Consider the following 72,089-nt stretch of genomic DNA (forward strand, 5'->3'; position numbering starts at 1 on the left):
GTTTTAAATAGAAAATTTCAAATTTAAATATGTAATAGTTAGAAATTGGATCTAAAGTAAAAGGAAAAGCCAGCAGTGGACTTATTAAGAATGAATTTCATCTCTTTCTATCCTTAAGGATCAAATCTTTTTTTGTCACAAATTTCATTAATGATTATAGCCACTGGAGAAACTGACTTTCAGCCTGTATTGTTCAGAATTCTGAATTACATCACTGGATTTGCATTATAGCATATTTATTCTACTACTGAATTTTAACTTGATATTCCTCGTTAACTATTGCCTACCATGGGACAAGGTGAGTTTCAGCATGTATTGTTCAAAAAACTGAATAATGTCTATGGATTTATATTAACTATTGTACTACTGAAAGCATAAATAACATTTATCAAGTTAATAATTGTCCACTAAGAAAATAAAATTATATGATAATTATACCTATAACATAAAAAATAAGTTCATTGTGTTTTAAAAATGAATTAAGTTTTATTAACTTTTTGGCAACTGTAGTAGAGAAATCAGATGATATAACAGATTTAATTTCTGTGTCTGGGGTAAGAAAATACAGAAAAAATGTGTTTTAACATGGTAAATCATTAAGCTTGCTCTATGCATATATGTATGTATGTATGTATATGTATGTAATGTATGTGGGTAGTTATGTATGTATCCTTGTATCTATCTTTTCTATAATGAGTACATGTAAATCTATTTTCTTCAGTGAAGATTGTTTGCTTGGGAAGTTTGCTTGATCTGAAATTCGTTTTCAAGTCTGATGTCATTTCTTTGACGTATCATATGCAATCCAAAATGAATTTTATCCTTTAATGTGTTTCTAGGAAGTCTATGTTGTCTAATATTTTTTGTATTGACATACATTTATTTATTTATTTATTTATTTATATTGGAATCTTTATTTACATTTAGAATAATGTAAATATTCCCGGTTTCCCATCCATAGATCCCCTAACCATCTACCTCTCCTCTTCTTGTATGAGAGTGTTCGCCCATTCAACCACCCAGCCCTTTCCACCTCCCTGCCGTGACATTCCCGTTCACTGGGGGTCCAGCCTTGGTAGGACCAAGAGCTTCTCTTCCCATTGGTGCCCAACAAAGCCATTCTCTGCTAAATATGCAGCTAGACTCATGGGTCTGTCCACATGTACTCTTTGGGTGGTGGTTTCGTTCCTGGAAGCTCAGGTTGATTGGTATTGTTCTTCTGGGATTGCAAACCCCTTCAGCTCCTTCAATCATTTCTCTACCTCCTCCAATCAGGATCTCGTTCCCAGTTCAATGGTTGAGTGTGAGCATCCTCCACTGTATTTTTCGTGCTCTGACAGAGCCTCTCAGGAGACAGCTGTATCAGGTTCCTGCCAGGATGAACTTCAACAATACTGTCTGGGTTTGGTATGGGTTGGATCACCACATGAGACAATCTCAGAATGGCCTTTCTTTCATTCTCTGCTCCAAACTTTTTCTTCGTATCTCTATCTATAAATATTTTTGTTCCACCTTTTAAGGAGTGAAGTATCCTCACTTTAGTAGACCTTCTTGTTGAGTTTTATGTTTTCTGTAGATTGTATCTTAGGTAATTTGAGCTTTGGGCTAATACTCATCATGAATGCATACCATGTGTGTGTCTTTTTGTGGTTGTGTTACCTCACTCAGGATGATGTTTTCTAAGTCCACACATTTGCCTATGAATTTTATTGTTTTTGATAACTGAGTAGACTCCATTGTGTAGATGTAACAAATTTTCTGCATCTATTCCTCTATTGAAGGACATCTGGGTTCTTTCCAGCTTCTGGCTTTCATAAATAAGGCTGATATGAACATAGTGGAGCATGTATACTAGACATATATTGGGGCATCTTTTGGGTATATGCTTAGGAGTGGTATAGCTGGGTCCTTAAGGAGTACTATGCTCAATTTCCTGAGGAACCTCTAGACTGATTTTCAGAATGGTTGTACAAGCTTGCAATCCCACCAACAACTTAGGAGTGTTCTTCTTTCTCCACATCCTCGCCAGCATCTGCTATCATTTGAGTTTTTGATCTTAGCCATTCTGACTGGTGTGAAGTGGAATCTCAGAGTTGTTTTGATTTGCATTTCCCCCAATAACTAAGGATGTTGAGCATTTCTTTAGGTACTGCTCAGTCATTCAATATTGCTCAACTGAGAATTCTTTGTTTAGCCCTGTACCCCATTTTTAATAGAGCTATTAGATTCTCTGGTGTCTAACTTTTTTAGTTCTTTGTATATTTTGGATAATAGTCCTATATCAGATGTAGGATTGGTAAAGATAAAATGTGCTTTTATCAGTACCACTCTAATACCTCCTAGTTCCTTCTGCCATTACCCAACTCCATCCCTCTTCTCTTTCTTTTTAGAAAACAAACAGGCAAAAATGAATAAAATTAACCAAGTTTTTTAAAATGTTCAAAAAACCTGGAAAGAAGTCAGCTCAGAGAATGGAGGGAGGGAGGGAGGAGGTGAGGGAGGGAAGGAAAAAAGAATGGATGGAAGGAGGAAAGAAGGAAGAGAGTATGAGGAGGGCAGAACAAACTATTATGGCAAAAATATCAGAAATCATAATATATAAGCCAAAAAACCCAGTCACCAAAACAAAATGTATAAATAAAGTGATATGAGTGAGAAAAAAGTCTACAAAATAAAGTGAAAATTTGTAGGTTCCTATCTCTTTGGTTTTATTTTGTGTTGGCTAGCTTCAGAAGGCCATGGGATGGTTACTCTTGAGTATGGTTAATATTTAGATTGAGACAACTGAAGATTATCATTATTTCCTTTGTAAGTATTGTAATGGGACATAGCCTCTTGGTTATGTATGTAAATTTATGTCCACTTGGCACTCGTACCCTTGGAACATCTTCTGACAAGCCCTTTGCATGCTGTCACAATCTCCATGAGTTTGAATCAAAATAAGTCCTGTTGTACCTGGAAGACACAATTTCCATAGAATCATCTATTCACTCTGGCTCTAATAATCTTCTGTCTCCTCTACTGCATAGCTTTCTGAGCCCTGAGGTGAGAATTTAATGAAGACATTCCTATTAGACATGAGTTTCTCTCTCTCTACATATTGTTCAGTGTGAATATTTGTTTTAATTTCCACCTACTACAAGAGTAAGCATTTCTGAATAATGGTGAAGAAGACACGTGGAATACAGATTAAGTCCAACAAAAGAGTGGCTGATTACACTTACAGTGTTTAAACTACTATTGGACTAACATGTAATACAGGTAGGTCATGAGTAGGTCAGTAATTGAATTAGTGTTTACCTTTCTTCCATGGTAGAATGCAAAGAATCTTCCAGTAACATGAACTCTCAATAAGAGGACTCAAGGGTCTGGTTAGGCATCAGTTCAACTTCTCCATGTTTAATTTGGTATGTAAATGTTGTCTTCAGCAACAGGGATTTCCCATCAATCTAGATATAATAACCACAAGCATCACAATGGACTCATTTGTTTGGAAGTTTTTAATGGACACCTTTGACAAAAAAAAACCACCTATATGCAATCCACTCCCGGAAGTAGATGTTCCTCCTTATTGGAAACACACACACACACACACACACACATGCACACACGCACACGTGTGTGCATGTGTGTGTGTGTGTGTGTGTGTGTGTGTGCGTGCGTGCGCACGCGCATGCATGTGTATTTAGGACTTTGTCTCCCCAGTTATTTCATGACTCCATTAAGACTTCTTTTGTGTATGTATATAATTTAAGGAGCTTCTATACTAGCATTTTTCCATATGAACCCTTAAATAGCCTTTCTTGTTTACTGTTCTTTCCTGTATTTTTCTGTCTCATCTTTCTTTCTTTCTCGTTTAGTCCATCCCCCTCCAGTCTTATTCCTGTCTTTCCACAACCATATATTCTATTTTCTTTCCTTTTGACTATCCTCCTCTCAATCTTTTTCTTTCATATACAATTATGAATTTCACAGGTAAATGAATGTAGCCAGTGAAAAGTAAACCTGAGTCAGGTAACCCAGCACCAGACTGACAAAAATTGTATGTATTGCCTTTCATGCGGATGTTAGATATTTCATTCATTGTTAGGCATTATACAATTTGTTTAACCAAAAGGAAGTTTTCAAAAGAAGAGTAGGATGAATTAAAAAACTGGAAGATAGGGAGAAGAATGTGTCATTCCTTAGCATGGGCAAGGCACGGTCCTAGCCACATCAATTGGAAGGCAATTGTAAATAATTGTACATGTCTGTGAAGGAATGTAGCCATCAACAATTAGTAGTAGATGCAACATGCACTCAGGGACTCCAACTTGTCATTGATGGACTACTAGTTCTGGTATATTCAGGGAGAGAAGAGAACTTTTATTTATTTATGTAGCCATTGATGAGCTCTCTGGATACCAGTTGATTACAGTAACTCAATGGTAACCATATGATTTTGGTTAAATATGTCATGAAAGAGAACTAAAGATCATGGCACAGGAAAAGGGACGGGTACCAAGGGGGGGGGGGCAAACTGACAAGGATGAAGAAAGAACAAGTCAGAGAATAAGAAGGAGTCAGAAGATTAGATCATATTGCCAAAATTAGTATGATTCTAGACAAATCAGTGTAGTCAGACTCTAAGAAAAGCCAGATTAAACCAGTCAACTTGGAAAATTTGATTGTTTGGAATCTAGAAGCTTCCAGGCCTATGCCAAGGAATAGTTAAAACAGAGAAGGAAATGTTCTTGTCTCAGATCAAATTGAGTATTTGCACAACTGCAGTATGCCTTTCATTTTATCCCTTCATCTGAGAAAATAAACAAAACAATTACAATAGCTTACATTCATTTCAGTGACAATTCAATTAAAGCACGGACTCCTGACTTTACAACAGAGGACATGCCAGGATGAGCTCAAGTTATCTCACAGATACTGTAACAGCACACAGAGTAACTACACAAGTTCAAGATACACAAAATCTAACACTGAGAAAGTGGGTGTAAATTTCATGCTAAGAGACTATTAGTGATTGATAGGTCCAGGGAGAGATAATACAGGTTTTCTTCAGTGGAGTGTTACTGGACATCAAAAACAATACCAAAAATTAGTTGCAAATCACAAAATAGACTTAATAAATCTTTTATATGCTTTCTGTGTGTCTTTTTTGTGTGTTGAATTTTATTTTTGTTGTTTGTTAGAAAGATATAAATGGAAAGATCATTAACTTGTGTGGGTAGAAATGTAGGAAGAAAGGGGAAGAAATTGTGCAGGGGAAAGAATGTGAGCAAAATACATTGGCTGAAGAAGAATTTAAACAAAATAAAATTAAATATCTACTTTCCACAAGAAAACTCGTATTATTTTATAAAGAATATTACTTGAAAACTTCTTAAATCAAAACCAAAATTATAATTAATTCAAATGAAAGTATTGATACTCTTCATTTAAATAATAGGAGTGAATTTCAACACTCCTATTTGTATTGTAGAAAAATGATCAATACATAATATTAGGGGAAAAGTGACATGGTGCTTTCTGTCTGGAGTCAAAGCCATATAGAAAAAAAATGGGACTATGATGCATACTATAGGTAAGACCACAGACAGCCTTTTCTATCTCAAATAGAGACAAATATAATACTACAAAGCAAGACTTAGCAATTTTATGGATAATGAGCTCATTTTACCTTTTCTTCTGGAAACTCAACTGGTCTAAAAAACAGTCACATGGGAAGTAATTACAAGTGCTTGTGAAACTGATCATGTATGTAATTCACACATGAGTCAAATGAGAAGGTCAAGGTGAATGAAAAAACTATCTTAAGGAAAATTAAAATCCAAGTTAAAATTTCAAAACTTACATACCAGGTAAAATTGTATTGAGTAGAAGGTTTGTGATATTGGACCCAACCCTGAAAAGGAAGAGAGGAGATTTTAGTACACAATTTAACTTTAACTGTGTTGAAACTTACCTAAAGAAGCCAAAAAAGTATAAAGGCATTAGAAAGGAGAACTTTTCAGAGAACAGACCATAAACAACTATAAAAGGTGACTAGAAATAATGTTTTCAAATGTAGCATATAAAAATAAACTAAATTGAAGAAAAAATTAACAGAGAGTGAAAGAAGGTTGAAATATAAAATATAACTTACATAGATATACATTCACACATTTATAAAATTATTATTTGGAATTGTGGCCCAGAAATATTGCATCTGGAGATTTATGTGGGCAAGATTTTTGGATGATGAATGAGAGCATGTCAATATTAGAAATGATATGAAAAAGTCATTGGCAATGGATAATAATCTGTCAAGGGAATTGGGACAAGACAGAAAGAAACTTCAGGTACACATTAAGTAAAGGTACTTTCACTCTGGGGTCTGGTGAAGTCTTCCATTAGCTAAGCATTGAGAATTCCAGAATAATTAACATTTGTTGTAAAGTTTGTTAACATGAAGGCAGCATTCCACCAATATAGAAATATTTTTAAATTAAAGTAGCAATAAATCATAAGTAATGCCTGAACATATATTGAATGATTTAATCATTTTCTTGTGTAGTTTCTGGAAACCTCACCAGCAAGGCTATTAACTATGTTCAGTGGGAATATTCCAATTTTCTCTGCAACACCAGTTATCTATGGTTACCAGCTTTAAATCTGTCCAATATACCTCAGTAATCATCTGATCATTGCATTCAAATACCACAGCAATCCATTGAAGGCATAACTTTAAAACCCAACGAAATCAAGGAGACAATACTCATACACTATTTTCCTCTTTCCTGAGGGATGGCATTGCTTGTTTTGTGACCCATTCTCTTCTAGATGGCCTGATGCTCCTGAATATCTGATAGCTCTAACTAGACTTTGTGATGGAAAGAAAAAAATACATGAATATTGAATGGACATGTGGAGGGAAGAATGTGGGAGAAATTAAAGTTGAGACATACAATTCCTGAGAAAATAGGAATTGTATACAGAGGTATACTGTAGCCTATTGTTTGTCTCTCCTCTGAATCTAATGGAGAAATTAGCATGAGATCTAAAATCTAAGATATTAAATCACCTTCCAAACAACATGTTTAATCTCAGTTTTGTTTCTGTGTACTGCACTGTCTCTATATGATGCCTCTGTAATTTCATATTTTTATTTTGTGGGCTTTCCCTGGATCTGGAGCTCACTTTTGGGAGGATTCTTATTTTCACAAAAGTGAGTTTCTCAATCCATGAGCAGGGGAGGCATTTTCTTCTTCTAACACTATAGCATTCACTGATTTTCTTCAGATGTGTTACAGTTTTCATCATACAGTTCTCATATCTTTATAATCAGGCTTATTCCCAAGTAAATTTCTGTATGGCAATCATGAATGTTTCCCTGATTCTACTTTTTTCAACATGTTTGTCTTTGGTTAATAGAAAGACTACTAGGTTCTGTGTGTTAATTTTATATCCTGTCACTGAATATTTTGTCAAACACCCTTCCAACAATTTACATTTACAGCCCTGAGTCTTGGCTGTTTGAAACCTGTATCATAGAAGCTTGTTTCTAAATAGGTCAGTAGGTTATGCCAAGTTAACAGTGAAATGGCTAATAGTCAACTACTCAGACTAAGTTTCTTTGAATGATCAACACTAAATGTGGCATTTATGTGACCCCTCTAAGTTATACCCATGCTATCAAGAGCATAAAGAAGAGAAGCAAACCATAGATGGAGAGGAAAGCAATTAAATTGTACTTTTAGATGTACGCAAGTTGCTACAGGTATCAGCTCATAATAGCAGCAACTCACAAATCAGTTGCACAAGGCTAAAACTCCAGCATGTTTGAGGAAAGTACTCATGAGGCCCCACTCCTAGTTATTTGCAGTTGATGGTGGTTAAAGAGGGAATACTCATCTTTCTTTGAACTGTGAAGCATGCATAAAACATGTCCCATAATATCATAACAATCATGATATATGTTATCAACAGAGCTCAAAACAATCCAGACAGAGAGATAAGATAACTCTCTAATATTCACAAAGGCTGAACCCATAGGGGTAGAGTTTAGAATGATAGCAACAAGAAGCTGTCATGATAATGGGACAGAAATAGAAATCACTTCTCCATAAAACAAAATGTCAGTTACACAGGAATAGACAGTTTAATATGCACTGCACAGCATAGTGAAGACAGTTAGTAATCAAAGTTTTCGTGCCACTGGAGTTGAACCTGGTAGAAAAAAATGTTCTTCTACTCACTCTCCTTTTCATAGGTTAAAATTTGATTCTGGATCTTACTAAGTTGTTTAAGATGGACTAAAACTCACCCATAAATGATCCAGTCTTTGAATTTTTAGTGTTCCTAGCTTAATTGCTCTCACATTAGAGACATGAAGGCATACTTCCTAATTCTGAGGTACTCCATATTTTCAAGTTGCAAATGTGGTAAATATTCAATGATATCACCAAATAGAAAGTAAATTGTATGTAGATCAGGTAATGGCAATCTCTAAGTGACTTACTAAAAACATGTCTTATAGAGTATATTTATATTTCAAACGTGATACTACACAACCTGCATAATTATGGACTGCCAATATGTCTTTAGTCTTATTATGCATCCAAGCGATTCCTAACAACAGCTATTACTCCTTATTTCTTAGCCCCATTCTTACATAGATTTTCCACTAACAGGTAAGTTTGGGGATTTATTGATTAAGATCAAGATGTTGAGTTCAATAATCCAAATGTATTTGTTTCACCCTCTCTGTTTCCAAATATTTGGATTCTTCAAATAGGCATGTATTTCAAATGAGGACTAATTAAATTAAAATTAAAAGAAGATTAATGCCAATTAGAAATGATTTGAAAACATGTTATGTTTAATTTTGAATGTACAGCACCATTAGAATAAGCACAATAACAACACAACTGGCAGTTAACGTCAATATCTCAAAATTTTATAAAAATAGGTGACATCTATTTTATTTAAAAAATAAAAAATAATTGTATACTCTGTTGCTTGTTACTTTCTATCTTATGTACATTTGTCTGAGAGACTAAGCTTAAATTTTCTTTAACTGAAAAACATTTGTAAGATAGCATCTGACTGAGAAATAGTTATTTGCGTAAAACTGATTTTTATTTTTAAGGAATATGTTATATAACTTCACAGTAACTTTGTATCTAAAGTAAAAATTATTTGCTGAAACAGAAAACATTTCTCTATGAAAACGAAAAACATTATTTTTGATATGTCATATTTTTAATCTAACTTCTCTTCCAAAACCAGCTTCTAGAACATATTATTTAATATGTGAAGCCTATAAGTATGACATAGGAAAAGCATTCTTCTTAAAATACAAAATGGTAATAAAATACTCTCTATTGTGTCAATGTACTTGAATTTCTTGAACAGGACATGTGTTCCTGGCATACAGTTCTCATGTCCCACAGTTACCACCTGAATCCAGTTTACTGGTATCTGTAACACCCTTTTGCTTTGGTGTATGCCCATATGCTTGTTTATAAACACACACGCGCACACGCGCGCACACACACACACACACACACACACACACACACACACACAAACACACAGAGCAGACCTATAGATAACTTGAATCTATCTCCATTTTCAACCTCAGAAAATATATATAAACAAAAAATAAAAATTAATAAAGAAACTGACAATGGAATTGGAAATTTATAAAATTTATTGAATTCCCTAAATTCACAAATTTGAAAACTATTACATTTCTAACATTTAATCGCCAGCATGCTAAATGTATTTTACTGCAAAACACAAAATGTGGAAAATTAAGCAAGTAAAATGTTTTATTTACTATCCACTTCCATTTTGTATGAATGTGACATGACATTGTTTCCAATTTAGTAGAAGGTTCAAAGTGTAGTTTCAGAAAATTATGGCTTTTCAGACTATTTACTTTTATTTCTTTTAGGACTTCCAGTGTAGTATGTAGATATTTCATGTTCTTCATCATCAAATAATTGGAATTTTCACCAGAAAACTGTTCAGTAACATAGAAGTGAAGATTTAACTCACACACACACACACACACACACACACACACACACACACAAACACACACACACTGAAATAATACAATTTAATCCTTAAAATGTATTAGGCTAATTGGTTTAAGAGGAGTGTTGCTAAGGCAATAGCAGTAAGAGAGTAAAACGGAGAGATAATTAGGATGGAGAAACTAAAAACATGCAAATTGTTGATTCTGAGGTACAGTAGCAAAAAAGCTATTGAGTTAATGTAATGTGATTGCTCTTCCCCATAGAGAGTAGGGGAAAATAAAGTTTATACTTCAGCAAGAACTGTCAGTTTCCTTCTTCTGTCAAGGCGAATTTAGCAAAGATTATTTGTAAGTGTTTAACACTGTTCTGAATACCGTAGGGTAAAGGTTTTGAAACAATTGCTGTAGTCATATTTTCCTTATAATTTGTCTCTACAGGTTTCAAACTCTTCAGTAAACCAAGTACTCAATCATTAAATAAAAGCTCAGGAAACAGATACATCTGGGTGTTAGTTAAATGCATCTGAAATGAAGTTCGTGGAATATTATTCCTTAGTTTCTTTACCTATATTTATTATAATAATGACAGACATCAAGATGACATTTTCAGAAGATATTTTAAAAGTCACTCTAAATGTCAGAAAAAATTTTTAAAGATCTTGCATTCAAAAGAAGACATGTTTAGAGTGGAATTTAAGCTAATGTCACACTAGGCTTCTGTAATGTTACAAAGTTACAAAGTGTTAAAATGTTTATTCAAATACAGCCAGTTTGGAAATGCCTGTACAAAAATATTTTGAAAGAAAGTGCAGTGGAAAATAAACTTTCTTTAACTCCAGAACTTCAGAAACATTATATTTCACTAAGTGCAAAACAAAATAGAGTCTTTTCATTATGAGGAAAACTTTTCTACCATATTCCCTTCTCTCATTGCTACCCCCAATAAAAACACAAATCACAATTTCAGGACATTTGATGCTAAGTATGAATTGCTCTTAGAAACCCAAAAGTTTAATAAAAATGAAAATTCAAATAGTCAATGTGAATGAAAATTAATACAATGTTTTGCTTAAACAAAGGGAAAATTAGTGGAAGATATCAATTAATTATATAGTGTAGTATATTAGAAACAGCTTTTTAGGATATCAGAATCTATTCTATTTAATCATCTCATTTAATTTATTAACACATATGTAATTAGCTGAAAGCTCAAAATAGTCAAATTCCTAGAGGCATAAAACTACATTGGACCAATCTCTTTGTTGTCATATTGAACACCACAGACTTGGAGTCACATCCATATTACTTCCTTTATCAGCCTATCATTCTTTCTTAATGCTTCTGACTAACTCAGGAACCTTGACTATTCTTCCTAGTACTTCTATAATGGTATATTTTAATCCAGTGACATTTAATGTCCTTTAATTTCAAGTTCATTTCCAATTTCATTAGTCATCTCAAATTCCTTAGAGGACTATTACACTTAACTTACAAAAACTCAAGAATTTGAGTGGACAGAACACAGGGAAATTGGAATTTATCCACCTGTCAATGTAAAGGAGAGATTGCAATAGATTTTATGGCTCAAGGTTGACAGGTGGTCATAGAAAGCATTCGCTGAATCTTTATTCAAAAAGCACAACACTGGAAAAAGAGTGCAGTCCCTTCAGATAACAGAGCTCCTACTTTGTGCCCTTGAGTACACTTTTATAATTGTTTATCTGCAAACTTTTGGTTGTTTTCTGTTGAGAAACATTCAGTGGTATCATAGGGATTAACAGTATTTCTTTTTAAATTTATTGCATATACCACATTTCTGAGCTGTAATATATACCAAAATGTATGGCACATACTGGACTTTCAGCCTATACTGCTATACTCTGAATGATTAATATACCATTATTAAACTCTTCTTTAAGACAAGCTTATGGGTGACAGCTGCAATTCCTACTCCCATAAAAAAGTAATCTACTAATGATAAATTAGCTATGTAGCCTGATCTCTGCTCACGTACCTGGGAGAAACAAGTCAAAATGAAATATAAACAAATATTGGAATGAACTCTGTGCCCAAAAAATAAAAATAAAAATAGGGTCACTCAGAAAAAGTTATTTTGCTAACTGGTACAGCATGTAGGATGTTTTCTAATATATCAGGGGAAATGATAGTGTCATACATCAGAAAGTTCTTAAGTCACTGCTGATTTTCATTTAGGAAAAATATTGTACATTGCATAATTCTTTATGTCATTAGGGCTATGGTCAAGTATGTCTTACTCTTCCATTACCTTTAACTGTTAAACTTTATATAACTGTATTTGGAGATAGGATCTATGAAAAGTTGATGAAACCAGTGAAGTCATGTAATTCAAATGGCTACTTACAGGCTTTGGACCATTTTACAAAGAGTAAGAGACACCAATATCTCTCTATAGTGTGAGGAATCAGCAAGAAGCTAGACATCAGAAATCAGATAGAAAAATGATGAAGGTGAGCAGTTAAATAAGTTAAAGCCATGTGCGAGCTATTCTGACTGGACACTCATCTGGCCTCCGGAGATACTAGGGACACTGGAGGGACACAGAAATCAATGTGCACCAAATAGCCCAATAGTATATAATGATGATAATGGTGGTGGTGATGATGATGATGATGGTATAGTATATAATAACAATAACAAAAGATAATAATAAAACATAATAATTGATATCAAATTTTAAAGCAAAAATAAAGACCTCACAATACTCAGTAAGGTAATGATATGAGTCTTTAGCACATCAAATAAAAAAATGTTAGATTCACTACTCCAATAGTTATGAAATAGCAAGCCATTATTAAGGAAAGACGATTCTCTTTTCAAGAGCTGACTAAAAGATGGGCAGGGAGTTTCAATGATACAAGTTTTGTAGGTCATCAGTACAGCTTGTGGGATTTTTCATGATGCAACCAAGTTTGAGTTATTGATCCTCCTTTCCAGATAACTGATAAGTCCTAAAGACATGTGAAATGCTTTCTTTTGCTTATCTTGTGAGATCTCAGACTGATAAAAAATTTTCCATGCTTTCCAGAAAAATCCAGACAAAATGATGTGTAACTGTTTCTTTACATAAAGTCGAGTTAGTCTACACATAATACTAATATATAACACTGGCACAATTAACACAATTAACATTAGACTGCCACAAATTCCCATTTAGGAGTAAAAGAAACATTTGAATAGTAATAAAATATTAGTTATTTAAGACTCTAAATACTAATTCATATACCTGAAACTCAATTATCAACAGATGCGAAGGTTACTAAGTTCCATTCATTTGGCATGAGAAATATTTTACTCTAATTCAATATTTCAAGCCTTCATTATATAGGACTATAGTTCATATAAAAATATTCCTATAACACTATGTGTTAAAGGAATTAAATAAGTTATACAAAAATGGAGGAGCCTTCAGCATTGTTTTCTAGTCCCAAACATTTGCAGACACTATGAACAAAAACTAATATTATGTAATATAGAAAGAACATATTACTTTATATATTTTGATAGGAAAACGCAGATATTTCATCTTTTATTAAAGCAAAAATATTCCTACGGAACATAAAAGTTATTTTGTTCAGAATGTTCAATATCCTGTTATTATTGCTATAGATATGACCTGGGTGAGTTACTTAAAGTAAAGAATCAGTAATTGAACAAAAATTAGGCATTTTCTGTAGTGAAAAATATTGAGTAGATGAATGTTTGCACATCAAGACTAACAGGCTTGTGTAAACTCAGGAATATATGACTGTCCTTGCATGGGTATCTGTAAACTCATTGCTTTGTGAAGGAGAGAAAATGAAACTAGAAAGTTATTTAGATACACCTCAAACATTCATTTTATTAAGTTCAGTGTTTGAAAGTACTTAGATTAAGTCAAGTTTTGGTGGAATTTTTTTTTCCTCTCTACCTTCATCGACAGGATACTATACTAAGTTCTTCATTTAGTCTGATATGTTTATAATTTGAATAGAAATTGTTTTTGTAATAATGGTAGAAAGAGTGTGGGAGTAAAAGAGGAGAGAGCAAGAGGAAGAGAAAGGGAGGAGGAAAAGGTGAAGGAGAAAAAAGAGGAAATTTATATTCTTTCTCCTTCCAGAAGGACACATTTCATCAGTTTAATATTCTTGTTATATTTGGCTGAAAGTTATATGCTATGACAACACAATGTTCTCATTCACTGTGTTGTCTGATGTAAAGACAAAGGTCAGAGTATACTGTGGTAAAATGGAAGTAAAGAAATTTGCAGATGAAAAGAAGAACATTATGTTGGGGCATCTTTTGGGTATATGTCCAGTAGCTGGATCTTCCGGTAGAATTATTTCCAATTTCCTGAGGAACTGCCAAAATGATTTCTGAAGTGGTTTTACCAGCTTGTACTCCCACCAGACAGAAGGAGTGTTCTTCTTTCTACATATCCTAGACAGCATCGGCTCATCTGAGTTTTTGATCTGAGCCATTCTGATTGGTATGAGGTAGAATCAGGGTCGTTTTGATTTGCACTTTCCTGATGACTAAGAGTTTTGAACACTTTTTAACTGCTTCGCAGCCATTTGAGATTCCTCAGTTGAGAATTCTCTGTTTAGCACAGTACTTCTTTTTTAAAATAGGGCTATTTGGTTTTCTAGAATGCAACTTCTTGAATTCTTTGTATATATTGAATATTAGCCCTCTATCTGATGTAGGATTCATAAATATCTTTTCCCAATATGTTGGTTGCCATTTTGTCCTATTGACACTTTCGTTTGCCTGACAGAAGCTTTTCAACTATATGATGTCCCACAACTACTGAGGAAATCAATCTGGAGGTTCCTCAGAAAATTGGACATAGTCCTATCTGAGGACCCAGCTATACTACTCCTGGGCATATACCCAAAAGATGCTCAACGGATAATAAGGACACATGCTCCTATATTCGTAGCAGCCTAATTCATAATAGCCAGGAGCTGGAAAGAACCCAGATGTCCTTCAATGGAGGAATGGCAACAGAAAATGTGGCACATTTCAACAATGAAGTACTACTCAGCTATTAAAATAATAACTTCATGAAGTTCTTAGACAAATGGCAGGAATTAGAAAATATCATCCTGAGTGAGGTAACCCAGTCACAAGAACAAAACAAAACAAAGCAGCAGCAGCAGCAACAACAACAAAAACCAAACAAGACACTTACTGATAAGTGGATATTAGTTCAAATGTTCAGAATACCCAAGATACAATTCACAAACCACATGAAACTGAAGAAGAAGGAAGACCCATGAAGATGCTTCAGGCCTTCTTAGAAGGGAGCAAAATACTCAAGGGAGGAAATACGGAGACAAAGTGTGGAACACAGCCTGAAGGACAGACCATCCAGGGACTGCCCACCTTGTGGATTTTTTCCCAAACAGAGTCATCAAACCCAGACACTATTGTGGATGCCAGTAAGTACATGCTGACAGGCGCCTGATAGAGCTGTCTCCTGAGAATCTCTGTCAGAGCCTGACAAATACAGTGGCAGATGTTTGCAGCCAACCATTGGACTCAGCACGTGTCCCCAATGGAGGAGTTAGAGAAAGTACCTAAAGAGCCAAAGGAGTTTGCATCCCATAGGAAAAATAAAAAATATCAACCAACCAGACACCCCAGAGCTCCCAGGGTCTAAATGACCAACCAAAGAGCACACATGGGGATGGGGGCATGGCTCCAACTGCATATGTAGCAGAGTATGCCCATGTTGGACGCCAATGGGAGGAGAGGCCCTTTGTTCTGTGAAGGCTTGAGGCCCCAGTCCGAGGAGGGAATGTCAGGGCCAGGAGGCAAGAGCGGGTAGGTGGATGGAGGAGCACCCTCCTAGAAGCCAAGGGAGGGAGGATGGGATAGGGAGTTTCCAGATGGGAAACCAGAAAGGGGACATTTCAAATGTAAATAAATGAAATACCCCCTCCCTCCAAAAACAAAACAAAACAAACAAGAAACCTGTAGAGACCACCTTCAGTAGATAGGCACAGCCCCCGTTGAGGGATTTGGCCACCCACCCATCTCAAAGTTAGTAATCCAGAAATGTTCCTGTCTAAGGAAAGAATATGGGCAAAAAATATAGCAGAGACCTAAGGTGGAGCCATCCGTGGACTATCCTACCTGGAAGTCCATACTGTCTGCAGACAACAAACAGGACATTGTTGATTTCCAAGGGGCACTTGCTGACAGGAACCTGGTGTGGCTGTTACATGGGAGGTTCAGCCAGCAATTGACCAATGCAGATGTGTATGTTGGAGCCAACCATCACACTGAGTTCAGAGATCTCTCTGAGAGAGCTGGCAGAAGGCCTGAAGGAGAAGAGGGGGATTGGACCCCATAGGAACAACATCAGGCGGCTGGATCACCCAGTGCTCCCAGGGACTAGACCACCTACCAAGGAGTGTACATGGCGGGATCCTTCATTCCTTATACATAGGTAGCAGGGGATGATCTTGTCTGATATTAGTGGAATGGGAGGCCCTTGGTCCTTTGGAGGTTTGATGCCCCAGTGTAGGGGACTCTGGAAGGGTAGGGCAGAGGAGAGTAGGTGAGAGAGAAAGCATCCTTAGAGGCAAAGGGGAGGGAGGAGAGGGCAGATATGGGATGGGTTGTAGCGGGGTACCTAGGAAGTAGGATATTACTTGAGATGTTAACAAATTGAATGATTATTAAAAATAAATAAGAAATATGAAAATAAAAACAAATGGAGCCACAGGTCAACTAGAATTAGGTATTAAGTTCAGTGTAAATGTGGCCTTTTCCTACATGCTTCTTTACATAATCTCCCTTTCTGGAGTTCATTCTGGTGGCTCTATGGTCTGCAGTGGAGAGCTCCAATGAATTGTTCCCTGAGGCTATGTCTGGTCCCTGCAGGACAATGATAGTGTGTACAACAATGTCTGCAACTATGTCAACTGGATTCAGGACATCATTGCTGCCATGCTGTCACTATGTCCAAATTTGTTCTCACTGCAAGCAAGCAAATGAACAAACCAACAAACAGTATTTCCTTCGAACCTGTTTTTGCTTATGCTTAGTGCTCTTGTAGGCACGAAGTTCTGAGTTTACCTACAAATCAGTGAGCCATGAAGCCTGGTTATTTTTCTCATCTGCACTTTAATTTTTAAATACTTCTAAAAATTATTAAATTTTTAATTTTTAAATATTTTAAAATATTTTTAGTACTTACAGTTTGTTTGCAGTACAGCAAGAAGCAGATTCATTAAAGATAGCATTTGTCTAATGTTGCTAAGCCATACTACCATTGTAACTCTATATTAGAATTAATAGACTATGTTAATGCTGAAAGAAAATACATAATACAAACTATATGGTTAAAATAATCTAAAGCTCAACTGATGTAAGATGGCCTTGAATTTCATACACTGAATACACAATTTTTAAAACTGTATCTTTGCCAATAGTTCTTATGAAATGCTACAGTTGTACATGAACTTATCAGGATGTCTGAAAATGATTGCTGAATATTGTATTTTTATCATATCTGTTGTGTCTTCTTATCACAGTCGTTCATTCATGTCTGAAATGCCACTCAGACTACAACATTGCTTTTGAACAGATAATTTTTTATGTGTACCATATATAAAAACAGTCCTCAAGCAGCTTTATCCCTGTGAAGTATTTTTAAAATTTTCAAGATGCTGTAGTATTTGTTTCTTCTTTCTGCTTTGTTTTCCTCTCTAGGATTACATTTTAAATCTCATCAATTCCTTTGGTGTTTTTTTAGATCTAAAATCTAGGTATGTCATTCAGACACTAGAAACTTTCATGGTTAGTTTTATTCAATAGATATTCTGTTTACCTGAGAAATACATTTGTTTTATTTTTGACTGGATATTCACCAGAAATGTTCTACCAGACCTCTAAGGTTTTATTGAGAAGAGTCTATGTTTGATATTACTTTAATATATATCATATAAAATATATGTTATATATACAAACATATGCAAAGTTTAGAAACAATGGATAATTAACCTCAAGTAGAAAATGTGGAATGAAGGAATAAAGATCATTAGGATTTCTACCTCCTCATAGAATTTGCTATATATTAACACCTCTACTTGGTGCCATAACATTATTATTAAGGTCTGTATTTGGACTGAAAATCATCTATTTGCAGTGAACTTACTAATTTGAAGGTGTCCTAGATCATGAATATGGTGAAACACAAAACCCAATTTAAGCATAAATTTGCTTTGCAAATAAATTTATAAATATATAACATATAAGACAAAACATGTAAGGATATTATTAATGAATTAATATAACATGGATGACACTGTAAGTCATCATGATTATATGTATTTATATCAATTAATATCACTAAGAGAAGTTATTATAAAATTAGTGGTAACCTTGCAGTCATTTCTGTCTGCTGAATAGAAATTACAATTTTTTTTTAGAATAACACGTGCCATCTCAAAGAAATCACTGGCAGACTTCTGAAGGACCTTGGGCAGCATCTATAAATGGTGATTTCTTATCAATAGTTGCAAGTAAATATTTTCAGTTTGGAAAAAATATATACATTTTCTAAATGATCCCTAAGGTATGTTTAAAGTTTTCATATAAACACAATTAAAGAGTAAGTTAATACTCACTTTAGAAAATTAATGTCTCAGAAATTTATAAAGCAAAAGCAAGTGTAAAATATTGACTATTAGATCATTATAAATCTCCAAATACTGAAGGAAACAGACCGGATAAACAGTTCTCTGCACCCAAATCCCGTGGGAGGGAGAGCTAAACCTTCAGAGAGGCAGACAGGCCTGGGAAACCAGAAGAGACTGCTCCCTGCACACACATCTCGGACGCCAGAGGAAAAAGCCAAAGACCATCTGGAACCCTGGTGCACTGAAGCTCCCGGAAGGGGCGGCACAGGTCTTCCTGGTTGCTGCCGCTGCAGAGAGCCCCTGGGCAGCACCCCACGAGCGAACCTGAGCCTCGGGACCACAGGTAAGACCAAATTTTCTGCTGCAAGAAAGCTGCCTGGTGAGCCTGGGACACACGGAAGCAGAATTTCTCTAGAACCGGGCACGTTCTGTGTGTACCGGAAGTCCCACACCCGCGGATCCCGGCCCGCAGCAGCTCTCTGCTCCCAGACCCGGTGAGAGAGAGACCCAACCGCCTGGTCAGGTGGGCACTCCTGAGGCTGCAGAGCGGAAGAGACCACCAACACTGCTCACCCCTGCCCACATCCCTGGCCCAAGAGGAAACTGTATAAGGCCTCTGGGCTCCCGTGGGGGAGGGCCCAGGAGCGGCAGGACCCCTGCCAGAGACACCGCCGGACCCTGAAGGAAACAGACCGGATAAACAGTTCTCTGCACCCAAATCCCGTGGGAGGGAGAGCTAAACCTTCAGAGAGGCAGACAAGCCTGGGAAACCAGAAGAGACTGCTCCCTGCACACACATCTCGGACGCCAGAGGAAAAAGCCAAAGACCATCTGGAACCCTGGTGCACTGAAGCTCCCGGAAGGGGCGGCACAGGTCTTCCTGGTTGCTGCCGCTGCAGAGAGCCCCTGGACAGCACCCCACGAGCAAACCTGAGCCTCGGGACCACAGGTAAGACCAAATTTTCTGCTGCAAGAAAGCTGCCTGGTGAACTCAAGACACAGGCCCACAGGAACAGCTGAAGACCTGTAGAGAGGAAAAACTACACGCCCGAAAGCAGAACACTCTGTCCCCATAACTGACTAAAAGAGAGGAAAACAGGTCTACAGCACTCCTGACACACAGGCTTATAGGACAGTCTAGCCACTGTCAGAAATAGCAGAACAAAGTAACACTAGAGATAATCTGATGGCGAGAGGCAAGCGCAGGAACCCAAGCAACAGAAACCAAGACTACATGCCATCATCGGAGCCCAATTCTCCCACCAAAACAAACATGGAATATCCAAACACACCAGAAAAGCAAGATCTAGTTTCAAAATCATATTTGATCATGATGCTGGAGGACTTCAAGAAAGACGTGAAGAACTCCCTTAGAGAACAAGTAGAAGCCTACAGAGAGGAATCGCAAAAATGCCTGAAAGAATTCCAGGAAAACATAAATAAACAAGTAGAAGCCCACAGAGAGGAGACACAAAAATCCCTGAAAGAATTCCAGGAAAACACAATCAAACAGTTGAAGGAATTAAAAATGGAAATAGAAGCAATCAAGAAAGAACACATGGAAACAACCCTGGATATAGAAAACCAAAAGAAGAGACAAGGAGCTGTAGATACAAGCTTCACCAACAGAATACAAGAGATGGAAGAGAGAATCTCAGGAGCAGAAGATTCCATAGAAATCATTGACTCAACTGTCAAAGATAATGTAAAGCGGAAAAAGCTACTGGTCCAAAACATACAGGAAATCCAGGACTCAATGAGAAGATCAAACCTAAGGATAATAGGTATAGAAGAGAGTGAAGACTCCCAGCTCAAAGGACCAGTAAATATCTTCAACAAAATCATAGAAGAAAACTTCCCTAACCTAAAAAAAGAGATACCCATAGACATACAGGAAGCCTACAGAACTCCTAATAGATTGGACCAGAAAAGAAACACCTCCCGTCACATAATTGTCAAAACACCAAACGCACAAAATAAAGAAAGAATATTAAAAGCAGTAAGGGAAAAAGGTCAAGTAACATATAAAGGGAGACCTATCAGAATCACACCAGACTTCTCGCCAGAAACTATGAAGGCCAGAAGATCCTGGACTGATGTTATACAGACCCTAAGAGAACACAAATGCCAGCCCAGATTACTGTATCCAGCAAAACTCTCAATTAACATTGATGGAGAAACCAAGATATTCCATGACAAAACCAAATTTACACAATATCTTTCTACAAATCCAGCACTACAAAGGATAATAAATGGTAAAGCCCAACATAAGGAGGCAAGCTATACCCTAGAAGAAGCAAGAAACTAATCGTCTTGGCAACAAAACAAAGAGAATGAAAGCACACAAACATAACCTCACATCAAATATGAATATAACGGGAAGCAATAATCACTATTCCTTAATATCTCTCAATATCAATGGCCTCAACTCCCCAATAAAAAGACATAGATTAACAAACTGGATACGCAACGAGGACCCTGCATTCTGCTGCCTACAGGAAACACACCTCAGAGACAAAGACAGACACTACCTCAGAGTGAAAGGCTGGAAAACAACTTTCCAAGCAAATGGTCAGAAGAAGCAAGCTGGAGTAGCCATTCTAATATCAAATAAAATCAATTTCCAACTAAAAGTCATCAAAAAAGATAAGGAAGGACACTTCATATTCATCAAAGGAAAAATCAACCAAGATGAACTCTCAATCCTAAATATCTATGCCCCAAATACAAGGGCACCTACATATGTAAAAGAAACCTTACTAAAGCTCAAAACACACATTGCACCTCAAACAATAATAGTGGGAGATTTCAACACCCCACTCTCATCAATGGACAGATCATGGAAACAGAAATTAAACAGTGATGTAGACAGACTAAGAGAAGTCATGAGCCAAATGGACTTAACGGATATTTATAGAACATTCTATCCTAAAGCAAAAGGATATACCTTCTTCTCAGCTCCTCATGGTACTTTCTCCAAAATTGACCATATAATTGGTCAAAAAACGGGCCTCAACAGGTACAGAAAGATAGAAATAATCCCATGCGTGCTATCGGACCACCACGGCCTAAAACTGGTCTTCAATAACAATAAGGGAAGAATGCCCACATATACGTGGAAATTGAACAATGCTCTACTCAATGATAACCTGGTCAAGGAAGAAATAAAGAAAGAAATTAAAAACTTTTTAGAATTTAATGAAAATGAAGATACAACATACTCAAACCTATGGGACACAATGAAAGCTGTGCTAAGAGGAAAACTCATAGCGCTGAGTGCCTGCAGAAAGAAACAGGAAAGAGCATATGTCAGCAGCTTGACAGCACACCTAAAAGCTCTAGAACAAAAAGAAGCAAATACACCCAGGAGGACTAGAAGGCAGGAAATAATCAAACTCAGAGCTGAAATCAACCAAGTAGAAACAAAAAGGACCATAGAAAGAATCAACAGAACCAAAAGTTGGTTCTTTGAGAAAATCAACAAGATAGATAAACCCTTAGCCAGACTAACGAGAGGACACAGAGAGTGTGTCCAAATTAACAAAATCAGAAATGAAAAGGGAGACATAACTACAGATTCGGAGGAAATTCAAAAAATCATCAGATCTTACTATAAAAACCTATATTCAACAAAATTTGAAAATCTTCAGGAAATGGACAATTTCCTAGACAGATACCAGGTATCGAAGTTAAATCAGGAACAGATAAACCAGTTAAACAACCCCATAACTCCTAAGGAAATAGAAGCAGTCATTAAAGGTCTCCCAACCAAAAAGAGCCCAGGTCCAGACGGGTTTAGTGCAGAATTCTATCAAACCTTCATAGAAGACCTCATACCAATATTATCCAAACTATTCCACAAAATTGAAACAGATGGAGCCCTACCGAATTCCTTCTACGAAGCCACAATTACTCTTATACCTAAACCACACAAAGACACAACAAAGAAAGAGAACTTCAGACCAATTTCCCTTATGAATATCGACGCAAAAATACTCAATAAAATTCTGGCAAACCGAATTCAAGAGCACATCAAAACAATCATCCACCATGATCAAGTAGGCTTCATCCCAGGCATGCAGGGATGGTTTAATATACGGAAAACCATCAACGTGATCCATTATATAAACAAACTGAAAGAACAGAACCACATGATCATTTCATTAGATGCTGAGAAAGCATTTGACAAAATTCAACACCCCTTCATGATAAAAGTCCTGGAAAGAATAGGAATTCAAGGCCCATACCTAAACATAGTAAAAGCCATATACAGCAAACCAGTTGCTAACATTAAACTAAATGGAGAGAAACTTGAAGCAATCCCACTAAAATCAGGGACTAGACAAGGCTGCCCACTCTCTCCCTACTTATTCAATATAGTTCTTGAAGTTCTAGCCAGAGCAATCAGACAACAAAAGGAGATCAAAGGGATACAGATCGGAAAAGAAGAGGTCAAAATATCACTATTTGCAGATGACATGATAGTATATTTAAGTGATCCCAAAAGTTCCACCAGAGAACTACTAAAGCTGATAAACAACTTCAGCAAAGTGGCTGGGTATAAAATTAACTCAAATAAATCAGTTGCCTTCCTCTATACAAAAGAGAAACAAGCCGAGAAAGAAATTAGGGAAACGACACCCTTCATAATAGACCCAAATAATATAAAGTACCTCGGTGTGACTTTAACCAAGCAAGTAAAAGATCTGTACAATAAGAACTTCAAGACACTGAGGAAAGAAATTGAAGAAGACCTCAGAAGATGGAAAGATCTCCCATGCTCATGGATTGGCAGGATTAATATGGTAAAAATGGCCATTTTACCAAAAGCAATCTACAGATTCAATGCAATCCCCATCAAAATACCAATCCAATTCTTCAAAGAGTTAGACAGAACAATTTGCAAATTCATCTGGAATAACAAAAAACCCAGGATAGCTAAAGCTATCCTCAACAATAAAAGGACTTCAGGGGGAATCACTATCCCTGAACTCAAGCAGTATTACAGAGCAATAGTGATAAAAACTGCATGGTATTGGTACAGAGACAGACAGATAGACCAATGGAATAGAATTGAAGACCCAGAAATGAACCCACACACCTATGGTCACTTGATTTTTGACAAAGGAGCCAAAACCATCCAATGGAAAAAAGATAGCATTTTCAGCAAATGGTGCTGGTTCAACTGGAGGGCAACATGTAGAAGAATGCAGATCGATCCATGCTTATCACCCTGTACAGAGCTTAAGTCCAAGTGGATCAAGGACCTCCACATCAAACCAGACACACTCAAACTAATAGAAGAAAAACTAGGGAAGCATCTGGAACACATGGGCACTGGAAAAAATTTCCTGAACAAAACACCAATGGCTTATGCTCTAAGGTCAAGAATCGACAAATGGGATCTCATAAAACTGCAAAGCTTCTGTAAGGCAAAGGACACTGTGGTTAGGACAAAACGGCAACCAACAGATTGGGAAAAGATCTTTACCAATCCTACAACAGATAGAGGCCTTATTTCCAAAATATACAAAGAACTCAAGAAGTTAGACCGCAGGGAAACAAATAACCCTATTAAAAAATGGGGTTCAGAGCTAAACAAAGAATTCACAGCTGAGGAATGCCGAATGGCTGAGAAACACCTAAAGAAATGTTCAACATCTTTAGTCATAAGGGAAATGCAAATCAAAACAACCCTGAGATTTCACCTCACACCAGTGCGATTGGCTAAGATCAAAAACTCAGGTGACAGCAGATGCTGGCGAGGATGTGGAGAAAGAGGAACACTCCTCCATTGTTGGTGGGATTGCAGACTGGTAAAACCATTCTGGAAATCAGTCTGGAGGTTCCTCAGAAAATTGGACATTGAACTGCCTGATGATCCAGCTATACCTCTCTTGGGCATATACCCAAAAGATGCCTCAACATATAAAAGAGACACGTGCTCCACTATGTTCATCGCAGCCTTATTTATAATAGCCAGAAGCTGGAAAGAACCCAGATGCCCTTCAACAGAGGAATGGATACAGAAAATGTGGTACATCTACACAATGGAATATTACTCAGCTATCAAAAACAACGAGTTTATGAAATTCGTAGGCAAATGGTTGGAACTGGAAAATATCATCCTGAGTGAGCTAACCCAATCACAGAAAGACATACATGGTATGCACTCATTGATAAGTGGCTATTAGCCCAAATGCTTGAATTACCCTAGATCCCTAGAACAAACGAAACTCAAGACGGATGATCAAAATGTGAATGCTTCACTCCTTCTTTAAATGAGGAAAAAGAATACCCTTGGCAGGGAAGGGAGAGGCAAAGATTAAAACAGAGACTGAAGGAACACCCATTCAGAGCCTGCCCCACATGTGGCCCATACATATACAGCCACCCAATTAGACAAGATGGATGAAGCAAAGAAGTGCAGACCGACAGGAGCCGGATGTAGATCGCTCCTGAGAGACACAGCCAGAATACAGCAAATATAGAGGCGAATGCCAGCAGCAAACCACTGAACTGAGAATAGGTCCCCTATTGAAGGAATCAGAGAAAGAACTGGAAGAGCTTGAAGGGGCTCAAGACCCCAAAAGTACAACAATGCCAAGCAACCAGAGCTTCCAGGGACTAAGCCACTACCTAAAGACTATACATGGACTGACCCTGGACTCTGACCCCATAGGTAGCAATGAATATCCTAGTAAGAGCACCAGTGGAAGGGGAAGCCCTGGGTCCTGCTAAGACTGAACCCACAGTGAACTAGTCTATGGGGGGAGGGCGGCAATGGGGGGAGGGTTGGGAGGGGAACACCCATAAGGAAGGGGAGGGGGGAGGGGGATGTTTGCCCGGAAACCGGGAAAGGGAATAACACTCGAAATGTATATAAGAAATACTCAAGTTAATAAAAAAAAAAATAAAAAAATAAAAAAAAATAAAAATAAAAAAATAAAAAAAAAAAAAAAAAAAATACTCAAGTTAATAAAAAAAAAAAAAAAAAAAAAAAAAAAAAAAAAAAATAAATCTCCAAATAATGTTTGTATTGTAGAGAAAGGTGTTTTTGAGTATTATTCTTCATTTATATACCTATATAAACACATATACACAGAAGTATATATAGATACAAGAGTGAAATAAATTTTCGAATATATATGCTAATTGAAGCTTAATTTATAGACATAATTTAGTTCAGTGGTTAGCCTTATATATCTCTTCTCATATACTAACCTCTCTCTTTTACACTGAAGGCAAACTTCCAATTATAGAACCATTTGATTATTTATTTTTATTATTGATAGCAAATTGCATTTGGAGTTGAATGTTACTTTTTTCAAATCATTATTATAATTTCCTATTAAATAATCAGAAGAGCCATTGAATAATTTGCTTCAAACAATCAAATATGGTATGCCAATTAATTAACATAAATCCCTAATTTCAGGGTTTTTTTTTAAATTGAACTGTGAATAAAATAATAATGTCTTTTGAGTTTTATTTATCTGCTTTCAAATCTGTAGGGATAGTTACCAAAGCCATCTTTTCTTTTAAATTTAGTATGGACTGAATTTGTTTTTAAAAGAAATACTAAATGCGACATAATGACATCGTTCCTGAAATCGTACATATCAAGGCTAATCTATTCACAAGAAAGACAGATATAGAAAGACTGAGTAGCCAAATTTAAAATAAACAGACGCATGGTTGATGCTATTTAGTTTATTTATCTTGTCCTCCTAACCATAGGGGGAAAAACTTTTTAATTTGATTTGTAGTTTTCTTTATACTTTTTTTGGCCATTAATTTTATTTTGATATGTCTTTAAATCTTAGCTCTTAAAGCTTAAATGCTTTCTTCAAAATTACATCATATATGGGATTATAATGCACCACGATATTTTCACAGACAATATTTTCAGGCTCCCCCCTGCTTCATCAAGCTTTTTCTCCTTTTTTATCCAATAACTCTGAATCATAATCTGCATTTCTAGCCTTAAGATTCTCAAACATTCCTAATGAGAAGAATGTAATACTGTTCACTGTGTCAGTGAATCTCGGAAGTGTTTATGAGGATTACGTGAGATTCAAACTGTTCTAAGAAATTTCAATTTGCCGAGGACTGTGTAGATAAAACAGTACACATATGAGCTCACAATCATGATAGAGCATTCTGAACCCCTGATATATGTAAAAGGCATAGCTCCCAGATCAACATTTATGACCTAACACCCACTCAAAATCACATAATCAAAATTAGTTATTACAAGCCCAGGTGTGCTGGTACAGGCTTTTATCTCAATACTCAGGGTAAACCAGCCAAGTAATTTCTAGGAGCTCAAGAAGAGGCTTTTTACACAGGGAGTTCCAAGCCAAGAACTCTACAGTGAAAACTCTCCAACAAAAGTTGTCCTAATACGTTGCTTTATTGATAAGCCATTATATTTTAAAGGGACAATTCACCAACCTCTACCAATTTCCACATTATAAAAAAAAGCACAATTTAAATCTTATTTGTAGCTTCTACATTTTTTTGTGTGTGAACACAAGGCATTTTTAGGTGATTCTAACAATAGATATACAAGATATTGGTAAGTAACCAAATACTTACAGATTATAAGTCACGCACTTACTTAAAGAAAATCACTACATATTAATTTATAATTAATTAAAGATGAATGGAATCCTGCATAATAATAACATGAATGATAAATTTTTACATTAAGTTTTCTTAGATATTTTAACTTGAAGGATATAGGACATAATATTTTTCCAACTTGTGCAATATTTTTATTTTATATGTGTCAGTGCTCAAACGTCAGCTCATATAAATATATTAAACAGCATGGAAGCAGTATGTTTCAGACAATTTTATATGTTTACATACAACATAAAAGGGTATTCATAGATTTTATAATCAACTGTACTTACAGCTTTATTTAAGATAAACGGTGAACAATTTAAATATAAAGCTGGATAGTAGCTTTTTTTCCTGTCTGTATGCCTTGTCTTTTAGACAAAACATGGATGGCATCCTATAAGGTGTGGAGCGTTAAAGCGAACCTAAGGAGCAGCACCAACATCTGTCAGCTTTTGCTGTTTGTTTCCTAGAAACAGCCTGCATGCCCTCATATCCCAGAGGGCATCCCAGCAGGCATGACTGTTTATGAACAGTTGGTACTTTATTCTGAGGTTATTCTCCAAGTTCAGAATTCTTATGAGAGGAGAAAAAGGGCTATGAAAACAGATGTTCAGTTGTATGTGGATAAAAAGTGAAAAGAAATGAAAATAAGGCAGGCATATGCATGCATCAAAAGAGATGTCTTCTAGAAGAAATGTCATTTTTGTTTATAAAAATTTTATTCAAATTTTCACATTAACATAATATCCCACATAACACTGTTCCAGCCAGGATGTGTCCTTATGGGAAATAGAATACTTTATTTCTATTTTTAAAAGTGTAAAGATTTATAGAATCTTAAGGAATAAATTTGTAGAGAGCGGCGCGGCAAAACAAAGATGGCGCCGACATCCAGCCTTGTCTGGATGTAAACGACTTACTGAGCATGTGCAGGCTTGTCCCCTTGCTAGGGCTCCCTCTAGTGGTGAACAGCGGTACTGCACATGTGCGGTTTATGCACCAGGTGTTAGTTGACCGTTAATATGCTAATGAGGTGATTCATTCTCCGCCAATCCCTGGAGGACAAGTAGTGGGGTGATCCAAGCCCCACCAATCCCTGAGAGATAATTAGCATACTGTTGTCTATATAAGCCGAGCGATATTGCTGCTCGGAGTCCCTGTTCAAGAGAGCTGTAGCACTAAGAGAGCTGTAACACTGAGAAGAGCTGTAACACTAAGAAGAGCTGTAACACAGTAAAGGCTTGCTCGCAAAAGAATCCTGTTGCCGAGCGTCGTTCTTACTGGCGGGACATTAGGCGCGCGACATAAATTGTTGGATTATGATTAAGTTAGTGAGACATTTGATAAGTTTATCAAATGAGGTTCAGTCTATTGCCATTGGTTGTATTATTAAATACAGATTCTCAAGGTCTGGTTGCCCCTCCATACAAGGAGTTTGTCATGTACAGGTGATGTAATGGAACCTTGCCTCCTTAATTTAAAGCTATTGGATAAATAAAAATGCCTACACCCTATAATTGGGCAGAAGAGAATTAGGTGGAGTTTCAGTTTCAGGCTTAATGTTTGGGGTCTGAGACAGGACAATGTGGGAGAAGAGGGAGACGATAGAGAGAGGAGAAGATGGCATGAGATAAGGGAGTGTGAGAACTGAGGATGAGGGTTTGCCAACTGGAGTAAGAGCAGCCCAGACGGAACTTTGCAAGTCATATCTTGGGGAAATTTACAGGAAAATACACAGAGGGTTAATAACTGCTCACCTCTAGTGCTATTTAAAACACACACACACACACACACACACACACACACACACACACACACACACAGCAAGAGCGAGAGAGTGAGAGCGAGAGAGAGCGAGAGAGCGAGAGAGCGAGAGAGCGAGAGAGCGAGAGAGCAAGAGAGCGAGAGAGAGAGAGAGAGAGAGAGAGAGAGAGAAAGAGAGAGTGTTTGTATCTTTTATCTGGGAACTGAATGATCAAAAGTGAAGTAGAAACCTCTGATTGAGATTAAATTTTTCCAAAAACGGATAGTCCTATCTTTTTATTAGTCATTTTATTAATTTACATTTTAAATGACATCCCCCTTCCCAGTTATCCCTCCACAAATCTCCCATCCCATCCCTCCTCTCCCTTCTCCCCTTCACCTCTATGTGGAGGCTCCTCCAAACACCCATTCCTGCCTCACTGCTCTGCATCCCCCTATACTGGGGCATCGAGCCTCCACCAGAACAAGGGCCACCCCTCCCACTGATGTCAGTTCAGATAGAGCTGTTCTTTGCTACATATAACCTGGAGACCTGACTCCCTCCTGTATACTCTTTGGATGGTCGTTTAAGTCCCTGGGAGCTGTGGGTGGTCCAGTTAGTTGATATTGTTCTTCCTATGGGGTCTCAATCCCACTCTTCAGCTATCAGTCTTTCCTTTAGCTCTGGCACTGGGGTCCTCAGGCTATGAGCATCTGCATCTGTATTAGGTCAGGTGCTAGCAGAGCCTCTCAGAGACAGTCATACCAGGCTCCTGACAGTATGCAGAGGGATCTTATCTTAATTGCAACAAGTTTTATTTGATAAACAAATAATAGTGGCTAGAATTATTGCTATATTTAACATTCCTTTGGTGTCTTTTAATGAAAATTCCAGGGTTAGCAAGAAGTTTCCTCCAAACACACTTAATCCTAAACTATGTTTGAAACACTTATCAGTGATTTTATATACATGACAACAATATTTCCGTTTTCTGACAAATTTAAAAGTGTTGCAAACTATACAATTTTGGATGTGTCTCTCTTTGTGGTATGATGAATGTGTATGTGCATGTCTGCAAGTGTCCATTTGAATATGTGTACGTACATGTGTAAGAGTCCATGTATGCATGAGTTGACCCATCTTGAATGTCATTTTTCCTTGAATGCCATCTTTTTCAGAGCCTCTCAATTAAACTAAAATATTACTATATTTTCTTTTTTGTGTTTTACCTAAAAAGTTTGTAATAAGTAGCTGTTTTGGCAAACAGACTGTGTTTTGTATCTCCTATGCCACTTATCAGTTTTCTGTTTTCAATATCTATCAAATAAAAAAAAAAGTAAACTAAATATTTTACCTGTGGTTTCTTGATTTTACTGCTACCAAAATCATGAAATATACATTGGTTTCAATTCAGTCTACCCTCTGCTTTTTCCTCTTATTTTTCCTTGTTAGAATAGATGATCACTTTTTAACAATTTTTTTAAATTTGATTTAATTTTAAATTTTTCTTTACTAGACTTTAATCTTCTTTTACAGTCCAGTTATCGCCCTCTCAGCTCATCATCTAACAGTTCCTCATCTCATCCCTTGTCTCCTATGTCCAAGAAGACGTCCTCCAACCCCTCCAGACCTCTCCCCTCCCTGGCTCCTTAAGGATCTGAAGTGTTAGGTTCTGTTTCTCTCACCAAAACCAGACCAGGCAGTACTCTGCTGCAGAAGTGTCAGTGGCCTTATAACAGCTCATGTATGCTGCCTAGTTGGTGGCTTGGTGTCTGTGAGATCACGGGGGTTCAGGTTAGTTAAGACTGATGGTCTTCCTATGGGGTTGCCCTCTTTCTCAACTTCTTCAGCTTTTCCTAATTCAACCACAGGGTCCTGGGCTTCTGTCCATTGGTTGGGTGTAAACATTTGCATCTGTCTCTTTCAGCTGCTTGCTGGGTCTCTCAGAAGGCCTCCATGTAGGCTCCTGTCTCTTAAGTACACCATAGAATCAGTAGCAGTTTAAGGTCTCGATGTCTTCCCTTGATCTAGGTCCCAATTTGGGCTGGTCACTGGACCCCCTTCCCCCTCAGTATATTCTCCATTTTTGTCTCTGCAGTTGTTTTAGACAGGGATAATTTTGGGTCAGAGTTGACTGTGGGATAATAATCCCATCCCTCCATTTGATGCCCTGTCTTTCTACTGGAGGCTGACTACAAATTCCCTCTCTCCACTGTTGGGCATTTCATCAAAGGTCCCTCCCTCTGAGACCTTAATATCTCTCACTTCTCCATTTCTAGTAAATTCTAGAGGGTCACCTGACCTCCTACAGGGCTTCACTCCGGATTCTGCCTCCCATCCAAATACCTGAACCTGTTTTTTTTTTTTTAATTTTTTTTAATCTTTATTAACTTGAGTATTTATTTACATTTAGATTGTTATTCCCCTTCCCGGTTTCCAGGCCAACATCCCCATAACCCCTCCTACTCCCCTTCTATATGGGTGTTCCCCTCTCCATCCTCCCCCCATTACCGCCCTCCCCCCAACAATCATGTTCACTGGGGGTTCAGTCTTGGCAGGACCAAGGGCTTCCCCTTCATAGGTAGACTATTCATTGCTACCTATGCAGTTGGAGCCCAGGGTAATGGCTCAGTCCCTGGAAGTTCTGGTTACTTGGCATTGTTGTTCATATGGGCTCTCAAGCCCCTTCAAGCTCTTCTAGTCCTTTCTCTGATTCCTTCAACGGGGGTCCCGTTCTCAGTTCAGTGGTTTTTGCTGGCATTCACCTATGCATTTGCTTTATTCTGGCTGTGTCTCTGAGGAGAAATCTACATCTGGTTCCTGTCAGCCTGCACTTCTTTGCTTCATCCATATTATCTAATTGGGTGGCTGTATATGCATGGGCCACATGTGGGGCAGGCTCTGAATTGGTGTTCCTTCTGCCTCTCTTTTAAACTTTGCCTCCCTATTCCCTGCCAAGGGTATTCTTGTTTCCCTTTTAAAGAAGGAGTGAAACATTTGCATTTTGGTCATCCTTCTTGAGTTTCATGTGTTCTGTGCATCTAGGGTAATACAAACATTTGGGCTAATAGCCACTTATCAATTAGTGCATACCATGTGTGTTTTTCTGTGATTGGGTTACCTCACTCAGGATGATATTTTCCAGTTCCATCCATTGGCTTATGAATTTCATAAAGTCATTGTTTTTGATAGCTGAGTAATATTCCATTGTGCAGATGTACCACATTTTCTGTATCCATTCCTCTGTTGAAGGCCATCTGGGTTCTTTCTAGCTTCTGGCTATTATAAATAAGGCTACTGTGAACATAGTGGAGCACGTGTCTTTGTTATATGTTGGGGCATCTTTTGGGTATATGCCCAAGAGAGGTATAGCTGGGTCCTCAGGTAGTGCAATGTCCAATTTTCTGAGGAACCTCCAGACTGATTTCAGAATGGTTGTGCCAGTCTGCATTCCCACCAACAATGGAGGAGTGTTCATCTTTCTCCACATCCTCGCCAGCATCTGCTGTCACCTGAGTTTTTGATCTTAGCCATTCTCACTGGTGTGAGGTGAAATCTCAGGGTTGTTTTGATTTGCATTTCCCTTATTACTAAAGATGTTGAACATTACACCTGAACATGTTTAACTTTCCCTTTCCCTGTCCCCTCTTGCACTCTGGTTCCTCCCTCCCTTTGCCACCTATGATTGCATTCTTCTTCCTCCCAAGTGGGATTGAGGTATCCTTACTTGGTCCCTTCAGCTTGTTAACTTCGAGTTTTGTGGATTGTATGTTGAGAATTCTGTAGTTTTTGGCTAATAACCACTTATTAGTGAAAACATACCATGAATTTTGGGTCCGACTTCACCTGACTCAGGATGATATATTCTAGTTCCAGACATTTGCTTGCAAAACGCAGGATGTACTCATTCTTAATAGCTGTATATTATTCTATTGTACAAATGAATCACATTTTATGTATCCATTCTTCCATTGTGTAGCATCTGGGTTGTTTCCAGCTTCCGGCTCTCACAAAAAAGGCCTCTATAAGCATAGTGAGACATTGTGGCATGGTGGGGCATCTTTGAGTATATGACCAAGAGTGGTATAGATGGGTCTTCAGGTAGATCTATTTCCAATTTTCTAAGAACTGCCAGACTGATTTCCAGGGTGGTTGTACAAGTTTTCAATCCCACCAGGAATAGTAGAGTGTTCTTCTTTCTCCACATCCTTGCCAACATGTGCTGTTGTCTGGTTGGTATAAGGTGGAATCTCAGGGTCATTTTGATTTGCATTTTCCTGATCACTAATGACTTTGAACATTTCTTTAAGTACTTCTCAGCCATTTGAGATTCCTCTGTTGTAAATTTTCTGTTTAGATTGTTTTGATTGTTTTTTTTTCTTGACTTTCTTTTGAGACCGCTTCTTAGTTTCTTGAGTTCTTTATATATTCCAGATATTATCCCTCTATCAGAGGTAGAGTTAGTGAAGATGTTTTTCCAGTCGGTAGATTGCTAATTTGTCTTTATTGAAACTTTTTAGTTTCATGAGTTTCCATATAGAGACTGAGCCATTGGAGTTCTGTTTAGGAAACTCCTCACTGTCCCCAATACCCACTAGTTTAAGGCTCCTTTTCACTTTATCCTCTATTAGATTGAGTGTGTCTGGCTTTATGTGGAGGTCTTTGATACACTTGAACTTGAACTTTGTGCAAGGTGACAAATATGGATCTATTTTCAATTTTTTAACATATTGAAAACCAATACTATTTATTGAAAATGCTTTCTTCCTTCCATTGTATATTTTTGGCTTCTTTGTCAAAGATCAAGTGTCCATACGTGTGTGGTTTTATTTCTGGGTCATCAATTCTATTCCATTTATCAACATGTTTGTCTCTGTACAAATATCATGCAGTTTTTATCACTATTACTCTGTAATACAGTTTGAGGTCACGGGTGGTTTTTACCTAAGAATTGTTTTCACCATCCTGGGACTTTTGTTTTTCCATATGAAATTGAGAATTCTTCTTTCTATGTATTTGAAGAATTTTGCAGTAATTTTGATGGGGATTGCACTAATCCATAGGTTGCTTTCAGTAGGATGGCCCTTTTTACTGTTAATTCTACCAATCAATGAGCATGGGTAGTCTCGATTTTCAGAGTTCTTCTTTGATTTCTTTTTGGAGCCATGAGGTCCATGTCATACAAATATTTCCATTGTTTGCTTAGATCTACCCTAAGGTATTTTATATTATTTGTGACTATTTTGAAGGATGTTGTTTCTCTAATTTTCTCAGCCCACTTATCATTTGTATAAAGGAAGATCACTGATATATTTGTGTTAATTTTATATCCAGATACTTTGTTGAAGTTGTTTATCAGCTGTAGAAGTTCTCTGCTAGTGTAAGTAAGCATGTGTCATGGCAGAGCCTTCTGAAGTAAACCCAACTAGAACTGTCTGTGTGGTATAAGTCCAGCAGAGCCATGACAGCAAGACATGTGTGAGATAAAATGCAGGAGAATCACAATGAACCACTGCATGCAGAACAGAAGACCTGGTAATCCTAAGCATATTTTTATGAGCCTTTCATATGTGTTGTCTACCTTTCATTCTGAAATTGAAGTGTAACTTATTTAGGACTACTGTTATATTTTGAATGCATGAACATCTTTTGATTGTATAGGCTTACATCTGGCAATGATTTGTCTCTGAGCAAATCTTCAACTATTCAATTTGGACTTATCTTAAAACTTCGTATGTTTGGTTGATGCAAAAATGAAATGTTATTTAAATTTAACGGTATTTTTTATAAGTTGCCTTGTGACTCTCTTTGTGAGTAGCTAATTGTTGCAAAAGTTCTATGACCTGCTGAGATGAAATTGTAATTTTAAATTTTGCAACATAGTGTTACTCCAGACTCTCTATATTTAGGTTTTTTTTCCACAAATAATCAGCAGGCAAAGGGAGATGGGAGAGGTGGTTTGTAGAGTGGAAACCAGGAAAGGAGATAACATTTGAAAAGTAAATATATAAAACAGACAATAAAAAAGTCAAAAAAGAAAGTTATAAAGAATACACATATAGTTTCAAAATGTGAAATCTTTATTTTTTATTTTATTATTATTTCTAAAAATTCCATCATGAAAAAAGAAATTGTAATATTGAAATACTTTATTATCAATATGTTGGGGTTAGTCTATAATTATAAATCTTAAACTGTTTAGCTTATTGGATTGTGTAGCCCTGTGCTTGGTGCCTATGTGTTTAGGATTATAATATACTGTTGTGGAATTTTATCTTTAATAAGTGTAAAGTGGTCCTTTTTATCAGTTTTGCTTAATTTTGGTTTAAAGTCTATTTGTCAGACATCAGGATGCCTATACCTTCTTGTTTCTTAGTTCTACTTTCTTGAATAATTTTTTGTAATTTTTCTTCACATTTGTCTATTGTTAGTCACAAGGCTTGCTTCTCGGAGGTACAAAAAGATTAATCCTATATTTTATTCCAGTCTGTTACTCTGTAGCTATTTATTAGAAAGTTGGGAATTAATATTGGGAGTTATTGTGGATCAATATATGTTGAATCCCATCTTTTTGTGTGTGTTTATAGAATTCTCTTGTTTCACTGTTCTAGAATTATTTATTTATTCTTTGTGCTCTCTTTGGCATGCTTAATCTTTTCTTTATTTATACCTAAATATTGCTTCCAATATCCACTGTAGAGATGGCATAGTTATCATAAACATTTTAAATCATTTTTAATCTTAGAAACTTTTCTTCCTTCTTCAATTATGACATAATTTGAGGAGGACAGAAGTCAGAGCATCTGATATTTCATAACTTTCAGAACATCAGCACATATTCTTATTTTCATAATCTACATTGAAAAGTTATCTATTATAGGAATTGACCTTTCTTCTTTCCATCTTTCAATATCTTTTGTTCTGTACATTTAGTCCTTTGTATAAAAAGTCTATTAATTATCCAAGAAATCCTTGCCACCTCAAACAATAAATACAAAGAAATTCAGTCACACCATAGGGGAAAGTGGATACACTTTCTAGCAAAGTTTCTTAAACAACAGTTGAAGGACAATCACAGATGCTTTACTCTTAAGCATGTGTTTGATGCCTCTGGTATTTTGAGTCTATCTGCATTTTGATTCTTAAGGACCAGCACAAAAAGATGTCATAAACATAAAACAAAAATAAATTAATGTGTTAGATTACCAGCTATGCTTTTAACAGTGTGTATGCGAATATAAATCAAATTTCTATGTGACATAAGTATGTTTAATGTCTGTGATAATATATATATATACACACACACACACACACACACACACACACACACACACACACACACACACAATCAGATACAACAGTATCCATCCTATTTTTCCCAACATTCATGCGTTGGCAGAGAGATGGATGAGAAAGTCACTGTTGCTAGACCTAAGCTGATATAAAATTTTACAGTGAAATAAAATTTGGTGTTTCACGTTGCAAGAGTATTGAATTTGTTATGAGAGCATAAACTTCTAAACAATGAATTTATTCATGTTTTGCTCCATATGGAATTTTGGCAATGAATACTAATTTATGAATTTGTCAAAGCTTCATCTCACATATACATTCTGCTTACAAGTTCCACTAGGTACAATACAATATGCACAGGTACATTTATATCCATATATTTACTATATTAATATCGGTAACCTATGAGGTACACAAAATTAGAATACATAAAATACTCATATAATAGATGGTATTTTTTATTATACTATAATTTTTAGTATTTTTAATTTGAAGTTAAAAAACACTACTTTTTCAATTCCTCACTCTCAACACTTCCATATCCTACTTGCATTGTCTTAAATTCATATCCTCTAATTCTTTAAATGTTTTTTATTATACATATTCCCAAATATATGTATGCAGAATATATGTTTGTATGTGTGTAATTTTTATCATTATGATTCAGACTTACAAGTTGGTATTGAATAACCAACTGGGGACCTAGGAAAAACTATTTCTTTCTGCTCTCAGCATTCCTTAATTTTCTGTAGCTCTTTGCTAAGTTTTGAACTTCAATGTTTGCATGACTACTGGTGTTCACCTTGTTTAGTTGTTATTATGCAGCCTTGTTGATGGGACTACATGTACATAGCTTCTCTGATATTTCTAAGAGGTAAATCTGAAAACAAATTTCCAGTTCCTCTGGCTCAAACTGTCTGTCTATGACTTCTTGTGCTGTGGTTACTGAGTCTTAAGTGAAGGCATTGTACTATAGAAGTGTTGTATTATGTGTGGCTCTGCATCACACAATCAGTTGTTCTTTGTATTGATTTGTTATATTTTTCTATTATATTTTCTATGTTTTCAAAAGACCTTTTGTTGATGAAGGGTGGGATCTACACTTATATCTGAATATATATATATATATATATATATATATATATATATATATATATATATCTTAAGCTAGGATTGGCAAATGGGTAAAACAAACTCTGTGTGTATTGCTGGGAATGACTTTAAAAAATTTGATGCTTTCTTGATCTATCCATTTTCCTCCCATTTAATTATTTCCTTTTAACTTAGATAGGAGTATCATTTCATAGTATATATGTACTACATTTTTTATCCATATGTTGTTTTAAAAGTTTTTAAGTTGTTTTCATTTTCTAACTACTGTGCCTAGAGTAGCAATGGACTGTTTGAGCAGGTATCTGTGGAGTAAGGTGTTGAGTTTTATGGACATAGGCCCAGTGATATCTATCTATCATCTGGCAGATATATACTTGGTTTTAGAAGGTTCTCTAAAAGCCATGAATTTTCCTCTTAGCACTATTTTCATTGTGTCCCATAATTTTGGTATGTTGTGCCTTCATTTTCATTAAATTCTTTAAAGACTTTAATTTCTTCCTTGACCACATTATCACTGAGTGGAACATTTTAAGCTTCCATATACATGTGGGCTTACTGGCTTTTTGTTGTTATTGAAGACCAACCTTAGTCCTTGGTGAACTGATCAGATATAGGGAGTTATTTCATTCTTCTTGTATCTCTTGAGGCCTGTTTGGTGACTGACTATATGGTCAGTTTTTGAGAAGGTACCATGAAGTGTTGAGAAGAAGGTATAGTCATTTGTTTTAGGATGAAATGTTCTATAGATATCTGTTAAACCCATTTGGTTCATAACTTCTTCAGGTTTCACTTTAACACTTTAGTTTCTGCTTCCATGATCTGTCCATTGATGAGAGTGGGATGTTGAAGTCTCCTACTATTATTGTGTGAGGTGTCATGTGTTCTTCGAGATTTAGTAAAGTTTCTTTAACAAATGTGAGTACCCTTGAATTTGAAGCATAGATGATCAGAATAGTTCTCAAAGTCTTTGCCAGTGCAATTAGACAACAAAAGGAGGTCAAAGTGATATAAATTAGAAAGGAAGACATCAAGTATTACTATTTGCAGATGATATGATAGTACACTTAAGTGACCCCAAAAATTTCCACTAGAGAATTTCTACAGCTGATTAACAATTTCAGAAATGGGTGGATATAAAATTAACTTAAAAAATCAGTAGCCTTTCTCTACTCAAAGGATAAACGAGCTGAGAAAGAAATTAGGGAAATGACACCCTTCAAAATAATCACAAATAATATAAAATATCTTTGTATGATTCTAACCAAGCAAGTGAAAGATTTGTATGACAAGAACTTCAAGTTTCTGAAGAATGAAATCAAAGAATGTCTCAGAAGTTCAAAAGATCTCCCATACTCATAGATTGGCAGAATTAAGATAGTAAAAATGGCCATCTTGCTGAAAGCAATCTACAGATTCAATGCAATCTTCATCAAAATTCTAATTCAATTTTTCATAGACTTAGAAAGAACAATTTACAAATTCATTTTGAATAACAAAAAAAAGTATAGCCAAAAGTATTGTCAACAACAAAATAATTTTAGGGGAATCACTATCCCTAACTTCAAGCTGTATTACAAAGAAATAGTAATAAAAACAGTATGGTCTGGATACAGAGATAGGCCAGCAGATGAATGAAATAGAATTGAAGACCCAGAAATGAACCTACATACCTATATTCACTTGGTCTTTGACAAAGGATCTAAAACCATCCAGAGAAAAAAGGACAGCATTTTGAACCACAGCTCTCAGGGACTAAACCACTACCCAAAGACTATAAATGGACTGACCCATGGCTTCAACTGCATATGAAGCAGAGCATGACTTTGTTGGGCACCAATGGAAGGAGAAGTCCTTGGTTCTGCCAAGGTGGGGCCCTTAATGTAGGGGAATGTCGGGTCCTGGGGCAGGAAGGGGGATGGATGCGGAGGGGAACACACTTATAAAGAAGGGAAGGGGGATCGGATAGGGGCTTATGTCTGAGAAACTGGGAAAAGGAATAATATTTGAAATGTAAATGAAAATATATTCAATTAAAAAATAAAAAAGAGGGTGGTTCATTTTGTATGTATTTATTGAGCAATCATATTTGTTTCTGATTTATTTAGAAAATATTGTACATTTTATTCATGAATGATTTTAAATAATCTGCCCCATAATATTATACCATATGATAACTACTTTATTGTTGAATTAATAATTTTTATTAATTCATTAATATTTTTATATTATTAATATGAATGTAAACTTTTTACCCCTTTGCTGAACAGAGAATTTTATCATGGTCTTATTTTTGTTATTGCTGGAATATGACATCATTTTACAAAATGAATTAATTTTATTTTTAATAAAAGTATACATGAAGAAGGGTTATGTGCCTGCATAAATGTAGGTCTTCATGGGGCTCCAATACAATTCCAATGGAGATGGAATTCCAGAGCTTTGTAAGACCCTTAGCATAGCTACTAGGAACTCACCATGGATCTTTTGAAAGAATAGAAATCACATAACTGAGGGACCATCTTTCTAGTCCTTGAATGTTACTGTTCAATGGCTTGAAACGGGCAAACTGCTATAATCTAATTTTCAAATATGTCCCAAAAGTTTGTGTATCCTACCTTTTGGTCTCAGGTTGATAACATTGTTTCAGACAATGGTGGAACCATTAGGAGGTAGAGTCTTCATGGAGGAAATAAGTTACCTGTATGTATATTGAAGCTCTCAATCCTGGTCCTAGTGATTGTTCACTCTTTCATTCTTACATGTAGATTACATGTGATCATGCAGCACCAGTTTCTACAACCACAGATTTCCTGTGTGCTGGAATGTATTTCCAGTCATGGTGGACCTCATCATTCTGGAACATTAAGCAAAAACAAATCTCTTCAACTTGAAGTTGATTTTTATTTCAGGACATTTTAACACAAGAGCTATTAAGTAGGTAACACAACAGCAAGGAGGTAGATAAAATTGAGAAAATATGATCATTTTACAAACATTGATAAAAGTTCATCAATCTTTCCTTACAAACACAGTAAAAGATGACCATGACATCAGTTATGATTGGCATTATATTTATCTGGAACATACTAAATATTGTTTCATCTTCCCTCAATGTCTTCAAACAATTCAGTTTTCTGAAACTTTTAGAGCATGCTGTTGGAAATAAAGTGGAAATCCACCTTGGACCCTGTGGTAGGTGATTGACACTAAAGTACATTCACGCGTCGCAAGATGGAGGCCAAAAGAAATAGTAAAGTTGTCTGGGTCAAGTGAAAGTGGTAAAGCAAAGTTCTTAAGAAGATAAACTGACCTATGAAAAGTGATTGTCCTGAGTCTTGGATCACTGTGACTTTTATTAAAGTTTGAAGAATCAAGGTGTGGTGACCTAATGAGCATGAAAATCAGGCAAGTGAACCATATTTTAAGGCTTTGCCTTGTTCATTTGGGTAGAAAAGAGTTCCAGAAGGGAAAGTCTTAATGCTGGGCTGAGTGCTATGTACATGTGCATGTATAGGAGTGCCACTTGACCATAGTAGAACTTTGAATAATTTTACGAGGTGTTGCCACCAATTATTTGTACCTGATGACATAATATGGTATACATAAAGCCCAAGGATTAGGATGAGTTTTAGATATGGCCTCAGGAATGACACATACTGATAGTTATATTGCTGGCTTTTGGTTTACTCATTCCAGCCTTTAAGGCCAAGAGTATATAACAACATGTTATTGTTTTGGGTTAGCTTTTAAATTTTATAGTCCATTTAGAACTGCTTGGGGTCTTCTCTTTATCTAATGAAAGGTCAATACTGGCTTGTTTATCTTTCAAATTTGAGAGTACTTACAAGCTGCTTGGGGACATTTCTCAGGGTTTAATGCAAAAGGCTGCACTTGAAATTCTGCCAATTCTTTAAAAGCACCTGGAACTCTGTCTCTTCCCTAACTTCCTAACTCTAGCCTATGCTATGAGTTCTAACATTCAGTTTAACTGGAAATTTTCATTTGCACCTGTGCTCCTGAAATTGTGTAGTGAAATCTTTATCAGTAGTACATTTCACTGCCAATGTTAAAAGACTTAATTTTATTAACTTCTTTCTAATTAACAATTTATTTCTTTTAGTGTTCTGCATATTCTTGTTTCTTTAAATTTTGTGTGATCTTGTATGTCCAGTTTTACAGGGTATCATAATTTTCTAATTCTTTGCATTAAACTGTTTAAAGATAACATTGTCACAGTAACTTATTAAGTGCTGCTATTGAAATATATTTTAAAATCTGAATTTGATTACTTAGTAATCAATAAGAGGTATTGCTCTTGCAGAGAACTGAAGAGGGTTTCCAATGCAAACTCCAGACAGCTCAAAATTACCTGGAACTTGATCCCCAAGAGATCTGTCTCTGAGCTTCATAGGCATCACGTATATCTACAAACAAACACAAACTATAATTAAAATCAAAACACTTAAAACCTGATTTGGATTGTTTCCCAGTTAACTTTATCAATGTGTATAAATGTTTGACATTTTACATTTCATATTTTATGTGTATGAGTGTTTTGCCTGAATAGATATTTATGTGAACCACATTAATAACTGTTTTCCCTGGGGCCTAGAAGAGAGCATTGGAAAGTTGTGTGTTCTTGTGAACTGAAACAGCTCTTAACCCTGAACCATCACACCAACGCCTTGATAATGTATTTGTATGAGAATGTGTCTGGATTAAAACAAAACAAAACAAAACAAAACAAAAAACCCCATTTAATCTTATTCCTTAGAATTCTCTACTGTTTTGTTTGCCAGATGTTAAAAAAAGTTTCTAATATTTCAAATTTTTGCATTGGATCTGTCTTCTCACTCTTTTATTATTTTGCGCTTTGTTTGATTATACCATTTCTTTAATAAAAACTTCACCTATTTCTTCAAAGCTCTGGTAGCAGCCTAATACTTATATTTCTTACTTCATACAACTATTTTACATCTCTTAAAATATTATATCAATGTAGGAAGACAACTATTTTCCAATTACCATGCTTTCAATGGCATACCATTTCCAATTTTCAGTTAGGCATGACCTTAAGGATACACACCTTGCATTTCCTATAGGTAGCTTAATCCTAAATGTGTGTATGGAAGAGTTCAAGTCTAGTCCATAGTTTTATTCTTTCTCCTGACATGAACCGGAAAGGAAAAAGTGAAGCTTGGGAAATTTCGGCACTTTTTAAATGTCAACCTTAGGCAAAAATTAAGGAAGTAATAACCAGGTTTGGATAAAGCATTCCTTAGAAACAGAGAGAGAAAAACCACCATGGGTTACATAGTGTCAGTGTATACAACCGTTTAGAGGACTTTGATAATGTTACCATTGAATTAGATGGAAGAACATTTATCTAAAGATGGCAATGAGATTATTAAAGTGGTAGAATCCCCGTCAGTGTAGTGATTGAAGAAGGATGGGTAAATCTTGCCTGAGAATGTTACATAGCTTACCTGTGCAACTTCCTATCCTGCGCATTGTGTTGGGATTGTCATTGCAGTCTTTACAGTCTTTATGTACTGCTCCCCAAATTACCCACGATCTTGCTATAGAACTTCCTTCCGTATCTTAATTCAGTTTTGAAAATTGGACACATTTAATTTATAAATAAAAAAGAAAGGAAGGAATAAACAGTTTTATAAATATTAGAAAACTACCACCACCATGACCAAATAAAAAAGGACAGAATTGCAGAACTAGATAACTACCAATTATCATGTCCCTACAAATAAAGAAGTACAGCAGCCAGTGTGGTAGCTCAGGAATTTCCAAACTCACAAAATAATTGATATTCATAATACTCATGATGAATAAAAATAATTAAAAAACTGTTTAAAGAGCATGTCAAAAATAAGAACTTATCTGAATCAATTAGTTTAGAGGCTCCTTAAGTCAGAGGAAACATTGTAAACATAGAAAGGACCTAAAAGGACATTATCTGTATGAAATTCAATGTCTCGAGAATGTGTTTGGTAAAGTCAGTTGAATATCTGTAAGAAACATAAATCAGAAGAATGAGCAGCACTCCTTAAGTTCCTGCATTTCTTTGTGGTCCACCAAATTAGAAGCTGGCTATATCAGTGTTACATCTCTGAAAAAGAGATAGACATTCTACAAGGACTATTGAAACTGAATTGTGATGTTATTACTACCTAAAATGATATTGATGGTGACTACAGCTCAAAGTGTGGATGCCAATATGAGATTTGGCATTGAAAAGAGTCCACAGAATCCCAGTGCACATCAATTAATATTCTTCGAATAGCAAATAACTTCTTTAGGCAGGTTCTAAATATTTTTAAAATAAAATAAAACAAATAAGTTGAAGTGAGGATGACCTCACTTAGTTTCGTTGACTTAGATAATTCATCTGCTAATAGCAGTTCCATAATTCAATTTTCCATTGTGTAAATGTATCTTATTATTCTTTAGTTGACAGACACCTAAGTTGTTTCCAGTTTCTAGTTATTAGGAATAAAGCTGTTATGAACATAGTTGAAAAAGTGTTCTTTTATCTAATGTTTTATACATTCCATGCAAGAATCATATATTTACTTCATTTCTACCCCTCCCTCTATCAATGAGTATCCTATGCTGTGACATCCTCTCATAGTATTCATCTTGATTTTAATTACTACTAAATTTTCTACTTTACTATCTATCTACCTACCCCTCTATCTATCTATCTATCTATCTATCTATCTATCTATCTATCTATCTATCTATCTATCTATCTATCTATCTATTGATATATATATATATACAATATGATATAATATCTATTATCTATCAATCATGTCTTTCTATCTATAGTCTATCTCATCTATCTATTTATCTATCATCTACATACCTAACGTGCTGAGTCTATTTGAGACTTTCTTGCATGTATATATCATGAGTACAAATACTACTTTTTTGTAGGCATATGTGCTTGGGGCTGACAACTAGAAATTGGATAATCTGTCAGGAAGTTTGATCCTTGAGAATGCTGATTCACCATTTCTCTCCAGCCATGAATTGTCTATAGTTGTTTATAAACATATGGGGCTCTGTTCAGGTACCTCCATAAACACAACATGCCAGCTAGTGCTGTCATTTTTCAGGTGTTACAATCCCTACATCCCGTCTTCCATAATGCTTCTGGAGCATTCGGTGTAGGAGTTATGCTGTACTCACTGGACTTGACCCCTGAATGCAAGTAATTCTCTGCATTTTGTTTGGTTGTGGTTATGTAATGGTCTTTGTCTATTAGAAAAGGAAACTTCTTTGATAAGTTGTGTTAATTATATTTATCAGAGGGTATATGAATAAGTATTTAGTGTGTTTTTAGAAAAATACAGGGTTGACCTATAATGAAAATCCTTAGAAACATTTTGTACAGCTGAATGCAATTTGCATATTATAACCTAAATAAAATTGCAAACAGTGAAAACAAGAACAACTGAAGTGTATATATAAAATAAAAAGGGCACTGAGGTCAACAGGTTGTTGAACTTATATTTTATAAATTTGTTGAGGACTAAATGTGCAAGCCAATTGTAAAGAATAAAATTCCCACATAGCTTAATCCTCTGGGGATATGCAGTATCAGACATGTTTACACAAACTTCAAGATTTTCAATAAATCTTAGTTATCTTCATAAGTGCTTACAGAGACATTCTCATTGAATTAAGTAATTTTTAAGAATTTCAGTGGACTAGAATATGAATTTAACTGTGCAGAGTGGCCCAGGATATACAAGATAGTAGGAAAATATAATCACCTTACCCAAACACAAAATCCATTTTGTCAGTGCCATCATCTCCATAAGAAATAAAGGTAAATTTTTAATTGTTAAGACAGAAAGAATTCTTGGTAAAGGCCACATTCCTAATGTGAATATCACATGCATGTCCTTATAGTCAGAAATAGGAATTTTATGGCTGCTAGTAAGTATCGTAGGTGAGAAAATGATGAAATTAGCATTGATTTACTTAAGTATAAAACACCCATGGATGAATCACATATCTAATGTGGGGCTCCGTTACCCTGCTTCAGCGCAAATTACTTCATGCCATTTGTGAGAACACCTGCCAGTTTTGAACAATGACATTATCAGCTATGTGCTTTTAAAAAAGCTTTCAAGTACCAGTTCTGAAAAGCTGCTCGTTCATTTGTCAATCATTTGACTCAGATTTACGTGCATTAAATGGTAGTGTATCTCCTCATTACAGAATTATCACAATTAGAAGGTATTAACTGAACTAAAATACATTTTCCACTTACATGAAAGTTGACCATATTTAGACACTTACTTTCATTAGTCTCTTTTAAAATTAAAATTAGTCATTTTGAAAATAAAAGTAAAATGAAAAAATTAGGATCTCCAGTTTTCTTAATAACTTTAAGTCATTTTAATAAGGATAACATTAGTGATCATAAATATAGAAAGACATGTTTTACACTAGGTTAACTATATTAATTCTGGCTTTGTTTCTGTATTAGTTTATATATATATATATGCATATGTATGTATATATTTATATGTATTAGTAATAAATATTAATATATTTCTATATAAATATTTAAGTGTATATTTGTTTGATAAATTTTTCTGTAAAATTCAATACTTTTAAAATTATTACGAGAAATAGTTCAGATTATAGCCTAAGATGTATTAAAATGCCATAGGATTTTCAATATTTATATTCTACATTAAAGATGCAGACTCAGATACGTACTGATTTTAGAGTTGGGATGACGGAACAAAGCCACAAGACAACACTTTGGTTATGAAAAGTGACATAATTAGGTATAACTGTAAGAAACTTGGAAAAGCCAGATAGAGGATGCAAATTTGGGATTTTATTTGGGGGAAATCCACTAGGATTTTCTAGAGCATAAGTCTATGATTCTTTCTGTTAGACAGGAACTTTCAGGGCAGGGTACCCTTGCATGAGGAGCAAACAGAGGCCAAAGCAGAGCTAAGCAGATAAAACTATACAAAAGGTTATTTTTTTTGCCAAATGTGGCTGAATAACTATAAAAATATCTTTATTGACAAGATGTAATTGTTTCAGAGCCTTACTGCTGAATAAGCTCACTCAGTTTAGTTCTTTCTGGACCCTTCTCACTGGCTTGTTCAATTCAAATGTTCTGGCTGAAATTCTTCTTCATGTGACTTACTCAATCTGGCTTCTCTCGGCCTCTTGGTGAATGCTGTACTGGGCTTCAAACTAACTCTGGCAATTTCTTCTAGTCTTATGGCTCATTCTAAATCTTATTCTTTTATTCATTCTTTTATTCTTATCCTTTGGCTTCATGCCTATGCTGACGGGCATGGAAATACATCAACGTGGGATAAAAAAAACAAAAAACAAAAAACAAAACAAAACACTCCACTGAGCTCCTGGACCTGATTCCCAACTGCCTCTCTCTCTTTGTTCTTAAGTAGTTTCTCTTTCCTGTGCAGTTCTCAGGTGAGTTGACCACATCCCATCTCTGACTCATTCTGTCAAATCTTTCTCTGATTTGTCCCTTTGTCACCCCCTCAATTAGATGTCAACTTTGTCATATAATGAGATGTCACTTTCAAACATGACTGCTTCCTTCTACAAACTAATGCTTATCTTAAAGATGTATGCTTCCAGTCAGAGAGATTAAATCTGTGTTGTTTACCTGTATTCCAGGTAGCTCAGACTGACCTGGGTCTTCGATGTGATCCCTTGCCAGAGCAGCCATGTTGCTGGATAAAAATTCCTCTATAAATACCAAGGCCCAATTTTCCCATACAGTAACCACTCAACTGTCCTAAGGTTCTTATTTCTAATAAAGTACTGAGGTCTATAGCATGCTAAATGAAAACAAAATAATTTTCATTTTACTGAATCAAAATGTAGTTATTTACTTTAATTTTTCAGCACTTTCCATCTAGAATATTTGCAAAAGTAATATGATTTATGTTCAAGTTTTGTATTTTATTGTATTGGTATGCCCATCATGTGCCTGTTAATTTTTAAGGTAGGATACTTATAAACTGTTATGAAATGAAATGTTTTCAGGTGGATACTTTTTTCTAATGTTAAACATAAAAGAGTAAGTTGTCCTTTTTTAGGATCAAAGGTAGTTATTACTAGCTTCAGAAGTAAATATAGCTATTGTCTTGATCCATTTATAGGACCTTGAGTCAAAGATGAAACCTAATGGGGCAGTGAAGATTAGAGACTTTTGTAGGACAGTGGATTATCCTTAGAGAGAGCTAATTTCTTCTAATGAGAAAATGCCATAGCCCCTGGCAAGCGGTAGGCTTACTTAAGGCTAAGTGAAGAAAACAAACCAGGAAATGCAGGCTAATACTCATCCTTCACTGCTTCTGTATGGAGGCACACTTTACAAAACCATGCCTATTGTGTTGCTCATTGATATTCCTCATTTATATGCAAGTTAGTGTGACTTATGTAATTGACTTTCAAAGAGGAAGAAATTGGATAGGAAAACCTTTATACATAAAAAAGCCTATAATCCTCCAAATTTTCCTATTAAGCCAAGGGCTTTGGTTTAAGTAGCAGGTATAATATTATTAAGTTCATTTGCTGGCAGTTTTAATCCACATCCTTTAACCCAGTACTTATATAATAAATGGGTAGTTTGATCCTCTCCAGTAGGTCATCTAATTCTATTTCAGCAATAGAAATAAATTTTAGAAAACGTTCTCAATATGCATCTTGCCATCTTACCAATGGGCATAATCAGACTTCTGTTTTCTTTGTCTAGAAAAAAATTTCATCATTAGGTCACAAGTGTCTTTTGTATGAAATAAATATTTGTCTTGTGGGCATTTCTCTTCTATAGAACCTGTGCAGTATGGTTTTATTTTGAGTTCATGATTGAGGTCATGATTGAATGATTGCTCTTAGAAACATGCTTGCTTTCTTACTTCCCCTCTATGTGTCAATAAACTTAGTGTTCTGCAAAACAAGTAGATAAACTTCCAGAGAATTCAACCATGCTATTGCTGTTCTCGAGCACCCTGTCTTCTCTATTGCGAGATAGTAAATATTTGCTATTGATTGTATTTATTGCTATTTATCCAATTTCTGGTTTTATTATGGTAGATTAAAATACCTATCACATATTTCTGTGTCCTTAATTCAATAATTTCTTTGTTTCTCTTTCAGCTGTATTTAATAATTGTAACGACACTTTTAATTTTTCCAGAACTGTTAGGTGTTTACTATGCTTATCTTTTAAGCATAATATATATATGTACATATACACAAATATGTATATATTTGTAATTTTTTAAGCATATATATTTGTGATTGTCCTCTTTTCACAGACAAGTTTCTTTGATATTTGGCTAAGACTACACTTATCAGTGTAGATAAGGAAATGTTTATATAGATTGTTGTTGAGGTTGCGATTATTTAGTAAAGTAATGAATGTGAATTCTTCTCCAAAATCATAGATTCACTAGCACTGAGTAGTTAGCTGTATTTCCAATACTGGGTGTAGAAGTAGATATAATCTGCCTGATAAAATTGTCATCTCAGGTTTACTCCTGAAAAGTTCACCCTTTCCACTGGTTTCTGAACTACGCCTGCCTCGTTCAACTCAGCTTTTCTGACTAAAACTGCTCTCCACACTGACTGATTCAAACTGGCTTCCTCTTACTCCCAGGCTCCTTCTGTATTCACCTGTGACCTGACCCTGTAAAACTGTCCCAGTAAAACTGCTTTGAACTCCATGAATTAAACTGCCACCAAATGAAATGCGACAAACTAAACTCCACTGAACTACCTCCTACCTGACTCCCAACTCAGTCACTTGCTTTTTCTCCCATGCTTTTCATTTTGTACTTTTTAACATTTAAATTAATTAATGTTATTTATTTTTACTAATTCATGTTGCCTCCATCTCACTGTCCTGCTGGTCACTTCCTCCCATAATTTCCATGGCCTTATAGTAGCCATCTCTACTGTCATGCTTCAATCTGATCCTGAACCCCTGATTCCCTTCCCTACCCCGCCCCCCTCCAAGATCCCTCACTACACCTACATCTTATGACTATTTTATTCACTTTTCTAAGTGAGATCCAAGCTTGATCACTTGGACCTTCCTTCTTCTTTTGCCTAATGTGTGTACGGAGAGCAACATGATACCTGTATTTTATGTCTAATATCCACCTAAAGTGAGTAGATACAGCACATGTCCTTTTGGGACTGGGTTACCTCAGTCAGAATGATATTCTCAAGTCCCATCCATTTGTTTGCAAAATTCATGAGGTCTTGGCTTTTCTGGCTTTTGCAAATAAAGCTGCTATAGTTTAGCAAGTGTTTGTGTAAGATGTTGGAGCATCTTTTGGGTACATCTCAAGGCGCGGGTCTTGAGGTAGAACTATTCCCAGGTTCTTGAGAAAATGCCACTTTAATTTCTACAGTGGTTGTACTTGAGTTTCCACTCCCACCAGCACCAGAGGAGTGTTCCCCTTGCTCTACATCCTTGCCAGCATGTGCAATCTCTTGAGTTTTTTGTTTATTTGTTTGTTCGTTCGTTTGTCTTTTAATCTTAGCCTCTCTGATGTGTGTAAGGTGGAACCTCAGAGTTGTTTAGATTTTCCTGATGGGCATGGCCTTTGAACATTTCTTTGAGTACTTCTAGGCCATTCAGGATCCATCTGCTGGGAATTTTCTCTTGCTTTAAACTAGCTACACTTTCCTATGTTCTTATTACAGTTGGGCATATCCTGTGTCTGGCTCATTCTGTCAAATCTTTCTCTGATTCATCTCTTTATCTATCCCTAAATTTGGAAATTACTGTCAAACATGGCTGCTACTTTCTACACACTAAATTTAATTTAAGAGTGTGTACTAAGGGTGTTGTCTATATTCTAGCTTGATATATAGACCTAGGAGGTCTTTGGATGTGATCCATTGCCATAGCAGTCATGGCTATGGATTTAAATTCCTCTAGAGACTGGTATGATTTCCCTATTAGAGAGAGTTACTTTCAATTAGAGAACTCTTGCTTCACTACCAAGATATGGTTGCCACTAATACTCTGTTAGAATATCATATCATGCTGGTCCTTACTATGTTTCATTTAGAAGATTGATTCACTTTTTAGTAAAATGAAAGGCATTCTTCAGGGAGAAGAATTAAATGAAGTCTATCATTTTAAATTACATTTTATTTATTATTTTTTGTTTTTTTATTCCATTTTTATTAAATTGGGTAATTTTATTTCAAATGTTAGTCCCTTTCCTGGTTTCCTGTCCATCAGCCCCCAGCCCCTCGCCCTCCCTTCTATATGGCTGTTCCCCTCCCCATCCTTCCCCCCATTATTGCCCCCCCCAACATTCCTCTACACTGGGTGTCCAACCTTGGCAGGACCAAGGGCTTCCCCTTCCACAGGGGCCCCAACGAGGGTATTCACTGCTACTTATGAAATTAGAGCACAGGGTCAGTCCATGTAGTCTTTGGGTAGTGGTTTACTCCCTGGAATCTCTGGTTTGTTGGCATTGTTGTTCCTATGGGTCTGATTCCTCTTGAAAGTGAATGAATTAGGAATAAGAATTCATTCTTTCTATGTCTTTGTTATTTGGTAGTTGTGATATTAATACACTCAGAAGAAATTTGAAATAATTAGCCAGGGAATATATTTCAAATTAAAACTATGAAGATGCATGCAGAATACATTCAATTTATAAGTATCTGATAACCACCTGTTATACAAGCTCTAACTCTTGCTTAGGGGAAATGTAGAATAAAATTCTTAGTATAAAACATAAAATTACCTTTAGTATACATGTATGAATAAATCACTATGTGCAATCATACAACACAAATGATTGTAAAAGGTTTCAGAGAATTTGATTTTCTGTTGTTGCTTTGCTCTGGTTTTTCCTTAATAAATTAATATTGTCCTGATTTCTTATGCTCTTTATAACCCATTATCAATCATTCCTTTTCTCCTGCTCTGTTCCAGTACCCACTCATGCAAGTCTTCCCCATTCCCCCTTCCCCTTATTTTTTGAGAAGGGAAAGACCTCTCTGGGTGTCAAGACCTCAGACCTCTCCTATCTCCCCTGCACATAAATATTTCCTATATTTTTAGAAGGAAATTAGAATTTACTAGTCCACTTAACATTATAATTAGAGTGTTAATGGCATATTTTAAAATTAATTAAGCAGTGTATAAAATATTTTACTATTATCTTCAAATGTGAAATTGACACATATTTTGCATATTTATAGGTAACCATCATGTATATATGTATGTGTGTGTGTGTGTGTGTGTGTGTGTGTGTGTGTGTGCAGGAAAAAAGTCTGCTTTTATGACTTCCTTTTATTAATCACTCATTTTGAAAACTAAAATATTATCATAAATATTAGTGATCTGTTTGTGAATTGAGACTATGAGCTTTGACAACTTGAAAGCTTCACTGCAACATCATTTCATGACCCCTCTACTTCACCCATTTAAGTGCATATATCAGTGTACTTTTGTGTATTTTCAGGGCTGTATAAACTAACCATTGTTAGCATTCCTTCTAGGCTCTACACCACAGTTATCTGGAAATAGCCAGGTATGCCGAACTCATGAAAAGGGTCTGTTTGCCCCCTCCTCACTCTCTTACCATCTTACCCTCTTACCTGCTTACTCCCTTACTCTCTTACCTTCTTACTTTCTTCTGTCTCTGTCCCTTCTCTCCCCATTCTCCTTCACCCTCCCTGTATTCATTGCAGGTCTCTACTCATGATTTTTTTTTCTCTCTGTGTGTCTCTCTCTGTCTATCTCTTTGTGCCTTTGTCTGTCTCAACTCCCTTAACTCCCCTCCCCATGCCCAAAATAAACTCTATTCTATACCATATCTGTCACATGGTTGATGCCTCAGGGAGAAAGAATGCTTCAATGTGGGCCCATGGAGGGACCCCCTTCTACCTCAGCATACCTCACTCTATTTTGTTCTTTCTTTTTTATAAAAAAAAACAATCATCACTGTAAATTATGATTGGGGTATTTTATCACTTCTGAAAGGAACTTCGGAGACTTTGAAATAATCCTTACCACAACTGTTGAAAGAATTGAGAAAATTTAATGTATCATTTGATTCCATTTTTTTAGTTCTTATGGATATTTCATTTAAATGAAATTTTACCATATGTGTTGCTGAGTTTTTATCTTGTTTCACTAAGCTTACTTTTGAAAATACTTAACTTTTTATGTGTATGAATGCTTATCCTGTACACATATATGTGTAACTTATGATGCCAGCTGCATTCTGAGGTAAGAAGAAGGCAACAGACTCCTTGGAACTGGAAGTAAAGATAGTTGTAAACCACAATGTGAGGGCTGGTAACTAATCTGTGTCCTCTGAAGAAGTGAAGAAAGTGCTCTTACCTGCTAAGTCGTATCTGAAATGCTTTGTCCTTACACTTCTCGTGTGTCATTCAATTGTAACTATTTGGTACCCACTTTCCTTAGGGAGACTTTTTCTTCTGCTCTCAAATTTTCTTAGTCTCCTGTAATACCTTGTGTAGTTGTAGCCTGTCCATTGTTGCGGTCTTGGTTCTGCCCATGCTTAGGCAGTCGGGCTAATGAAACTTTATATGTAACTTTTGGCACTCAAAGGACATAGACTCGGCCAACTTGTAGTTATTCTAGATTATGAAATCTTTCTGCCTGTCTTCCAGTATGATCTGTATGGAATAGTAATACTTGGTTATTTGTATTGCCAAATGGCATTCCATGTTAAACAAAACTAGAAATGCTATAAACGAACTGTAGGATAAGTCTCTGTTAAACATATTGACAAAATTAATTTTTTTACACAAGCCACACCAAGTTGATTGTGGATGACAGCACCCTTTAGTCTAAAGTCTCCACAATAGAGACAATGCCAGGGGGCATGAATATCAGTATTCATCTCTCTCAGAATCCTGATTTGGTAACTGGCAGTGACTTCAGTTCATTCTCCCATTGTCATAATTTCCCCTGTGAGACACACTAAACTGCTCAAAATATTTGCCAAAATAAGTCTTCCACATCACACTGCTTTTATATCAGCCATTTTGTAAAAACAATGAGAAAAGTAAATAATGCTGACTATTGTAATAAGGATCAGTATATCTTTTTGTGACAAATAGGATCCCATGGAGGTGTTTCTGTGACAAAGATGAACCTTAGATCTTTGGAACAGGTTTAAAGAATATGTAGAGATTGCAACTTCTATTCTATTGTGTTCCGTTCCGTTCCGTTCCGTTCCGTTCCGTTCCGTTCCGTTCCGTTCCGTTCCATTCCGTTCCGTTCCGTTCCGTTCCATTCCATCGTATCGTATCGTATCGTATCGTATCGTATCGTATCGTATCGTATCGTATCGTATCGTATCGTATCCTATCCTATCCTATCCTATCCTATCCTATCCTATCCTATCCTATCCTATCATGGTAGATCTAGAGCACTATAGACAAAATGTGATGTAATATAGTTTGAGTATAGAATACAAGACTGACAATAGTAACACAGACAGAAAGAAAAGACAATTCTGTTTAGTCATCAGTGGGGATGAAGGACAATATTAAGGAAATGGGCCACATGTTCTTCTTTTTGTTCACTGGGAAAAATTCTGATTTCTTTATAAAAGTCTCTTAAACACTGAGCTTGGGTTTTATGTACAATAGTATACTTAGTTCCTTGGCATAATGAATTTCAAGAGAATATAATCCAAGCCATAGCATGGATAGTGCTCTCAGAACTATGTTGAAAGGGATTTGAACCTGATATAAGATTTTGTAAAGCTTAGTGGGAAAAGGTATGAATGAATATAATTTATAGTCATGAATGATGTAAACAAAGCAGTTGAATATTTTAAAAGAATACAGTAATTTAAAGAAAAATCCAAGGACAATGCTACTAAACATACCGAAATGGACAGTGAAAACTCCATGAGAATTCAACTCTTTACAAAGAAATAGAGACAACTAAAGAATTCTGGGGAAAGCAGAGATTGTTCTTCGTAAGGAAGAGCATACCAATTGCTCATCTAGTACACAGTGTTTAGTCCTGAAAACATACATACATTATGGCATTGACCAGGTTACATTTTGGAACACACACACAAACACAAGCACATGGACACAGAAATACATCTATACCTATACACACACACACACACACACACACACACACACACATATATATGTATAGATACACATACATATACATGTACATATATACATAAAGATAATGCATGCAGTAATAATTAATAATAAGAGAGATCATAGATTTGAAAAAAGAATAAGGAAGGGAGTATAAAAAGTTTTAGAGAGATTAAAGTGAAAGGAAAAATATTTTATATTACAATATCAATAATTTTTCAAGTGAAAAATGAGCCAATATTTTTGCTGGAACAAGAGGAATGACAAGAAGCCACTAACCAATCAAAGTCTTCACATTGTGGAAATAAAACTTCACTTGGAAGAAAAGACTCTGAACTAAAAAATTTAAGTTTTTCTACTCTGCACCTTGGCTCAACTGCCATGGTAAAAAGAAACGACTGTATTTATGGTAGATCAAAATTAGATTACATCTCAAGCCTCTGTTAGACCTTTACAGTGCAGCCACTGATATATAGTCAGGAATTCAACATGCAGGTCATTGCACCAAGGATGCAGAAAGCAGCTGAGCCCTGACTTTTTGAGTCAGAGCTGGCTTTGCAGCTCAGATGGCAGAGAGGCCATTATTTGAAGCATATATGAGCCAAAGGTCCTAAAGTATTGCAGATGGCAAAGCCATGGAATAGTTACTGAGGAAATGTGCAAGAGCTGAGTAGATCCAGCCCAAGAAGTAGGCTCTCTGTACCTCAGTTGTCATTGCTGGTGAGGTGGGACTCCGAAGGCTTTGCAAACAAGACAATGCCAACCCAAGACCTACATTATGAATATATAGCAGTAACCAGGTTTTTTCCTTGCTTAATTTCAGTTTTGTTGTTAACAACTTTTTGCCGCATCCTTATTCTTCTCTTTGTGAGAATGCTTATTCTATGACAATGTGTGTTTTGAGTATGTAACTAATATTTTAAAATTTAAAATTATTCCACTTCCCATTTCCACTTCTTCCCTCTAGCCCCTCACATGTACTCTTTCACTTCATTTGTTTCATCATCTATGAGACAGGTTTATTGCTGTAACTATGAGGAATTTTCTAGAAAGATTTAACTGGAAGAGTTAAAGAAGACTCACTATGAAGGTGACTGAAACTAAATAATGAAAAATGAGAATGTGAGAACATTACATTCATCTCCTCCTTCCTAGCTGGGACTTCAGTGTGAACATTTGCCACATGCTCCTCTTGTCACGAATTCACAGACCTACTAGACCCAGACACACACACACACACACACACACACACACACACACACACACACAAAACTCATGTTGTGATCCATAGAAATTCTTTAGTTCTTATGCTGATTGTCTCAAACATTTTGTCATGTCACCAAGAAACATAAGAGTATTCTTGTCATAAGTGATTACCAACCAACCTTCTTTTATGTACTTGTGATTAGCTAATATTAGGTATGCCATGGTCTGTGTGATATAGCTCGGGGCTTACACAGTCATGAAGAGGAACCAGAGAACTGAAGTGATACCTTTCATGCCTATTTATCCACTTCAAAATCTTTCTGCTAATAGGAAGAAAAGAAACTTGCAGAGACTTAATAAGAAAATAGATTGTCCAATTAAAACTGACATAAGAACAGATGCCTGTCCTAAAATGAAATGGCGATGGAAAATAAACAGGTAACATAGTATCATATGTTGAACATATGTCACTTGCAAATTACAAGGTGCTTCTCTAAACTTACAAATGGTAAAATTAAATAACTGCACTCTGATGAGTGTGGGAGGAAAAACACTGAAACTCAATGAATGACAAGGTAAAAGAGTAATACTGGGTCAGAAGACTGTTTGGCAAACTCTTTCCAAAGTCAGTATGTCCTTACTATGAGATCCAGAATATCTCTTTGACAGTTGCAAAAAACACAATAAAATATATATGTATTCACCCATAAGACTTCATATACCTGTTTATAGACATTTATTTGTTATTGCCATAACATGAAAATAGTTAAGTCATTTTAAGAAGGCAAACAAAAAGTTGAATCATGATAAATTTATAAAAATGAATGCTACATGTCATTGTATAGACATGATCCCAAATTAAAAAAAAATAATTAATTTCATATGCAGAATATTAAGTGTGAGTGAATCTACTTTGAAAAGTTTTCTACTTTTAGATTTATGCTTGTCAGTGGAGGAAAAGAGTCTATGGAGATGATACAAAAACAAAAAAAAACAACAAACAAGCAAACAAACAAACAAAAACAACAAAAAAAAACCCAAGGAACCAAACCAAAACAAATCAAAAATACCTCTGTTTATCAGGGCTAGTAAAAGAACGATGCACACATGGAATGCATTATGTGATTAGTAAAGCAAAATTGTACTAATACTGAAATTCCCTATGTACTACACTTCAGGAATATACAATATATTACCATAGTAGTGACGGGTTAATCTGATTACATGTTCATTAAAAGTACTGTAGCATGTAACCATGGTGACAATCCATACCACATGTATGGATTTTGGATGATGATGTTCCAGTGTGTTTCCATCTGATCTTTATCCCTGAGCATTGATGTTGGAGGTCTGTGTACATAAGGCTAGACAAGGAATCAAAAGGGTGTGCTCGGGGCTGGGGATTTAGCTCAGTGGTAGAGCGCTTACCTAGGAAGCGCAAGGCCCTGGGTTCGGTCCCCAGCTCCTAAAAAAAGAACCAAAAAAAAAAAAAAAAAGAGGGTGTGCTCTCTAGGCGACATTTACTGTGGTCTTAAACTACTTTAAACTGTTTTAGACAAATGTCACTGTCAAAGCTGTAAACATAAAATGATGTAAATTCATCATTTAAGCTTTTCAATCTTCATGCTTCAACACAGACTATTCGTAAAGATGGGGCTGATTGTTAAGTTATAGTCTATGATTTATTAAGAAATATTCTCCATAATGTCCTGTGTAAAATAGCAGAAATAGCCTGCAGGTAAAGGGAGATAGTAAGAATTAATTACTTCATTTTCCTCCCATCATAACACATTCTATTCTGTCAAACTTATCTGTTCTCTCATTTCTGGTGGCAAAATGCATTTGTCAGATATGTGAGGAAGAAAGAATTTTCCCAGTAGTCCTGAACATATTTATACATGCACCTTATGTATTCATAATCAATAAAACCAAGTATGGTAGTACATGGATATCTTTTAGAAAAAATTATTTAAACTGGATATATTTAAGTAGGGGAGGTTGTAAAGGTCATCTCAGAATAAGGCTAAATTCAAAACATGTTGTTCTTACTTCAGTTCCAAAAATATGCCAGAAAAACATCTCGTACCCACAAGCATTTTAACCCAATTAGTGGTATGAGTCTAGCCAATATACTTTCTGTCATAGTTGCTGTTTGGTTTGGCATTTCTATTCTTCAGTGTCACTTCTCATTAATGGATGTGCTTAGTTTCTGTCAACGGATGACTTCTCACTGTCCTTCTACTTCATTAACTGATTATTTTCTAATTGCTATTTTATGCATCCACTTGGTTCATCAGCTTTTAATGTTCCACTGAATTGGGTTCTTTGTCTGAATGATATGGGAAAATGTGTCTAAATGTTATCACCTAGTTTTAAAATCCTAACATAGTGAGAGTTTATTTTGGACCTCTATCAGATAAAAATCCACATGGAAATAATTAAAAAGGAAATAAATCCATATTCTCATGAAGCTCTGTTCAAAAATGATTTATTTTTGCTGGTTTCGATTTACAATTAAAGAACAATGAATCAAGAGACTTTGCAATATACTTTTTAATTTGCTTATATTTAAAACCCATACAATTATTTTATCATATTTCAACAAATGAGAATTCAATTGAAGTTTCAGAGTATATTTTATTATATTAATAATATTTTTCCATCACATCATTGTTAATAAAATAAGTTAGCGAATAAAGCATTGATGTATTCTAGAATTTATTAGTTAAGATAGGATTTTCATGTAAAAATTTGAGTGTAGAAATATTAGGGAAATATAAATATGAAATACAAAATTTTAAATTTTTGTTACAATACCAAGCAAATGAAAGCATTGAAATTCATTCTTACTTTGTTTGTTGTAATAAATATTCATGATCTATAGGAAGTGGACTTATTAAGATATATGGTTTTATTGGAGAAGATGCAGCTCTGTTAGAGAAAGGTGTCACTGTGGAGGGAAGGATCTGATGTTTCATATATATGTCCAAATCTGGTCAGTGAAATATAGAGCCTCCTCCTAGCTAAATGTGGAAAACAGTCTCCTCCTGTTTGCCTTCAGATCAAGATATAGAACTCTTGGCACCAAGTTTGCCTATAGTATGCCATGCTTCCAACCACAACAATAATGGACTGAACCTATGAAACTCTAAGTCAGTAAACGTTTGCCTTTATAAGAGTTGCCTTGGTCATGGAATGAAACCCAACTCCTTAGGATAGTGATGTGACCCTTATTTTCATAGTCAACAGAAAATTCTCTATATAGGAGCTGAAAACAGTATGTCTTGATCCTTTGATGGGAAAAACTCTCTTTGGGTCTTTATATGGTCTCACTTGGAATTCCTCAAACTCCTAAATATTCAAATCTAAAATAAGATCAGTATACTTAGATTGAGACTGGGTAGAAAGGGGGAAAAAAGCTCTGACAAAGGCTTATGTGAAATCATTCTTTCACAGGACAACAGTTGTTAAACAATCTTGTAAGATTAGAGAAATCATTCATATAATATTCACAAAATAATTAATATTAACATGCCTATAATTAGACCATGATGACAATAAGAATGAGAATTTGATAATGAAGGGAAATACATGTAGACAACTTGTTGAAAAGCTGTGCACTAGGAAAGAGCAGGTGAAAAGCAAAGGTAACTTGGACCACATTCACAGGTTTGTTTTGTTTTAATTTGTTTTTGTGAGACAGGGACATAGTTGTTTTCTGTTATTCCTATTCATTGATATTCATTTTATAGAAGAGTTTAAGAACATCTTTCTCATTTCCCCTTTTATTAAAAATCTATTTTTTTCCTTTTAACATCTAGATTATGGTTTCCTCTACTGTGTCTCCCACCAGTTCCTCCCACTTCATCCTCCATCCAGATCCACCCACTTTCTGTCTCTCCTAAGAAGACAAGCAGGCTTCTAAGGGATAATAATTAAATTGAATCAAGTCAAATATGATAAAACAAAAACGTAATTGATGGAATTGGGCAAAACAAACAGAATGAGAAAAGCCCAAGAGAAGGGACAAAAATTCGGAGACTAACATATTCACATCCTCAGGAGTTCTATAAAACCACTAAATCAGAAGCACACAAAGGACCTGTAGGATGAGAAGTGAGGAAGGGAAGGGAGAGGACGAGGAGGAGGAGGAAGAGGAGAAGATTTTTACCTGTCATCTACTGCTAGGCATGGAGGCTAATCTTGAGAGTTAGGTATGGGAACAAGTGACTACATTTTTGAGATTTTGGGCATGTGCAGACCCATGTTGTCTCAATTTTTACATTCATATGTATGTCCATAACATTGATTTAGAACATAGATGCATTTTCATCCAGCAGCATGCAAGATTTGGCAAGCAAGCACAACAAAAGATACGATCTCTTTGGAATCCAGCCATACCCTGGATTATATAGTGGGAACTTGCTGGAATACAGACATGATCATTCAAAAGGAAAGCAAGTTTAGCTTGTAGAAGTAAGTAATCAGCCACATTTGAGGGACAGACAAATTGATGAAAGATTTGACAGAATGAGTCAGAGAGAGGATGTGACCAATTCACATTAGAACAGCACTTAATTGGACATGCTCTGGATGTGTCTCTCAGGAGAGATCTATATCCGGTCCCTTTCAGCATGCACTTTTTAGCCATGTGGCCATTCTTTCAGTTGCTGCTCTAAACTTTATCTTCATAACCCCTCCTATGGATATTTTTCCCTCTTTTAAGAAGGAGTAGGCACATCCGCATTTTGGTCATCCTTCTTGTTGAGCTTCCTGTGCTCTGTGGATTGAATCTTGGGTAATTCGAGCTTTTGGGCTAATATCCACCTTCTTTTGGGGAAATTGGAGGAAGAATTGAAAGAGCTGAAGGGACTTGCAACCCCATAAGAAAAACAATGCCAACCAACCAGAGCTCCCAGGGACTAAACCACTACTGAAATACTATACATGGACTGACCCGGGGCTCCAACTGCATATGTAGCAGAGAATAGCCTTGTTGGGGTACCAATGGAAGGGGAAGCCCTTGGTCCTGCCGAGGTTGAACCCCCAGTGCAGGGGAATGTCAGGGGTTGGGGCGGTAATGGGGGAGGATGGGGGAACACCCGTGTGGGGGAGGGGAAGGGGAGAGGACTCATGGACAGGAAACAGGGAAAGGAAATGACATTTGAAATATAAATAAAGAAATATTTCTACTAAAAAAGTTGGCGCTTAAAAAAAGAAAAGAAAAGAAAAGAAAACTCTACTATGACCCCACCATGATCCTTGAAATGGTAAGCCCCAATAAATTCTTTCTTCTATGGAAAACAAACAAACAAACAAACAAACAAACAAAACAGCACTTAAGAGAGGCTACTTATGAACAGCAAGAGAAATGAAGGTGAAGACAGAATTAGCCAGAGAGATAAAGTGTCAGAAGTTTAGAACAAATTGCCAAATTTATTATGAGTCCAGGTTGAGCAATTCATTCTGAAGCCGAGAAAAGCCACACTGATTCATTCAGCCTGGTACATTAGATTGTATGCAGGTTGGAAATGTCCAGGTCTAGGGCTTAGGAAACGTCTGTGGTCAGCTGAAGCCATATATTTGCAGTCTGTGTATGGCTCAAATCTCTCCACTTTATTTGAGAAAATAAAAGTGACATTTTCAAGAGGTCCTTGTTCTCTTGGTGTCCAACTGCTTCTAAGGCTCTTACATTCTTTCTGCTTCTTCTTGCACAGGATTCCCTGATCCCTGAGGATTCCAGGAAGACATTCCATTTAGAGCCGAGTATTCCACGGTATCTCTCTCTGTGTGTAATGTCTGGCTGGGGGTGGGGAAGAGTCCAGTATTTGTCTCTTTCTGCTACAGGAGGAAGCTTCTCTGATCAAGTCTGAGCAAGGCTTCAACATATGAGTCTAGCATGAAGTCATCAGTGGTCATTTTATTGATGTTTTGTATTTTTTTTCAAAGAGTAATATTTGTTTTTTCTCCTTGTTCCTGTGGTATATGATCTCAATTCTTAGTCAAACAAGCAGTGTTGATTATTGGGTCCACTTCATGAAGGTTGGTAATTTCCACAAGATTTGTGGCAGTATTGCTATAGCAAATCTTGCAGACAGGATGCCATTGTTGAAGAAGAGGTTTATGCCTCATTCCTGGTCTTTCCACTTCAACCATGGGATCATGAAGAGTAACTTTTTGTACCAAATGTGATAGAATGTAAGTAAGTACAGGCATTAGTTTGACTTCTTGGTCTATTTTGTTGGTGTTGTCTTCAACAATGAGTCTTGCCTTCAGTTTGAGGAGTGCAACCTGTAGTTTTGATTTAGTAGTACTCCACTCTATAAATTTACCACATTTTCTTTAACCCTTCTTCCATTAAGGGACATCTAGGTTATTTCCAATTTCTGGCTATTATGAAGAGAGCACAAATGAATATGTTGGAGCAGGTATCTCTGTTTTGATTAAAATGTCCTCTGGATTTAAACAAAAAGCAGTATATCTGGATTTTTAAGTAAATAGATTTCCATCTTTGAAAGGAAACCCCATGTTGATTTCCAAAGTGGCTGAACAAGTTTGCATTCTCAACAGGAAAGGATAACATTTCACTTACTACAAATCCTTTTGAGTGCAAGTTGCCACTTGTTTTATTGACCTTTTAATAATTCTAAATGTATAATGTAATCTCAAAGTGTAAGATGATATCTCAAAATAATTTTGATTTGCATTTCCCTGATGACAAAGTAACAGAACATTTCAAGTTTTTTCAGCCACTTAATATTTCGCTTTTGGCAATTCTCCTTTTAGCTCTGTACCCTATTTTAAGTCAAATTATTTTCTTAATATCTATTTATCTTTTTTATTTTTATTAGTATTTATTAGCCCTCTCTTGGACTTGTAGTTCATTAAAATATACTTTTCCATTTCATAGGCTGCTGTTATGCATTCATGATAATGTTCTTTACCATGCAGAAGCTTCTTGGTCTTGTGAGGTCTCAATTACTAATTGTTGATCTTAGAAACATACTTTTAAAATAAAAATAAAACATAAGAGAAAATCAAGTTCATTGTGCTTATAAACCTTACAGCTAATAGACTCACTAAATTAATTTTGCCAAGAAAAAAAATCCTTTTCTTTATTTTCCCCTTTAAAACCAATGAATTTCAAATAGATTTAGAAATCAGCATTAATTCTAATGATGAAAAGCATAAGCATAATGGATATTTTTTGTTTGAGTATTATAATATAATATACATACTTTACATAATTATATTCAATTTTATTTTGCCTTAAATTTAACACTTTTTGATAGTTATAAGAATAATGCTATGCAATTTCAGACACTTTTATATTAGAGGATCCAGTCACTAATTTAGTAATATACATTATAATAGTTTGAAAAAGATGAAGGAATACAGCAGCTAAATGTACTATAAAGCATAATGTAATTCACTAGTAATTTTAGCCTAGTTTTTAAATGAGATGTTCTGGAATATTTTCATGTGCATTTACATATGTAAAGCTGATTAAAGCCCTTAATATTTTAAGTTTAAAATTATGAGAAATCCAAAGAAATCATCAATGGAGACATGGAAAATAGAAAGGCCATCTCCAGTAGCCAGGCAGGGCTCCCAGTGAAGGGATAAGGACCGCAATCCACCCACAAAACTTTCTACCCCAAATGTGTCCTGTCTAAAGAAATGCAGCAACAAAAATGGAGCAGTCTGAAGGAATGGCAGACCAATTACTAACCCAACCTGAGACCCAACCCAAGGGCAGTACCAATCCCTGACACTATTAATGCTACTCTGTTATGCTTACAGACAGGAGCCTAGAATAACTGCCCTCTCAGAGGCTCTACCAAGCAGCTGACAGAAACAGATGAAGATACCCACAGCCAGATATTGGGTGGAGATCACTCATCCTTACAGAATAGTTGGGGGAGGGATTGAAGGCCCCTGTAGAGCTTAGAAACCCCACAGGAAGACACTGTCAACTAACCTGGCCTCTTGGGAGCTCTCAGAGACTGAAATACCAATTGAAGAGCAGTCAAGGGCTGGACCCAGGCACATATCTAGAAGAGGACTGCCTTGTCCTTCGTCAGTAGTGAGTAAATGCCAAATCCTGAAGAGACTTGATTAACAAGGGTTGTTTGATATGAGGTAGGGGGTTTGTGGAGGTCGGAGATGAAGGGCAGAGGTGATGGAGGATGGAACTCAGTGAGGAGGGGACTTCAAGGGGCAGCTTCTTGGGATATAAATAATTAAATATCAGAATTGTAATTTGAAAGTAGGAAGTTTAGATAAAACATTTACTAGATATTTCTTACAGAAATAGTATCCCAGTTCCTTCTTTATTATTTGGTTTATTTGTTGATTTTTGAGGAACACATGCCATTCTGCTTGTGTAGGTGTCAGAGAGTAACCATGGAACTGTGTTTTCCATTTCACCATGCAGATTTCAGAGGTTGATCTCCATGTTAGCCTTGGATACTAGTGACCTGAATGCAGACTATTTTGTCTGTTGTGAACATCTCTAAAATAATCTTTGTTTATTTCAGTAAAGAAAGATGTGCTAGAACCTGTAAGTACAAACTCATTCAAAACATTCTTTCCCATCAATACCTTACAAATGAGGGCAAAGGTTAATGCGGTATGTCAGAAAAATAAATACCCATGAATAGAGAAGTGTCAGTGACTTTGATAATAAAGACCATCCCTAGCACTTGATCTTAGTGCAGACTAAAAAAAAAAACATAAAATAAGGGCTCCATCATTAGGACAGAAAAAAAAAAGAGGCAACCAACAGATTGGGAAAAGATCCTTACCAATCCTACATTCAGTAGAGGGCTAATATCCAAAATATACAAAGACCTCAAGAAGATAGACTCCAGAGAGCCAAATAACTCTATTAAAAATGGGAACAGAGCTAAACAAAGAATTCTTAGCTGACGAATATTGAATGGCTGAGAAGCACCTAAAGAAATGTTTAACAGTCTTAGTCATCAGGGAAATGCAGATCAAAACAACCCTGAGATTCCACCTGACACAAGTCAGAATAGCTGAGACAAAAAATCCAGGCCATAGCAGATGCTGGTGAGGATGTGGAGAAAGAGGAACGCTCCTCCATTTTTGGTGGGATTGTAAATTGGTACAACCATTCTGGAAATCAGTCTGGGGGTTCCTCAGAAAATTGGACATTGCCCTACCTGAGGACCCAGCTATACCAATTCCGGGCATATGATGCTCCAACATATAACAAAGATACATGCTCCAATATGTTCATAGCAACCTTATTTGTAATAGCCAGAAGCTGTAAAGAACCCAGATGCCCTTCAACAGAGGAATGGATACAGAAAATGTGGTACATCTACACAATGGGGTACTACTCAGTGATAAAAAACAATCAAAAATGACTTTATGAAATTCATAGGCAAGTGGATTGAACTAAAAAATACCATCCTGAGTGAGGCAACCCAATCACAGAAAAACACACATGGTATGCACTCACTGATAAATGAATATTAGCCCAAAAGTTCAAATTACCCAAGATACAATCCACAAACTACAGGAAGCTAAAGAAAAAGGATGACCAAAATGCAGATGCTTCACTCCTTCTTAAAAGGGAGAACAAAAATATCCATAGGAGGGGATACAGAGGCAAAGTTAAGAGCAGAGACTGAAGGAATGACCATTCAGAGCCTCTACCACATGTGTCCCATAAATATACAGCCACAAAAACTAGATGAGATTGATGAAGCTAAGAAGTGCATGCTAACAGGAACCGGCTATATCTTTCATTCATAGAGAATGTCAAATACAGATATTAAACATGGACTGACACGTTGCTCCAACTGCATATGTAGCAGAAGATGGCCTTGTTGGGCACCAGTGGAGGGAGGAGCACTTGGTCCTGCCAAGGTTGGATCCCCTGTGCAAGGGAGGGCTGTATGGGGAGGGGAATACCCTTATAGAAGAAGGGGAGGGGAAGGGATAGGAGGCTTATGGACAGGAAACTGGAAATAGGAATAACATTTGAAATGTAGATAAAGAAATATATTCAATAAAAAAGTCTCAAAACTTTGCCAAATGACAAGTATTTTTGCAACCTTAGTAATAGTCATGTCTCTCAATCTATTTGTGGCAAACACTAGCTCAATTATGCACCAATGTAAAATTGTCATGAACATATCCTTTGATATTTCAACCAACACTCAATACATCACATCCATTATATGATTTGTTCAGGAATAAAAAATATGATCCTTAGCAAAGAATGTAATGATCAAATTATTTTTACACTTAGGTCCACTTAAGTATGAAATTTTTGTTTGTTTGCTTATTTGTTTGTTTTTCAAAATAAGGTTCTTTTCAATTCAGGCCTCAATTATTAGTTATTCTCAGTGCATCAGACTTTTTATATCGCTTGTTATTAGTCATAGAGTGCTCCATTAAAGAATGCTTTTTATTCTTCCCTAAGAAAACTAGTACTCACAGGACCACATACATTATGTCTTAACAGAAACCAAATTCCTTTCCCATTTTTCCTTGAATCAATATGTCCGTTTTACCTCTTAGAGTGTAATTAATATTAATATGTATTTGCTTCAGATTTCTAAAGAAAAACGCATCACACATTTATGGTTTTTAACTCTCTGTGAACCTGTAGAGCTGGTGACAGATGATGAATGTTTAGCCACATAATTACTCTTAATGGATAAAATTTGATAATGGCTTAAATATATGTAACATCTTACTTACCATTTAACTCAAATATGGTATTCTCACAGCATGAGTAGGCTTGGAAAAATGCAGCTAGCATTAATTTATAAGTTGTCACTGCCTTATTATGGTCATTTGGAGAGGTTTGTTAAGTAGAACAATTTACTGGACATTGAATTACTTTAAAGATATACTTGTTCTTTACTTAATAATAATAAATTAGTTCCAATTTATTAAGCAAACATACCATACCGATCTATTTTCTTTGTATACAAAAGTCAAGTAATGTGTTTTCAGAAACAATTTACTAATATTACTTGTTTTTAATTGCTGATTTTTACTGATTTAAAAAATGTATTCAAATAACATTATTAAATAATTTTCTTAAAAATATTAGTCCAAATTAATTCAAACAAGCAATAGAAGGACATATTTTTTTTCTTAAAACAGAGGATGCTGCTGCAGTTTTTGAGGTTTCTTTTAAAATTGCATTCAGTGAGTTTTATCCTGCAATTTTGATATAAAAATGCTTCTGTTCATGTGAACACTGCAAGAATTTAGCTTGTAAATCAAGCCTGTAACTCCATGTGGTGATCTGCTCTGACATTTTCTTTATGTGTGAGACTACACCCTGAATGCCTTATTATTCAATACCATGTGATATTTTTATTTTAAAGCAGGTTCCATCTGTTATAACATTAAGCCTTTGAAACTTTTAATGAGTCAAATATCACATTGGCATCATGAATGTGTACCTTTTATGAAGTAGAGGATATATTTCTATTTAATAACTAAGAAGCTACGTTTTTAAGGTATTGACTTCTGCAATCATAGATTTCTTTTTCTTTTTTATCCCAAGGTTTCAGCATATTCTATGTGTGTCTAGAACATGCCATAGCCTGAGATACTACTTAGAGCAAAACATTTGGGAGCTATGTTTTAAGTCCTCTAAAGAAGTTTCAGATTATTGTCAAATAGGTGAAGTACACTGTTTAGATACATCTGTTCAAAGTTCTGCTAAGCACAACGCTGAAAATTCAGTATAAAACACAATGTTAAAAGACTCGAGGTGAAGTCATGCCATTAGAAATGAGCACAGATTAGAAGTCATTTTGTGTATATTATATGTTCTATTAAATAAATGACACAGTGGAAAACTGAGACACAGCTGAGGTCAAATCCCCTTTACCGAGTCCTGTGAACTTTGTGTTTGCACACACGTTATTTAACCTATTGGACAATTCATTGTAATGTCACAATGTTAAATAACATAAGTAAAATCAGATCACCTGTCCTGCAAAAGTCGTTTTAAGTCCCCTTTACCTCAAACAATGTCCTTATCTATAAATAACAGCAAGCACTACAAAAAAATTACCACATTTATGTCAGAGGTTAGAACAGAGTACTTAGAGCCACTGCTCTAACCAGTAACTATGAGAAGCTGGACACGGGAGGAGCAGGGCACTCTAGGAACACCAAAGGAAAATGGAGTCTCTAAGTGTCACCATAGACCAAACAACCCTGAGGAGCCTTCTTAGAAGAAAGGAAAGCGGAAACAGGACAGACGTCCTTTCAAAGTTCCTGTGAGTTTGCAGTGAAAGCTCAACCTTTCAGTCTTCAGAATGACAAGAAAATAGTGTTACGACAACTTAATCTACTGGGACTGTTTTCCCTGTTAAAGCATCCTTGGGTAGCTAATACACTGACTTCGCTAGGGTAGCAAGTAGGCATACTTGCATGCAAGTCCAGTCACCTGTACACATAAACAAACACACGCAGGCAAATGAGTGCACTTTTTTTTAATTCAGCAACTTTTTGAACGAATTTTCACTCCATTGTAGTATTTTCTATTATGGAATTTTAAATAAGCAATCTGATTAGAACAGTAACAAATAATTGTTAATTTGAGCATTGAAATTCATCAATAATTATAGTTAGAAAAGTACAAGATTTATTCACATATCCAGAGGAAAAAACAGTGATCGCATTATATCTTTTGCAGTCTACAGCATTAACTGTATTATTTTACTGTCTTTATAATATGGAGAAATGACCGATACGATCTGAGAAAGGCCTGGATCATTCCTATGATCCCAGAATTAGAAAATTGAGGGAGAAGTAAGAATTGAAGTCAAATCTTGGGTCATGGTGTCTTTGAGGCACTATATAAGTTTAACAATAATAATTCTCCCAAAACACAGCAAGACACATTTCAGATATAATAATTCCTTCTAGACATTCAAAATATTCGTTTATAAGCATCCAAAAGAAGAAGTCCTGGAAGGCTATCGAGTTACCAGTATAATTACAAAAAGTACAATGATTTGGTTTTTTTCCTCACTTTTGGTATATATTTTCATTAGCATACATTTCATAATTAAAACAATGTTAACTTTAATGACAATGTAATTAACATAAGATCAATTTTAAAATGAATCACAGAAATTCAATTTAAATGAAAGAAACACCCTGTAAGAAAAAGCATTAATTATTAAGAATTAAATATCACAGATATGATTACCAGATATTTTTGGAGTATTTAAATCACTTGGTTTTCTGTTTTATATAAATAAAAACAATAAATCCTTTATAAAATGTTATAAAATTTTAAAAACCAGATATTATTAAAACAATTCTTTAGGAGTAAAACACTGAAAATCATGAAACAAAAATAATAGTCACATTTTCTTTCAGTTGAGGAAGAACACAGGTTTTTTTTGTAAATATACACAATTTTTCTAAACAAAGAAGGCAGTAAGCAGTCTTTGATACACTGGAGTCACTATGCAGAAATATCAATTTCTTATACATTGTGAAATATTACTAACTAACCTAAAAAGAAAACAAGAATCTTGTGATGATGAAGGGAATATATTTACGCATTAAGGGGAGATGAAATAATCAAATTAGATGTTCAAGAAAGTATAAGAACCCATGACAGGAAAAGGACTATATAGATTTCCTAGGTGTGTTTTATCTAAATGACAGAAAAATCAATCAAAACAAAACTCATACTACCTTAAGGAAGATATATAAAAAAGTGACACATGCTATAATAATAATGATTGAATGGAGTTTTAAAATGAAAACGAAAGTGTCAAAAAGGAAGAAATCATATGTCAAAGATTGACATTAAGCCACCACACCAAAGTACTAGTATATTTAACTACTTCTCTTAGAGAAAATGAAGGAGTGCACTCCAGGAAGCACTTTTGCAACAATTCTGTCATTGTACTGACATATTTTGTCTGACTATAAGCTTAGAAACACTTTACTTGATACATGCTACTGGCTTACTCACATAAAATTCGTTCAAAATTCAATGTAACCCACGTTTATGAATGCAGATAACCTAATTCTTATATTTAAAAAAATTGCAAGCTTCTTACACTTAGAACATTAGTTGGCATTATATTTGAGGACCATTTTAAACATTGAAACAATTAATTTAACATACAAAGTAAATGTAGGAGATGTTCATATAAAATTGCTAAAAATCCATTTCTAGTCAGATAATGTACATATATATTTAATATAATAAAATTACTTATATATGTGTGTATGTATATATAGATATATATGTATATATTTATCTAATTTATATACAAAATTCATAAGGACATAAAAGTACTGAAAATTATTGAGAAGTATGAAATTAGCTTTAATTAGTATTAATATATATTTACATTCAATACGTTCAGTATTGTTTTCAACATGGTCTACATTACACATCCATGTGGACAAATAGTTATGGAGTCTAGACATTTGGATTTCTTTGATCTATCCAGACATTGTGTCTGACACAGCACTATCAAAAACGTGTTCTGATTATAAAGATGAAGGACTGATGAGTCAAGGTCTCTCTGTCCCCATCATGTCCTGTCTGAGAAGTGCACTGACCTTCCAGAATACTTCACATAATACCTAAAAGTTTCTCATGGTTCCTACAATATTTGTTGTTGTTGTTGTTGTTGTTGTTATTATTATTATTATTATTATTATTATTATTATTATTATTATTATTGTCATGTTGTTCATTATTCGTTTTTTGTATGGAACAGAAGCAGAGTCGATTTTAATGTGAAGGAGACTTCATCACAAAAAAGCATATGAAAAAATATCTACATTTTTAAATGCTGCAATACGTATTTCTCTTCTCATATGTTATTGCCTGTGGTGATGTGTATTGGCCAAATTAAGTCAAAATTTAGTGATTGGTGTCTCTAACTTAATATCCATTTAGTGAAAGCATGGATGTTGTGTGATTTGCTACTATATTATAGGAGGTAACATCAGAACACCACTGTTCTCATCTCTTTTCCTGAGCAACTTCCTCATTAGAGCACAGACTGGGTTGGTACTGTTTGAATGGAAGATCAATCTGTTAGTCACTGAATTACATGAGGCCCTGAGAGAAATCACAGTGATTATCTCTGGCTTCCACTTGCAAGAGTCACTGTTAAAATGCTGGGGCTTACTTCAGTCTCTGAGTTCATCAGATGACCGCAATTCCATAAACCATACCTCCTTCACCTCTCTTGTCTTATCATACAATGGAGAGGTGGTGGAAATTTTCCTTGCTTAAAAGTCAGTTTATTATTATTTTACAGCAAAAGCACAAACATTAATAAGGCTATATTTCAGTGACCTTGGTGGACATAAAAACAGAAAATGGTCAATGGATAAATTTCCGCATAAAGAACAACACAAACCCTAAATCCTTAACCATGCACTTTTCTTAATTTCCTTGTTGTGACCATGAACAGATTAACCATTCAGATGCGTGTAATTTGACAGAGGACCTAGGAAATAACTGTCTAAGGATCTACCCCTACTGTTGAGATGAAACAGGTTCTTTCTGATATATACATATATTTGCCAAAAACTGGGTATTACGTGGATGCCAATATCTATTTTGTTTTGTTTTCTAATAGCATCAAACGAATCTCTTCTAGTGCCTGAATTTTGCATTAAACACCTTCAGTGGGTTGACCGCTGTTATTCCAAAAATGCAACATATTAAGGTGATCTCTACATAGTTCAGCTTTGTCCCGATTATCTATTAGCAGGCATCATGTCATTGTTTCTTTTTAGTATTTAGTATACATTTCAGTATTGTTATCCAATTAAACTTGTGCCCTTCACTCTAACCCAGTTTTCCATAAGAAACTTGAGGGTCAGGAGTTCGGTTTTTTTTTTTTTTTTTTTTTTTTTTCAATTTCACATCTCAGTCCCTTTATTGTAAGTGACCATACCATGGGTATTTCTTCTAATGGCTATTGTTAGTTTTTCTTCTTCAGTCAATCAAGGGAGATAAAAAGAGTCCAGGTCCCTCTACATTGTTATATCTTGCAGGATTTCTTTTTTTTAATTAACTTGAGTATTTCTTATATACATTTCGAGTGTTATTCCCTTTCCCGGTTTCCGGGCAAACATTGATAAGTGGCTATTAACCCAAATGCTTGAATTACCCTAGATGCCTAGAACAAATGAAACTCAAGACGGATGATCAAAATGTGAATGCTTCACTCCTTCT

At 35.7% G+C, this 72,089-nt stretch overlaps 1 long non-coding RNA gene across 1 annotated transcript; it reads right to left on the reverse strand.

The window, feature by feature from the left end:
• Nucleotides 1-2,682: 2,682 nt before the first annotated feature.
• Nucleotides 2,683-53,682, reverse strand: LOC102551587 (uncharacterized). Its single transcript, XR_015633723.1, has 7 exons — nt 53,596-53,682; nt 52,890-53,188; nt 41,844-41,898; nt 40,173-40,328; nt 5,853-5,899; nt 3,301-3,449; nt 2,683-2,955 (listed from the first exon to the last, which is right to left on the reverse strand). It is a non-coding gene; the product is annotated as an uncharacterized LOC102551587 (long non-coding RNA).
• Between the last annotated feature and the right edge of the window lie 18,407 nt (nt 53,683-72,089).

The sequence above is a fragment of the Rattus norvegicus genome, chromosome 11 (assembly GCF_021556685.1).
Source record: "Rattus norvegicus strain SHRSP/BbbUtx chromosome 11, alternate assembly SHRSP_T2T, whole genome shotgun sequence".
In the NCBI taxonomy this organism is placed as follows: Eukaryota; Metazoa; Chordata; class Mammalia; order Rodentia; family Muridae; genus Rattus; species Rattus norvegicus.